We start from the raw sequence: 72089 nt of genomic DNA on the forward strand, positions 1-72089 counted from the left end.
CGTACAGGTGACCCGGTTTCAACCGCTGCTCACCATGTGATCATCAGCGCAATCTCTCCGAAGACATCAATCTCGCCGCCAATGCAAATTTCCTGTTCTGCCATGGAGAAAAAAAATCTTTGCTCATACTACAGCAGCCCACCTCCATTGCACACAACAAGGAACCCACATATCAGCATGGTAAGCAGTGCCAGAAACCGGGTCACCCTGGTGTCAGATTCCCTTTTAAAAAATAAAATAAACAAAGAAAAAAGCAGACATGAACCAAAATAACTCACATCTTCTTGCTCATTTGCAGCTATAGATGTCACATAACCAGTAAATCTACTGTCACTTCCACCATAAATTTCTTGATCGAAGTACCCAGTTGAATCAAGTCCAACTCCTTGCGTCTCATCTAGAGTAGCCTTCTTTCCTTGAATTTCACGTATCTGTGCTTCAATGTCTGTAATCAGAAGGAAAAAAAATAAAATAAAAAAAAACAACAACAACAACAAAAAACGCTGTTATAAAGTCAACCTGCAAGCTTCACATCAGCAATGAAGGTAAGCGATAGGAGTGTAAGTACCCGGTGGGTCAGGCCGTCCGTGGGTCGGGCTGTCCCCCTGCCTGTCCAGAATACTCTGAGGCAGCAACCTGAGGCTGCTGCCTTAACCCCTTAAGGACTCAGGGATTTTCCATTTTTTTCCTTAAGTGGTTAAGGTCAAAGACCATTTTGGCCTTAAGGACCAGGCCAACTTTATTTTTGCCTTTGTTTTTTGCCTTCTAAATCCATAACTTTTCCATTTAACCCCTTAATGACCAATCCCATTTTCACCTCAAGGACCAGGCCAATTTTATTTTTGCATTTTCGTTTTTCCCTCCTCGCCTTCTAAAATCCATAACTCCATTATATTTCCATGTACAGACCCATATAAGGGCTTGTTTTTTGCATGACCAATTGTACTTTGTAATGAAACCTCTCATTTTACCATAAAATGCACGCCGAACCCCCAAAACATTTTTTTTTAGGCAGGAAATTTTTATGAAAACCAAAATTTTGCACATTTTGGAGGGTTTTGTTTTCACACTGTACACTTTACGGTAAAAATGACATGTGTTCTTTATTCTGTGGGTCAATACGATTAAAATGATACCCATGGCTAGATACTTTTATATTTTTGTACCGCTTAAAAAAAATCTAAAACTTTTTGTACAAAATCAGTAATCTAAAATCGCCCTATATTGACCACCTATAACTTTTTCATTTTTCCGTATATAGGGCAGTATGAGGGCTCATTTTTTGCGTCGTCATCTGTAGTTTTTTAGATACCACATTTGCATATATAAAACTTTTAGATCATATATATATTTTTTTAGATAAAATGTGACAAAAAAGCAGCATTTTTGGACTTTTTACATTTTTTACGTTTACGCCATTCACCGTACGGGATCATTAACATTATATTTTGATAGATTGGACATTTACGCACGCGGCGATACCAAATATGTTTATTTAAAAAAATGTTCACGATTTTTGGGGGTAAAATGGGAAAAACGGACAATTTTTATTTTTATTGGGGGGAGGGGATTTTTCACTTTTTTTTACTTTTTTATTTTTACATTTTTCAACTTTTTTTTTTTAAACTTATGTTCCCATAGGGGACTATCTATAGCAATCGTTTGATTGCTAATACTGTGCAGTGATATGCATAGGACACAGCACTGCTCAGTATTATCGGTGATCTTCTGCTCGATCGCAGACCAGAGCAGAAGACCCCGGGTGACGGCCGGAGCTAGGTAAGGGGACCTCCGGCTGTCATGCTGGATGATCGGATTGCCGCCGCAGGTATGAGGGCTCATTTTTTGCGCCTTGATCTGAAGTTTTTAACGGTACCATTTTTGCATTTATAGGACTTATTGATAGCTTTTTATTCATTTTAAAATTATATAAAAAGTGACCAAAAATGCACTATTTTGGACTGAGGAATTTTTTTGCGCGTACACTATTGACCGAGCGGTTTAATTAACAATATATTTTTATAATTCGGACATTTCCGCACACGGTGATACCATGTATGTTTATTTTTATTCTTATTTACACTTTTTTTTTTTATGGGAAAAGGGGGGTGATTCAAACTTTTAATAGGGGAGGGGTTAAATGATCTTTATTCACTTTTTTTTTGCAGTGTTTTAGCTCCCATAGGGACCTATATGGGGCGATAAGAGGGCTCATTTTTTGCGCCATGATATGTAGTTTTTATCAGTACCAGGTTGCTTAGGTTTCCCTTTATGAATTTTTAATAAATTTTTCTGGTATAAAATGTGACAAAAAAGCAGCAATTTTTGACTTTTTTAGGCCGTTTACCGTACGGGATAATTAACAATATATTTTTATATTTCAGACTTTTACGCATGCGGCGATACCAAATGTGTATTAATTTTTTACGCTTTTTTGGGGGTAAAATGGGAAAAACCGATGACATTTTACCTTTTTATTAGGGGAGGGGATTTTTCACCCCCCCTCCCTTTTACACTTTATGTCTCCATAGGGGACTGTTCATAGCAATCATATTGTATAGGACATGGCACTGATCAGTATTATCGGTGATCTTCTGCTCTGGTCTGCTCGATCTCAGACGAGAGAAGAAGACCCCAGGAGACAGCCGTGAGGGGACCTCCGGCTGCCATGCTGGATGATTGAATCCCAGCGGCAGCGCTGCGGGCGATCCGTTCATCCATTCAAAGTACCTCACTGCCGCAGATGCCGTGATCTGTATTGATCACGGCATCTGAGGGGTTAATGGCGGACATCCACGCGATCGCGGATGTCCGTCATTACCGGCGGGTCCCTGGCTGCTGATAGATCATGTCAGCAAGTAAATGTACCTCATGGTGCGTTAAGTGCCACGTCACCATGACGTACATTTACATCCATTGTCGTTAAGGGGTTGAACTGCACTGTGAATGGCGTAACCGTAACAAAAATATGAAAGTCCGGAATTGCGTATTTTTTTTTTGTCCCTTCATATACCATAAAAAATGTCCCATCAGCACCCATAACTACAGATTACGGCACAAAAAAAGAGCCCTCATATATCCCCGTATACAGAAAAATCTAAAAGTTATAGGGCTCAGAAGAGAATTTAAAGTAGGGATCGACCAGTTATCGGTTTGGCCGATATTCACGATTTTCTAAGTTATCGGTATCTTAACTTGCCGATAATGCGGGCGCTTTAAATCAATGAACTGCAGCGGCTTTTGCGGGGCCAGAGACCGCTGCCCGCTTCTCTCCCCCTGCCTGTCCTGGGGTCCCGAGTCCAACCACCGCCTCTGCCCAATTGCCTCCCTCTGCCTATCCTCTGGCCAGAGACCGCCGCCACCCCATTGCCTCCCCCATCCCCGGTTTTATAATTACCTGTTCCCGGTGTCCACGCTACTTCTGGCTCCTGCGGCATCCTGCGCTGTTTATATTAGCTTTTCATATTCCTTAACAGGAGCTAAGCTGATACCAGGGAACACTACCTGAATAAGGTGATGTAATGAGCCGCTTTGCATATTCCTCTACCCAGAATGCCCGCGGAGTGCAAAATGGCCTTATGAAGCTCCGTCATACCAGGAGTGGTAATCTCTCCCTGAGATAAATACTCATCCCCTTTAGCTGCTCTCAGGCCTCTTACCCCAGCAAAGCCAGATCACCCTGCTCTGTACTGACGAGTGGCAAAAACCACGAAACAGCTGTCTGCAGATGGGTAGAAACTTTCCTTTTAAGAAGTAGTCTGGCTTGGCATAAATCCTGATTAGCTTTTCATATTCCTTAACAGGAGCTAAGCTGATAACAGGGAACACTACCTGAATAAGGTGGTGAAATGAGCTCCTTTGCATATTCATATATATATATATATTCACACGTTACTTATATGTCAACAACAAACATAGGATAGGTGATTTAACCCTTACTCACCCCCATTTGCCAGGGGCGGGGTTTATGTTTAAAGTCCCATACAAGTCAATGGGAAATATATGTTACTGCCTAACTTCCAAATGGCTTGAGATATTTCGATAATACTTGGTCACATGTTACTTATATGTCCACTTAAAATATAGGATAGTTAATTTAACCCTTAACTACCCCCATTTGTGAGGGTCGGGGTTTTTGATTAACGTCCCATGCAAATCAATGGGAAATGTATGTTCCCACATAACTTCCGTACGGCTGGAGATATTTCAAAGGGGCATACGAGGACGGCATACGACGCATGGAGCGAACTTCGCTCCGTGCTGGATGACTGGTGATGCAGGGCGAAGGCTCATGACGTCACGGTCATGCTCTGCTCGTGACGTCACGGCCATGCTCCCTCGGGCGCCCCCTCCTTTAGACTTGCATTGAGGGACCGTGACGTCACGCTCCTCCGGCGCTGCACCCGACGCTCTAAGCAAACACCGGGTGCAGCAGGGAGATCGCGGGGGTCCCCAGCGGCAGGACCCCTGCGATAAGACATCTTATCCCCTATCCTTTGGATAGGGGATAAGATGTCTAGGGGCAGAGTACCCCTTTAAGGACCAGGCCACTTTTGTTTTTACATTTTCGTTTTTTCCTCCTTGCCTTGTAAAAAAATCATAACTTTTATATTTTCATCCACAGACCATATGAGGGCTTGCTTATTGCGTGACCACTTATTCTTTGCAATGACATCGCTCATTTTATCATAAATATTTTTTTGGGTGCAACACACATTTTATGTGCAAATTTTGAAAGGTTTCGTTTTCACGCTGTACACTTTACGGTAAAAATAACATGGTTCCAGTATTCTGTGGGTCAATACGATTAAAATTATACCCATGGCTACAAGCTTTTCTATTGTACCACTTATAATATAAATTTTTCTATAAAAAGTTTGAGAGTTTATGTTTAACCCGTACAGGACCTAGGGCGTATGCATACGCCTTCTGTACCTGGGTCCTTAAGGACCCAGGGCGTACAGGTACGCCCGTGGGAATTTCGGTCCCTGCCACGCGCCGGGCAGGGATCGGACTGGGGTGACTGCTGATATCAATCAGCAGGCACCGAGCGCAAATCGCCCATGCCAGCGATCGGCGCAAATCGCAAGTGAAATCGCACTTGCGATTTGCGCAATTCCAGGTCACGTGTGACACGATGACCCGGAGATACAAGGTGATCGGGGTGTAGAATACACCCCCTATCACCTACTGTATCTATGGGGAGGTGGCGATTTCGCACCCCCCCCCCCAGGAGAGCTGCTATTGGCTGGACGATTGTCCAGCCAATAGCAGCCGGTAGGGGAGGGGTTAAACGGCATCCTCTGCAGCGCTGACCGTTAGCTGGGTTCAGTCATCGGTCAGAGCTGCAAGAGGTGCCAGGGACCCCCCCTCTGCCCCTATCAGATCGCCTCAGGAGACTTCGAAGATTCCCTAGATCAGAATCCCCAGGGACAGAATCAACCAGAGGGAAAGGTAGGGAAACCCATGTAATAAAGTTTAAAAAAAAAAATAAAATCCCCCCCTCCTGACCCCCTAATAGGGCTCGAGAGTATGCCTCATCTTTTTTTAGCGTGACCCGGGCCCTATTAGGGGGTCAGGGCGCTGCGATTTGCCAACCCCCCCCCCCCCCTTTTTTTTTTTTGCTCACATAACGGTGTGTGATTACTAATCACACACCGTTCTACATAGTTACACCAAGCACTCACTACACACTCGCCCGCCCCACCCATAATGGGGGTGGTCCGGGCCATCCATCCTTCCTGTAGTGTCCGGCGGCATTCCGGGTGGAGGGTGAACCGGTCCGGGCTGTCCTCTTCTCCACTCCGGGCAGGCTCCGGCCTAGTACACTGCATAGACGCCGCTACACCAGGTGCGTTGCTGCGCACGGGCGTCACTGCGCAGCGGCGTCTATGCTGCGTTACTAGGCCGGAGCCTGCCCGGAGTGGGGAAGATGACCCCCGGAGAAGAAGGACAGCCCGGACTGGTTCACCCTCCACCTGGAATGCCGCCGGACACTACAGGAAGGAAGGATGGCCCGGACCATCCTGACAGGTAGGGGGAGAGCAGCGGGTGGCGGCGGCGGGGGCCTATGGCACCGCAAAAGCCACTGCAGTTCATTGATTTAAAGCGCCCGCTTTAAATCAATGATCTGAAGCGGTGTCGCGGGGGGATAAATAGCCGATAACTTATACCGGAATATCGGTGTAAGTTATCGGCTATCGGCCCTAACCTCCACCGATTATCGGTATCGGCCCTAAAAAACTGATATCGGTCGATCCCTACCACGCACCCCCCATGGCTGGCACTAGTGCGAGTGGTGATGCCGCTGGTACTAGGAGTCCGACCCCCCAGGCGAATTTACCGGAGCTCCCTTCCGGTGAACCTGTCTGGGTTATCCAGGGATGTGGAAATCCTATAGCCCGACGCCCGGGACAAGTAGTTTTGGGCGCCGGGCAGGTGAATTGTTCATAGATTTAGCCCTGTATCGGGCGAGCAGGGACAGACAGACGTCCCCTTTATTTTTCTTTAATGTCGGTGTGAGGCGCAGGAGCGGATGGAAGTCTCCACCTCACACCAGCTCTGAGTGTATGGAGGGGGCAGCGGGGGCCTCCAGCTGACTGCAGAGTCCCCTTATCTCCCCTCCCGGAGGATGGACGGAGCTCAGAAGACACAGCAGGGTGAGAGAGAGGATGTTGACAGCTCTGTGCACAGCTCCATCCCCCACACACAGCTCTATCCCTCCCCCTCCCCTGCTCTGTCTAGACAGGACCTAATCCACCACGGGGAGGTTGCTTGTTTGCACAGGGAAAACACAGAGCAGGGGGGGTGAGGGGGGGGACGGAAATCTCACCTCACACCGGCCGGGACTACAGCTCTGATGTCCACTCATGGCGGCTCAGGTGAGGAGACCAAGAATACAGGCGGCGGCAGGAAGGGTGGTTGTATATGTAGGGTGTGAGTGTATGTGTGACGTGTGTATGTAATGTATGATGGGGGGGCAGCGGCAGGTGTATGTATGATGTGTGCATATGTATGGTGTATATCAGTGTTTCCCAACCAGGGTGCCTCCAGCTGTTGCAAAACTACAACTCCCAGCATGCCATGGGCATGCTGGGAGTTGTAGTTTTGCAACAGCTGGAGGCACCCTGGTTGGGAAACACTGGTGGATATGTTTGGTGTGAGTGTATGTGTGTATGATGTCTATGTGTGATGTGTATGTAATGTATGATGTGTGTATGATGTCTAAGTGTGATGTGTGTGTATGTGATGTATGATGTGGGGTGGGCAGCGGCAGGTGTATGTATGATGTGTGCATATGTATGGTGTATATGTATGATGTGTGCATATGTATGGTGTGAGTGTATGTGTGTATGTAATGTATGATGCGGGGGGGGGGGCAGTGGCTGGTGCATGTATGATATGTGTATGCATGAATGTTTTGTATAGGAGCAGACGGGCATTAGGGCAGTTTCCAATTTTCTTTAAATAAAAATAATGTACAAAAATAAACATAAGTGGTATCGCTACATGTGGAAATGTCCAGACTATTAAAATATAATGTTAATTAAACCGTACGGTGAACGGTGTAAATGTAAAAAATAGTCCAGAATTGCTCATTTTTGGTCACTTCATATGAGAAATTTTTTATAAGGTGATCAAAAAGTTACATGTAGATTTTTCTGGGCTCGGGTGTAAGAGGAGCTACAGCTCTCCGGCCGCTAATATCCTGGCATACTGCGATCGCCTACAGGGGTGTGGAAATTTTATAAAAAACTACTTGTCCACGGGACTAAAATAGAGCAAAATCTATTTGTCCCTCTCCACTGTCCGGCCAATTTTCGCTTTTACGCTCTCCTTTTTTCCTCCTCGCCCTATAATAGCCATAACTACCTACTATAATGTCACCTTTTAATTTTTCAATAACATTCACTGAACCAAAAAAAAAAAAAAATATTATATTATAATATAATATTATATATATATATATATATATATATATATATATATATATATATATATATATATATATATATATATATATATATATTAAGGGAAGTGAAATTGAAATAGTAAAAGATAATTTTGCAGATTTGGTGGTTTTTCTTTTCTGCGCCATTTACCTTGTGGTTGAGGTAACATGTTAGTTTTATACTTTAGGCCGCCTGATCACAGCGATACCAGATTTGTATCGTTTACGTCATGTTTTACTAATTCTGGACTTTTCCAAATTTTTTTTAATTGCCATTTTTTAACCCCTGTAGCTTTATTTTTTTTCCGCATACCAGGCTGTATGAGGGCTCATTTTTTGCGCCATAATCTGTTTTTTGTATCGGTACCATTTTGGTATTGATCTGACTTTTTAATCGCTTTTTTACTTTTTTTTATGGGATATTATAAAAATTTCAAATCTGTGGTTTGGTATTTTTTTTTTTACATTTACCGTACGGGATACATAATGTTATATTTTAATAGGTTGCACAATTACGCACGAAGCGATAACGAATATGTTTATTTTTATTATGTTTACATGTTTTTATATAGGTAAAGGGGCTGATTTGAACTTTTAACATGGAAGGGGTTAATGCAGCGGTCTTCAAACTGTGGCCCTCCAGATGTTGCAAAACTACAACTCCCAGCATGCCCGGACAGCCAACGGCTGTCCTGGCATGTTGGGAATTGTAGTTTTGTAACATCTGGAGGGGCACAGTTTGAAGACCACTGGATTAATATGTGTCTTTCAAACTTTTATTAAAACTTTATTATGATTTTTTTTTTTAAACACTTTATTACACTTATATGAGGAATCATTAGATTCCTCAGACAGATGAATAGATTCTATTGAACTCTATTAATCTGTGTGCTCTGTGATCCATTGATAGAGTCTGGTCCAGCCTGGCTCTATCAATGACAGAGCTGGGACTAGAGGAGGCAGAGGTAAGTCCTCCGGCTACCTCCATAGTGGATCGCCCCCCCCTGCGATCGCGCTGCGGGGGGGGGGGGGGCGATCCACCCCACTTAGCCCACCAGGGAGCGTTCACATGTCCCTTTAGACGCCGCTGTCAGCTTTGACAGCGGCGATCTAAAGGGTTAATAGCCAGCCGCGGCGATCGCCGCATGCTGGCTATTAGCGGCGGCCCCCGGCTACTGAGAACAGCCGGGGGCTGCAGAGTATGGAGCGGGCAGGAATCCCGAGCCAGATCCATACATACTGCAGAGCGCCGCATACAGTCTCCCCGTGCAGACGTGCGGGGAGCGAAGGCAAAGGACGCAGGTCTGCACGGGGATAAATAAGCCACGCCCCCTCATCGCCCCCTCATCTCCCCCCCCGCACGTCTGCAGAGCAGGGGAGAGAAGACAAATACTGTACACAGCTTCTCATCTCCCCTGCTCTGCTACACAGGCTGCAGAGTATGGAGCGGGCAGGAGTCGGCAGCCCGCTCCATACAGACTGCAGATCGCCGTACTTGTCAGGTCCGGCCCTGCTTGCCCGAAGCCGGGCTAAGGGCCGGACAAATTCACCTGCCCGGCGCCCAAAACTGCTAGTCCGGGGCGTCGGGCGATAGAAATTCCACATCCCTGGCCTATTAACCCATTAGATCACCGCTGTCAGCAGTGACTAAAGGAATCTTATATCCATCCCTGGTGGTCTAGTGGGGGGGGGGATCAGACTATTTTGGTGGAAATTATTTTATCTGCCAGGACAAGTGGATTTTCTTGAGGGACAAGTAGATTGTGTTCAGCTTTAGTCCCTTGGACAAGCAGTTTTTTTTTTTTTTTTATTTCCACACCCCTGGTTATCAGCCACGGGTTCCGGAGTTTGTTGGTGACTCCGAAATCCGGACACGGCTGGGTTCACTGAATTTGACTATTTCAGTTATTTTTTCAGTGACAGCCTGGTCAATCTAATGGTGGAGCAGACGAATCTGTATGCCAGGCAGTTCATCGCAGTTCTTATCAGTTTTAAGGGGAGACTCATCTTCCACCAGTATATTCCCTCGAAGCGGGCGCGGTATGATGTGAAGCTCTATAAACTTTGTGAGTGTACCTCCCGATACACACTCAAGTTTAGGGTGTATGAGGGATGAGATTCCCGTATTGAACCCTCAGATTGTTCCCCCACTCTGGGCGTTAGCGGGAAAATCGTTTGGGACCTTATGTACCCATTGCTGGATAAGGGTTACCACGTGGACAACTTTTATACCAGCATCCCTCTCTTCACATCCCTTGCCGCCAGATCCAAGTCCGCTTGTGGGACCGTGCGGAGAAACCAGAGAGGTCGCCCTCTAAATTTGATCCAGACACCTATTCCCAAGGGCGAGTCCCGTGCCCTTACCTATGAAAACCGGTTGCTGGTCAAGTATAAGGATAAGAGGGATGTCCTAATGCTGACCACTATTCATGGTAACGGCAGCTCTGTGCGAGGTACCACAACAACGTCCCTGTGCGAGGTACCACAACAACGGTCCTCATGCCTGATTGTATTCTTGACTATAATCAGTATATTTGGGGGGGGGGGGGGGGGGGGGGGGAGTTGATCTCTTAGATCAAGTCCTCAAGCCATACATGGCCATGCGGAAAACACAGGTATGGTACAAAAAAGTTGCGGTCTACATGGTACAGGTTGCCATGTACAACTCTTTTGTACTGTACCGGAACGCTGGCAACACAGGGACATACCTCTGGTTCCAAGAAGAAGTCCTAAAGGTCCTGATCTTTGCTGACCGGGAAAGAGCAGGCCGGACTTCCCAAGGAACTGGGAACACTTTCCAGGTGAGGTCCCCCACACTGGAAACAAGGGACGATCCCAGAAAAAATGCAGAGTGTGTAACAGGAGGGGGATACGGAAGGACACCACCACTCAGTGTGACACTTGCCCCGATCATCCGGGCCTCTGCATTAAGGACTGCTTCAGGGAGTATCACACTTCCATGGAGTACAAAATTTTCCCTCTTCATTTAAATTTTCCATAATTTGACCCTAATGTACCAAGTCCAGAGTACATTCCAAATTTTAACCCCATAAAACCACTATTTTTTCCAAAAATGGGTCATGGGTCACTGAGTCACTATCATCGGGGACTTCTGTTGCCTCAAATGCGCAGCGCTCTCTCTCCACCTGAGTGGGTGCACATTTGAGGCAACAGGTTAGGGACAGCCACACACGTCACATTTCCGGAATGATGATTGAGAGCATAGGGTTTGGGGTGGGCATATTTTTTTTAGTTTGGCTATGCTCTGGGTCATCATTCTGGGAACATAACCCATTTTATAATTTTGTGTCCCACTGTACCCCTTGTTAGTTATTAGTGTACCCCATATAATGCCCCTTGAGGGGGGGTCCCACTGTTCTAGCTCCATAGGCAGCTGTCTAGAAGCTCCAGGCCCCTGAATGCCCTCCTGTTCCTCCATGACCAGTGAGCAGAGCCGATCTACGCCCAGATATGAGGTATGTCCTTACTCCAAAGAAATGTATTTACAATTATTATTATTATAATACTTATTATTATAATAGTACTTCCATGCTCAGAAGAGATGGGGTCAGAAGACATTTTGGGGGACATTTTCTCCTATTACACCTTGTAAAAATGTAAAATTTTAGGAAAAACAGCATTTTAGTAAAAAAAAAATTATTTACACATCCAAAGTCGTCAAACACCGGCTCACTGTACCCCTTGTTACGTTCCTTGAGGGGTGTAGTTTCCAAAATAGTATGCCATGTGGTTTTTTTTTTTTGCTGTCCTGGCACCATAGGGGCTTCCTAAATGGGACATGTCCCCCCAAAACCATTTCAGCAAAGTTATATTTGCAAAAGCCAAACATGACTCCTTCTCTTCTGAGCATTGTAGTGCGACAACAGAGCGCTTGACATCCACATGTGGTGTTTCCATTAGGGATCGACCGATTATCGGTATGGCCGATATTATCGGCCGATAATCACGATTTTGGGCATTATCGGTATCGGCAATTACCTTGCCGATAATGCCCCGCGACCGCCCCGCCGCACCCCCCACGTGATGCTGGGCGGTATACCGGTATGGATTTTTGCCCATACCGCTATACCGGTCGGGCCCCTCCCCCACCCGGAATACCGGTATAAGTTATCGGCTATCGGCCCTAACCTCCACCGATTATCGGTATCGGCCCTAAAAAACCGATATCGGTCGAGCCCTAGTTTCCATACTCAGAAGAGATGGGGTTACAAATTTTGGTGGGCATTTTCTCCTATTACCCCTTGTAAAAATGTAAAATTTGGGGGCAAACTAGCATTTTAGTGAAAAAATAAAAATTATTTACACATCCAACTTTAACGAAAAGTCGTGAAACACCTGTGGGGTGTTAAGGCTCACTGGACCCCATGTTACGTTCCTTTAAGGGTGTAGTTTCCAAAATAGAATGCCATGTCGTTTTTGTTTTTTTTTTGCTGTCCTGACACCATAGGGGCTTCCTAAATGCAACATGCCCCCAAAAACCATTTCAGAAAAACTCACTCTCCAAAATCCCTCTGTCGCTCCTTCCCTTCTGAGCCCTCTAGCGCACCCGCCGAACACTTGACATACACACATGAGGTATTTCCTTACTCGAGAGAAATTGGGTTACACATTTTAGGAAGATTTCTCTCCTTTTACCCCTTGTAAAAATTCAAACACTGTGTCTACAAGAACATGAGAGTGTAAAAAAAAAAAAAAAAAAAAAAAAAAAAAAAAAAGAAGATTTTGAATTTTCTCCTTCAATTTGCTGCTATTCCTGTGAAATACCTAAAGGGTTAACAAACCTTTTGAATGTCATTTTGAATACTTTGAGGGTTGCAGTTTTTATAATGGGGTCATTTCTGGGGCATTTCTAATATAAAAGCCCTTCAAAACCACTTCAAAACAGAACTGGTCCCTGAAAAATTTCGATTTTGAAAATTGTAAAAAATTGGAAAATTGCTGCTATACTTTGAAGCCCTTTGATGTCTTCCAAAAGTAAAAACATGTTGTCAACTTTATGATGCAATTATAAAGTAGACATGTTGTATATGTGAATCAATATATAATTTGGAATATTCATTTTCATTATAAGCAGAGAGCTTCAAAGTTTAAAAAAAAAAAAAAAAAAATTCAAAATTTTCAATTTTCTCATCAAATTTTGGAATTTTTCACCAACATAAAATAAAATTTTACCACTAACATAAAGTAGAATATGTCACGAAAAAACAATCTCGGAATCAGAATGAAAGGTAAAAGCTTCCCAGAGTTATAAATGCTTAAAGTGAAAGTGGTCAGATGTTCAAAAAAATGGCCGGGTCCTACAGTGAAAATTGGCTGGGTCCTTAACCCCTTATATTTACGTTCTGCGCCGGCTCCCGCGATATGAAGCGGGATCGCGCCGCAATCCCGCATCATATCGCGCCGGTCCCGGCCGGGACCCGCGGCTAATACCACACATCGCCGATCGTGGCGATGTGCGGTATTAACCCTTTAGAAGTGGCGGTCAAAGCTGACCGCCGCTTCTAAAGTGAAAGTGACCCGGCTGCTCAGTCGGGCTGTTCGGGACCGCCGCGGTGAAATCGCGGCGTCCCGAACAGCTTGCAGAACACCGGGAAGGCCCTTACCTGCCTCCTCGGTGTCCGATCGGCGAATGACTGCTCCGTGCCTGAGATCCAGGCAGGAGCAGTCAAGCGCCGATAACACTGATCACAGGCGTGTTAATACACGCCTGTGATCTGTGTAAAAGATCAGTGTTTGCAGTGTTATAGGTCTCTATGGGACCTATAACACTGCAAAAAAAAAGTTTTAAAAAAAAGTGTTAATAATGGTCATTTAACCCCTACCCTAATAAAAATAATAAAAAATAAACATATGTGGTATCGCCGTGTGCGTAAATGTCCGAACTATAAAAAATATCAATTAAACCGCACGGTCAATGGCGTACGCACAAAAAAATTCCAAAGTCAAAAAAAAAAAACGCAATTTTTGGTCACTTTTTATACCATTAAATAATGAATAAAAAGTGATCAAAAAGTCCGATCAAAACAAAAATCATACCGATAAAAACTTTACGGCGCAAAAAATGAGTCCTCATACCGCCCTGTATGTGGAAAAATAAAAAAGTTATAGGGGTCAGAAGATGACATTTTTAAACGTATAAATTTTCCTGCATGTAGTTATGATTTTTTCCAGAAGTGCGACAAAATCAAACCTATATAAGTAGGGTATCATTTTAACCGTATGGACCTACAGAATAATAAGGTGTAATTTTTACCGAAATATGCACTGCGTAGAAACGGAAGCCCCCAAAAGTTACAAAATTGCGACAAAATCGAAGAAAAAAAACGCCATGATTTTTTTTCCCGTTTCGCCGTGCGTTTTTGAGTAAAATGACTAATGTCACTGCAAAGTAGAATTGGCGACGCAAAAAATAAGCCATAATATGGATTTTTAGGTGGAAAATTGAAAGGGTTATGATTTTTAAAAGGTAAGGAGGAAAAAACGAATGTGCAAAAACTGAAAAACCCTGAGTCCTTAAGGGGTTAAAGAGTAGCTCCCACTATCCTATTTTTTTTCTGTCCCTACCTATTGCCAATCTATCCCTAACCCCCTACCTGCTTTTAATTACACTTTTTTTTTTTTTTTGGGGGGGGGGCGCTGAGAGGCCTTAGATTCAGTGTCTAGCATCATGTTTAAGATATACACTTTCAATATTTCATTGTTATTACCTTCTGCCAATAAAAAAAACTACATAAAAAAAAAAAATAATAGCAAGCTATGCAAGTTTACCCATAGACTCAAATGGCCCAGATTTATCATGCTACCTGAAATGAGGGGGGGGGGGTAAAATAAATAAACTGCTTTTGTCCATAGCAACTATTTACAGCGCAGGTTTTATTTGGTTTCAGGCAGCTTGATAAATCTGGGCCTACACACTATGCAAAGTTTTCATACTCGACTGCAACAAGAAAAAAAACTTAGGAAGTGGCAGCTCTGCCAAAAGACAGTGTAGAAATTGTATAGATTACGAGAAAACAAAGATAGGGCAAAGTACCACCTGTTCTAACGCACACAGTTTACTAACTACACACCTTCCAGAAAAGCCGCCAAACCTGTGGAAAATACCTGCTTGAATCAGCACGGTAAAAGCAACGCTACGAACAAAAGCAGTTTAATAACGTTTCAGCCATGCCCGCCACTGCCTTTCTACACGCCATTACAAGATCCCAACACTCTGTGTGTCCTCTATATCAAGTTAGCACATCACCGCCAAATAACCACCGTTACACGTTCATTAATCTTACCTTCGTGTGTTTTCGCGATTGTCGCCATGTTACCTACTAGCTCTTAGACGGAAAACTGAACGTCCCGTGGCTTACGCTGCACAATATTGTATCAACCGCGCATGCGCTGAGGACCTTTGAACCCGGAACTGTTATAAAATGGCGTAACTGGACTGCGTAAGATGGCGAATAGTTCATTCGAAGCTATTTAATACTACGCAGCCAGAGTGTTCTCTTTGTGTAAAAATGCCATAATGCAAATCAATATACTGGAAAGTCCTTACAGCAGTTTTTCCAAACCAGGGTGCCTCCAGCTGTTGCAAAACTACAAATCTGGCTTTGGCTGTCCGGCATGCTAGGAGTTGTAATTTTGCTGGAGGCACCCCGGTGGGGAAACACTGCATTGCAGAAATGTACATCTTTAGATAATGTTTTGAAAAATAATTATGGTATCGGTTTGCCTGCACAATAATGTATTTACTCATTTATGTAGCTCATACATTTAAAAAAATAGTACAAGCCCAAGTTAAAATGCAAAAGTAAACTAGCACAGCAATATTTAATCCCTTTAGGGCAGCATGAATGATGGGCAGGCTCCCCTATTAGGGTATTTTCACACAGCGGAATATTCCGCATTGATGTTCTGCTGCAGCAGAGTCCCATTAAATTCATTGGGACTCTGCTGCTTTGTTCACACTGTAGAATTTCCACGGTAGAAATCCTGCTTCCGGCATCCTCAAAAAGAATAGACATTTCTTTGAGATGGTGCATTTCCGAACGCCCGTCAGATTTTTCAAATGTACTGAATGGCCGCATGTGTAGACATTCTGCACAAATTACGCATGTGAACATGGCCTTACAATGGTGATTCACTCTTCAAAGCTGCTGCGTTTTCGAAGAATCATACTTTTAAAACCCTACGAGAACGAGGTTATCGATTCACTGGGCTGGTCCTGGCATCTCCCTACCCCACCAGCCTTTGCATTACCATGTATTACCATATTCTCTCACCCATAACTTTTAACTTTTTCTGTGTGAGGGCTTTGTTTTTTTGTGAGGAGGTCTTTAAATTTAACCCCTCTCCACTGGAAAACATTTTTTTTTAATCAGCTGGTGCCAGAAAGTTAATCAGATTTGTAAATTACTGTATTTATCGGCGTATAACACGCACTTTTTAGGCTAAAATTTTTAGCCTAAAGTCTGTGTGCGTGTTATACGCCGATACACCCCCAGGAGAGGCAGGGGGAGAGAGGCCGTCGCTGCCCGCTTCTCTCCCCCTGCCTTTCCTGGGTTCTAGAGCGCTGCTGTCGGCCCTTCTCACCCCCTGGTTATCGGCGCCGCTGCCCATTCTGTCCCCCTGACTCGGTGCCGGTGCCGATAGCCAGGGGGAGAGAGGCAGCGCCGACAGCCAGGGGGAGAGAAGGGGCAGCGGCACCCATTGCCGGCGCCGCTGCCCCGTTGCCTCCCCCCATCCCCGGTGGCATAATTACCTGAGTCGGGTCCGCGCTGCTGCAGGCCTCCGGAGTGCGTCCCCGGCGTCGTTGCTATGCGCTGAACGGCGCGGCGCATGACGTCAGTGCGCCGCGCCGTGCATAGCAACGACGCTGGGGACGCACGACGGAGGCCTGCAGCAGCGCGGACCCGACTCAGGTAATTATGCCACCGGGGATGGGGGGAGGCAATGGGGCAGCGGCGCCGGCAATTTCACTTGCGATTTGCGCCGATCGCCGACATGGGGGGGTCTGATGACCCCCCTCGGCATTTGCGGGGGGTGCCTGCTGATTGATGTCAGCAGTCAACCCGGGGTATACACGCGCACACACGCACCCTCATTTTACCATGGATATTTGGGTGAAAAAACTTTTTTTACCCAAATATCCTTGGTAAAATGAGGGTGCGTGTTATAGGCCGGTGCGTGGTATACCCCGATAAATACGGTACTTATATTTAAAAATCTTAACCCTTCCAGTACTTATCAGCTGCTATATGTTGCAGACGAAGTTCTTTTCTCTTTGAATTTCCTTTCTGTCTGACCACAGTGCTCTCTGCTGACACCTCTGTCCATGACAGGAGTTGTAGAGCTCTTTGGTCAGACAGAAAGAAAATTCGAAAATAAAAGAACTTCCTGTGGAGCAAATAGCAGCTGATAAGTACTGGAAGGATTAAGATTTTTAAATAGAAGTAATTTACAAAGCTAATTAAAGGAAAATTGAGGCTCGGGATCTTGAATACTGGATAGACATTTATTAATTAATTGTTTAACCCGTACAGGATCTAGGGTGTATGCATACGCCTTCTGTACCTGGGTATTAAGGACCCAGGGCGTACAGGTACGCCTGTGGGAATTCCGGTCCCTGCCGCGCGCCGGGCAGGGATCGGACTGGGTTGACTGCTGACATCAATCAGCAGGCACCCCCCGCAAATGCCGAGGGGGGTCATCAGACCCCCCCATGTCGGCGATCGGCGCAAATCGCAAGTGAAATCGCACTTGCGATTTGCGCAATTCCGGGTCTTACGGGTCACGTGTGACCCTATCACCTACTGTATCTATGGGGAGGTGGCTATTTCGCCACCCCCCCAGGAGAGCTGCTATTGGCTGGACGATCGTCCAGCCAATAGCAGTTGGCAGGGGAGGGGTTAAACTGCATCCTCTGCAGCGCTGACCATTAGCTGGGTTCAGTCAGCGGTCAGACCTGCAAGAGGAGCCAGGGACCCCCCATCTGCACCCATCGGATCGCCTCAGGAGACCCGAAGATCCCCTAGATCAGGGACAGAATCCACCAGAGGCAAAGGTAGGGAAATCCATGTAATAAAGTAAAAAAAAAAAAGTTACAAAAATAAAAAAAATCCCACCCCCTGACCCCCTAATAGGGCTCAAGAGTACGCCACATTTTTTTAGCATGACCCGGGCCCTATTAGGGGTTCAGGGCGCTGCGATTTGACCCCCCCCCCCCCCTTTTTTTTTTTGGCCGCAGCGTTTTGGGTTTTTTCCCCCCCACATAACGGTGTGTGATTACTAATCACACACCGTTATACATAGTTACACCAATCACTCACTACAGGCAGTACTGGAGCGGGGACATCTTCTACTAGGCCCCGCTTTACAGTATGGCCATGACACGTAAGCGGTTCGAGGCTATTTGGAAATGCCTTCATTATGCAGATAATGCGGCATGTCCACCCCGAGGTGATCCCACCTATGACCGATCACTTTGGGGCCAAATTTTTGGAGGCCTACGTACCGCTTAGGGAGCTCTCGGTTGATGAGTCTCTTATCAGTTTTAAGGGGAGACTCATCTTCCGCCAGTATATTCCCTCCAAGCAGTCGCGGTATGGCGTGAAGCTCTATAAACTTTGTGAGAGTACCTCCGGGTACACTCTCAAGTTTAGAGTGTATGAGGGATGAGATTCCCGTATTGAATCTCCAGATTGTTCCCCCACTCTGGGTGTTTAGGGGGAAAATTGTTTGGGACCTTATGCACCCATTGCTGGATAAGGGTTACCACGTGTACATGGACAACTTTTATACCAGCATCCCTCTCTTCACATCCCTTGCCGCCAAATCCACATCCACTTGTGGGACCATGCGGAGAAACCAGAGAGGCCTCCCTCTAAATTTGATCCAGACACCTATTCCCAAGGGTGAGTCCCGTGCCCTTACCTATGAAAACCTGTTGCTGGTCAAGTACAGTGGTCCCTCAAGTTACAATATTAATTGGTTCCAGGACGACCATTGTATGTTGAAACCATTGTATTTTGAGACTAGAACTCTATGGAAATCTGGGAATTGGTTCTGAAGCCCCAAAATGTTCTTCAAAAATATGAAAAAGTGAGGATTAAAGAAAAATAAGTAGATAACTAATATAGATAAAGCAAATCCTTACATATAAAAGTAAGAAAGATCTGCTGGGAGCTGTAAATCACTGCCTATTTCAGTGTTTCCCAAAGAGGGTGCCTCCAGCTGTTGCAAAACTACAACTCCCAGCATGCCCGGACAGCCGAAGGCTGTCCGGGCATGCTGGGAGTTGTAGTTTTGCAACAGCTGGAGGCACCCTCTTTGGGAAACACTGGTCTATGTAGAGGTCAGAAGCTTCTTCAGGGTCCTGTACAGAACACAGAATGTCCTAAAAATAAAAAAATAAAAATAAAAGGAAAATGGAGCTGCCCTCACCTGATGCCCAAAGGAGCAGCTAACCCTGGCACAGGTAAAGAGTACAGAACATGTAATATCTCCCTGTACTGTAGGGGGCACTACCGGACACCAGTCAGTGCATACGCTTCAGTAATACAGGTAAAGAGTAGTACAGAACATGTAATACCTCCCTGTACTGTAGGGGGTGCTACCAGACACCAGTCAGTGCAGGCACTTTAGGAATACAGGGGTTTTACCCGTGAATGCCCATTCTGATAAGTTGGTTCTTCCAGCCATTGACACGTTTCGCAGACTCCATAGCATTGTATGTTGAGTCTGGTTTCAAGTTACATTGGTCCAGAAAAGACCATTGTATGTTGAAACTATTGTATATTGAGGCCATTGTAAGTTGAGGAATCACTGTATAAGGATAAGAGGGATGTCTTTATGCTGACCACTATTCGTGGTAACGGCAGCTCACCTGTCCCTGTGTGAGGTACCACAACAACGGTCCTCAAGCCTGATTGTATTCTGGACTACAATCAGTATATGGGGGGAGTTGATCTTTCTGATCACGTCCTCAAGCCATACATGGCCATGCGGAAAACACAGGTATGGTACAAAAAAGTTGCGGTCTACATGGTACAGGTTGCCATGTACAACTCTTTTGTACTGTACCGGAACACTGGCAGCACAGGGACATACCTCCAGTTCCAAGAAGAAGTCCTAAAGGTCCTGATCCTTGCTGACCGGGAAAGAGCAGGCCGGACTTCCCAAGAAACTGTTCTGGCTCCATAGGCAGCTGTCTAGAAGCTTCAGGCCCCTGACTGCCCTCCGTGACCAGTGAGCAGAGCCAATCTACACCCAGATATGAGGTATGTCCTTACTCCAAATAAATGTATTTACAAATAAATTTTTTTTTGCTGTTCTGGCACTAAATGTGACATGCCCCCCCCCAATTTCAGCAAAATGTGACTCCTTCTCTTCTGAGCATTTTAATGCGCCAGCAGAGCCCTTGACATCCACACATGGGGTATTTCCATACTCAGAAGAGATGGGGTTACACATTTTGGGGGACATTTTCTCTTATTACACCTTTAAAAAATGTAACATTTTAGGAAAAACAGCATTTTAGTAAAAAAAAAAATTTTATTTACACATCCAAAGTCGTCAAACACCTGTGGGGTGTTAAGGCTCACTGTACCCCTTGTTACGTTCCTTGAGGGGTGTAGTTTTCAAAATAGTATGCCATGTGTTTTTATTTTTTATTGTTTTTTTGCTGTTCTGGCACCATAGGGGCTTCCTAAATGCGACATGCCCCCCCCCCCCCCCCCCATTTCTTCAAAATTTGCAAATGTGACTCCTTCTCTTCTGAGCATTGTAATGCGCCTGCAGTGCACTTGACGTCCACACATGGGGTATTTCCATACTCAGAAGAGATAGGGTTAAAAATGTTAGGGGGCATTTTCTCCTATTACCGCTTGTAAAAAAAAAAGTAAAATTTGGTGTGAACGCGCTCCGGGGACTCATTACAAATGGGGTGCCGTGTGCATGATCACGGGCGTCCCCAGCTGTGGGACTCCTGCGATCAGGCATCTTATCCAATATCCTTTGAATAGGGGATAAGATGTGTAAGCACCGGAGTACCCCTTTAAGGACCAGGCCAATTTTATTTTAGCCTCGCCTTATAAACTCCTTTATATTTCCATCTATAGACCCATATAAGGGCTTGTTTTTTTTGCGTGACCAATTGTACTTTGTAATGAAACCTCTCATTTTACCATAAAATGTACGGCGAACCCCCAAAAAAATTTTAGGGAGGAAATTTTAATGAAAACCACAATTTTGCGCATTTTGGAGGGTTTTGTTTTCACACTATACACTTTACGGTAAAAATGACATATGTTCTTTATTCTGTGGGTCAGTACGATTAAAATTATACCCATGGCTAGATACTTTTATATTTTTGTATTGCTTAAAAAAATCTAAAACTTTTTGTACAAAATCAGTAATCTAAAATTGCCCTTTTGACCACCTACAACTTTTTCATTTTTCCATATATAGGGCGGTATGAGGGCTCATTTTTTGTGCTGTCATCTGTACTTTTTATCGATACCACATTTGCAGATATAAAACTTTTAGATCATTTTTTATTTATTATTTTTTTAATAAAATGTTACAAAAAGGCTGTATTTTTGGATTTTTTTATTTTTTACGTTTACGCCATTCACCGTACGGGATGATTAACATTATATTTTGATAGTATGGACATTTTACGCATGCGGCAATACCAAATATGTTTATAAAAAAATATTACGCTTTTTGGAGGTAAAATGGGAAAAACTGACAATTTTTATTGGGGGAGGGGATTTTTCACTTTTTTTTACTTTTTATTTTTAAAATTTTCAACTTTTATTTTACACTTTTTATAGGATTGCTATCTATAGCAATCCTTTGATTGCTAATACTGTTCAGTGCTATGTATAGGACACAGCACTGATCAGTATTATCGGTGATCTTCTGCTCTGGTCTGCTCGATCTCAGACCAGAGCAGAAGACTCCGGGAGATGGCCGGAGCCAGGTGAGGGGACCTCCGGCCGCCATGCTCGATGACTGGATTGCCGCGGCAGCGCTGTTGGCGATCCGATCATCCATTGAAAGTACCGCACTGCCCCAGATGCCATGATCTGTATTGATCACGGCATCTGAGTGGTTAATGCCCATTATCTGCGGGACCCCGGCTGCTACTATAGGAGCCTCTCCTATTTTCTATATATTGCTATTTATATTTTTACCCAAGGAGATCGTGCTCTATCATCTAGACACCATGAATATATGGACACATATGGCGAAAAAACAGCATAACATAGAAACATTTGAATTTTCAGATACAGTTCTAATCACAAACACACCGACTAATAGTACACATCCACAAAAAATAATCTCTGAAACATTCAGGGAGCTCAAACACTACTTAGTTAAAAATTTAAAGCTAAAATGGGAGATTAGAACATTAAACCATATAATTGATACTCAACACATACCAAAAGGCTTAACTGTCTACAAGACTCCAACTGGAGATTTGGACAGTGAAAGCTTTAATCAGAAATGGAATACTTTATTTAAACAAGCATCCTTAGATGCTACTAAACTAGTAGTAGAAAGAAGACAAGAAATGCTTATAGAAATTGATTCTAAAATTGCAACTATACATACTACTATATAGTCATTTGAACAAACAACAGATTTTTTTAAATATCAGGAAGCCCTATGCAAAAAATTGGACTCAATAGAAAATGAATTTATAACAAGGAAAACAAAAAAAACAACTATGGAATATTAATAAACAAATAAAAGATCACGAAAATTCATTCACTAGAACCAGTGATCAAACTACCACATATAATATAACCACAAGCAATAGATATTCTGCCCTCTCAACTGATAACCATTTTTTAGAAGGGACCCCCCCCCCCCCCCACACACACACACACACAGGCACCCATCTCATACACCCCCCCAGCCATGCACAGCCCTCATTATCCCAAATCCACCTACAATTCCCAACATCCAAAGAGAACACATTACCCACACCCCAGACGCAATCCCAGTCCCTATCAATCCAGTCCCCATCCAAAATATCACTCAAACAACAATTGGAGGAACCCCAACCACTACTCTACGCACAAATCATATCCAAACCACCAGCATTATATCCAACACAACCAGAAATGTCACAATCCGAACACTTACAATCAAGCCAATATTCCACTGACCACTCCACTTCCCACACAATCCATGGCACCCAGGAAAACGATTCAGACAGTGGAAACCATAGCCGAAGTTCACCCCACACCCCAACCATTTCCAATACCAAAAAAAGAGAATACGTAGAGGACGCAATAGAAATAATAGATCAGCCCAGGCCCAAAGTAACCTGGACATAAATACAGACTCAACAGATGATTCAGTATTTAACCCCTTAAGGACACAGGGCGTATCCATACACCCCCGCTTCCAAGTCCTTAAGGACACAGGGCGTATGGATACGCCCTGCGCATTTCCGGCCCCAGCTGCTAGCTGGAGCGGAGCCGGTGCCGGATGCCTGCTGAAATCGTTCAGCAGGCATCCCGGCATATTGCCCAGGGGGGTCATTATGTCCCCCCATGTCGGCGATGGCCGCAGATCGCTGGACAATTCAGTCCAGCGATCTGCGGCGGATTCCGGGTCAATCGGGTCTCCATTGACCCGGTGACCCGGACGGCCCCAAACAGCCATAGCCAGCAGGGGTGAGGTGGCACTGGTGCCACCTCACGATCGCCCTGATTCGTCGGCCGGTTTCCCGGCCGACCAATCAGGACGCCTGCTGCGGGAAGACCACGGGTGCTGGGGACCCCGATCCCCGGCGTCCCTGTTCGGATCGCTGCCCCAGGAGCGGCGGCGGCGAGGGACTGACCGGCGCGGCGGCAGCGTGGATCTGCAGTTGGAGGTGAGTGACAGCCTCCTACTGTTGCTTAGCAACAGCTCCCAGCATGCAAAAAGGGCATGCTGGGAGCTGTAGTTATGCAACAGCAGGAGGCAGACCACCACAACTCCCAGCATTCCCTTATGGGCATGCTGGGACTTGTAGTTTTGCAACAGCTGGAGGCACATGCTAAAGTGCATGCTGGGAGTTGTAGTGGTGCATCTGCTGGTTGCATAACTACAACTCCCAGCATGCCCGTTGGCTGTCGGTGACTGCTGAGAGTTGTAGTTTTGCAACAGCTGGAGGCACACTGGTTGTGAAACACTGAGTTAAGTAGCAAACCAGTGTGTCTCCAGCTGTTGCATAAATACAATCCCCAGCCAAAGTAGTATGCCTCCAGCTGTTGCATAACTACAAGTCCCAGCATGCCCTTCTGCTGTCCGTACATGCTGGGGGTTGTAGCTTTTGCAACAGCTGAAGGCACACTGGTTGCAAAACACTGAGTTTGTTACCAAACTCTGTGTTTCACAACCAGTGTGCCTCCAGCTGTTGCAAAACTGCAACTCCCAGCATGCACTGATAGACCGTACAAGCTGGGAGTTGTAGTTTTGCAACAGCTGGAAGTATTTCCCCCCCCCCCCCCCCCCCCCCCCCAATGTGAATGTACAAGGTACACTCACACGGGCGGAGGTTTACAGTAAGTATCCGGCTGCAAGTTTGTGCTGCGGCAAATTTTCTGCCGCAGCTCAAACTGCCAGCGTGAAACTACTGTGAACCCCTGCCCGTCCGACTGTACCCTAAAAACACTACACTAACACAAAATAAAATAAAAGGTAAAAAACACTACATGTACACATACCCCTACACAGCCCCCCTCCCCTCCCCAATAAAAATGAAAAACATCTGGTACGCCACTGTTTCCAAAACAGAGCCTCCAGCTGTTGCAAAATAACTACTCCCAGAATTGCCAGATAGCCACTGACTGTCCAGGCATGCTGGGAGTTTTGCAACAGCTGGAGGCTCCATGTTTTGGAATCACTGGCATAGAATACCCCTATGTCCACCCCTATGCAAATCCCTAATTCAGGCCTCAAATGCGCATGGCGCTCTCACTTTGGAGCCCTGTCGTATTTCAAGGCAACAGTTAAGGGTCACATATGGGGTATCGCCGTACTCGGGAAAAATTGTGTTACAAATTTTTGGGGGTATTTTCTGCTATTACCCTTTTTAAAAATGTAAAAAAAAATTTTTAAAAGCCGTCGAATTTGATCTGAGAAAAATTAAAAATCCAAAATGAACGTGGGGAAACATCACACTGGTTGAAATATCGGCCATTAAGCAGCTACAACAGGACCTATCTATCACTATTATGCCAGCCGACAAAGGAGGTGGAATTGTAGTGATGGACACAACTTCCTATACAACCGAATGCATATCTTGCCAACTCAACGACACAACCACCTACATGAAATTAAGAGGAGACCCAACTTCACAATTTTCAGCCGAGTTAAACAATTTATGTATGAACCCAAAGGAAATGGGCATTTTGTCCAAATAAGAATTTCATTATATTACAGGATCACACAAACGCATTCCAGTATTTTTTACTATACCTTAAATACATAAAAACTCAAAACAACCCCCAGGCCGACCCATAGTGTCTAGCATTGGCTCACTGCGAATCTCTCTCAATATATTGATCAGATACTACAACCTTATGTCAAAATCACTCCATCATATTTGCGTGACAATACCCAAATTATCCAAATTGTTGAAAATATTAAGTGAGACACATCATGGCATCTGGGAACTCTTGACGTAAGCTCCCTTTACACTATTATAAATCACGAACAGGGCATAGCAGCCATTCGTAATACATTAGAAGGTCATGCAGACCTACAAGCAGAACAAATTAATTTTATATTAGATGGCATCAATTTTATTTTAACCCATAATTATTTTAAATTTGATACAGATTTTTATTTACAAATTAACGATACCGCGATGGGCACCAGGTTCGTCCCCAGCTACGTCAAGCTTTTTATGGCAAATTGGGAATATACCACCATTAACCTACAGCTGGTGTCCTGGTAACATTACATAGACCATATCTTTTTTTATATGGCGGGGCACTAAAACAAATTTAGACAATTTTATTACATCAATTAATACCAATAATGTTAACCTTAACCCCTTCAGGACCAAGCCCATTTTGGCCTTAAGGACCAGAGCGTTTTTTGCACATCTGACCACTGTCACTTTAATCATTAATAACTCTGGAATGCTTTTAGTTATCATTCTGATTCCGAGATTGTTTTTTCGTGACATATTCTACTTTAACATAGTGGTAAATTTTTGTTGATACTTGCATCCTTTCTTGGTGAAAATCCGTAAATTTGATGAAAAATTTGAAAATTTTGCATTTTTCTAACTTTGAAGCTTTAAGGAAAATGGATATTACGAATACATTTTTTTTGGTTCACATATACAATATGTCTACTTTATGTTTGCATCATAAAATTGATGAGTTTTTACTTTTGGAAGACACCAGAGGGCTTCAAAGTTCAGCAGCAATTTTCCGATTTTTCACAAGATTTTCAAACTCGATATTTTTCAGGGACCAGTTCAGGTTTGAAGTGGATTTGAAGGGTCTTCATATTAGAAATACCCCATAAATGAACCCATTATAAAAACTACACCCCCAAAAGGATTTAAAATGACATTCAGTCAGCGTTTTAACCCTTTAGGTGTTTCACACGAATAGCAGCAAAGTGAAGGAGAAAATTCACAATCTTCATTTTTTACACTCACATGTTCTTGTAGACTCAATTTTTTTATTTTTACAAGGGATAAAAGGAGAAAATTTTTACTTGGATTTGTAGCCCAATTTCTCTCGAGTAAGCACATACCTCATATGTCTATGTAAAGTGTTCGGCGGGCGCAGTAGAGGGCTCAGAATGGAAGGAGCGACAAGGGGATTTTGGAGAGTATGTTTTTCTGAAATGGTTTTTGGGGGGCATGTTGCATTTAGGAAGCCCTTATGGTGCCAGAACAGCAAAAAAAAAAAAAAAAACACATGGCATACCATTTTGGAAACTAGACCCCTCGGGGAATGTAACATGGGATAAAGTGAGCCTTTATACCCACAGGTGTTTCACGACGTTTGCAAATGTAAAAAAAAATAATTTTTTTTACCTAAAATGCTTGTTTTCCCAAAAATTTTACATTTTTAAAAAGGGTAAAAGCAGAAAATACCCCCCAAAATTTGTAACACAATTTCTCCCGAGTACGGTGATACCCCATATGTGACCCTTAACTGTTGCCTTGAAATACGACAGGGCTCCAAAGTGAGAGCGCCATGCGCATGTGAGGCCTACATTAGGGACTTGCATAGGGGTGGACATAGGGGAATTCTACGCCAGTGATTCCCAAACAGGGTGCCTCCAGCTGTTGCAAAACTCCCAGCATGCCTGGACAGTCAACGGCTGTTCGACAATACTGGGAGTTGTTGTTTTGCAACAGCTGGAGGCTCTGTTTTGGAAACAGTGGCGTACCAGATGCTTTCATTTTTATTGGGGAGGGGAGGGGGGCTGTGTAGGGGTATGTGTATATGTAGTGTTTTTTTACCTTTTATTAGATTTTTTGTTAGTGTAGTGTTTTTAGGGTACAGTTGCACGGGCGGGGGTTCACAGTAGTTTCTCGCCGGCAGTTTGAGCTGCGGCAGAAAATTTGCCGCAGCTCAGACTTGCAGCCAAATACTTGCTGTAAACCTCCGCCCATGTGAGTGTACCCTGTACATTCACATTGGGGGGGGGGGGGGGACATCCAGCTGTTGCAAAACTACAACTCCCAGCATGCGCTGACAGACTGTACATGCTGAGAGTTGAGAAGGAGAAAATGTATACTTGTATGTGTAACCCAATTTCTCTCGAGTAAGCACATACCTCATATGTCTATTTAAAGTGTTCGGCGGGCGCAGTAGAGGGCTCAGAAGCGAAGGAGCGACAAGGGGATCTTGGAGAGTATGTTTTTCTGAAATGGTTTTTGGGGGGCATGTCGCATTTAGGAAGCCTCTATGGAGCCAGAACAGCAAAAAAAAAAAAAAAAACACATGGCATACCATTTTGGAAACTAGACCCCTTGAGGAACATAACAAGGAATAAAGTGAGCCTTAATACCCCACAGGTGTTTCACGACTTTTGCTTATGTAAAAAAAAAAAAAAAAATGTTTTCACTAAAATGTCTGTTTTCCCCCAAATTTCACATTTTTTAAAGGTTAATAGCAGAAAAGACCCCCCAAAATTAGTAACCCCATCTCTTCTGAGTATGGAAGTACCCCATAAGTGGATCTGAAGTGCACTGCGGGCAAACTACAATGCTCAGAAGAGAAGGCATCATATTTGGCTTTTTGAGATCAAATTTTGCTCGGGGGGCATGTCGCATTTAGGAAGCCCCTATGGTGCCAGGACAGCAAAATTTTTCATTTTCACGGACCACTGTTCCAAAGATCCGTCAGGCACCTGTGGAGTGTAAATTCTCACTGCACCCCTTATTACATTCCGTGATGGGTGTAGTTTCCAAAATGGGGTCACATGTGGGTGTGTTTTTTTTTTTTGCGTTTGTCAGAACCGCTGTAACAATCAGTCACCCCTGTGCAAATCACCTCAAATGTACATGGCGCACTCTCCCTTCTGGGCCTTGTTGTGCGCCCCCAGAGCACTTTGCGCCCACATATGGGGTATCTCCGTACTCGGGAGAAATTGCATTACAAATTTTGGGGGGGCGTTTTTCCCTTTTACCTCTTGTGAAAATTAAAAGTATAGGGCAACACCAGCATGTTAGTGTAAACATTTTTATTTTTGTACACTAACATGCTGGTGTAGACCCCAACTGTTCCTTTTCATAAGGGGTAAAAGGAGAAAAAGCCCCCCAAAATTGTATAGTGTACGTGTATATGTGGTGTTTTACTCTTTATTTTATGTTAGTGTAGTGTAGTGTTTTTAGGTTGCATTCACACTGGAGGCAGATTACACTGAGTCTCCCGCTAGGAGTTTGAGCTGCGGCGGAAAATTTGCCGCAGCTCAAACTGGGAGTTGTAGTTTTGCAACAGCTGGAGGAACACTGGTTGGAAAACCTTGAGTTAGGTTCTATGACCTAACTCAGTATTTTCCAACCAGTGTGCCTCCAGCTGTTGCAAAACTACAACTCCCAGCATGTACTGATTGCGGAAGGGCATGCTGGGTGATGTAGTTATGCCACGGCTGGAGACACGCAAGTACAACTCCCAGCATGCCAAGACAGCCTTATGCTGTTCCTGAATGCTAGGAGCTGTAGTTTTGAAAAATTAAGAGGGGTTCAGGTTGTAAATCACTGTCCAGTGGTCTCTAAACTGTGGCCCTCCAGATGTTGCAAAACTGCAACTCGCAGCATGCCCAGACAGCAAACTGCTGTCTGGGCATGCTGAGAGTTGTAGTTTTGCAACATCTGGAGGGCTACAGTTTGAGACCACTGCATAGTGATCTACAACCTGAACCCCTCTAAATATTGCAAAACTACAAGTCCCAGCATGCCCACACAGCAAACAGCTGTCTGGGCATGCTGGGAGTTGTAGTTTTGCAACATTTGGTGGGCCACGGTTTAGAGACCACTGTAAACTGTGGCCCTCCGGATGTTGCTAGGCAACAACTCACCTGGCAGGACCCGGATGAATTGCTGCCACACGTACATGTACGCCCGTGGGAATTTCGGTCCCTGCCACGCGACGGGCGGGGACTGGACCAGGGTGACTGCTGATATCGATCAGCAGGCACCCCGCGCAAATGCCCAGGGGGGTCATCAGACCCTCCCATGTCGGCAAATCGCAGGTGAATTCACACCTGGGTTTTGGGCAATTCCGGGTCATAAGGGTCACTTTTCTATACTTTTCTGAACTATCACTGTTTATCAACAGTATTACCCTTGTTCCGATAAATTACACCTTTATATTGTATATTTATTACACAAAATCTGACTATTTGGTTACTCAATAATAGAGGCAGACAACAGTGACACCTTTTCCATGTTTTCCACACCATCCCAATTTTTTCCTATGTTATCTTAAACCCTCCCATTTTTTTGTGTTACCTAACTGAATTTTAAACCCTCCCATTTTTTTCTGTGTTATCTAACTGAATTTTAAACCCTCCCATTAAAGGAGGAGCTACGTATATATATATATATATATATATATATATATATATATATATATACCTCACAGTACTCACCTTGGAACACATCTTAAAGCTGCTGAAGAAAAGTCCTATGGAGGACTTGAAACGCGTCCAGCTCCGCTACTAACGCCACATATATCCAGCCTCTATATTGAAATACAGCTATTGCGCTTATACGGCATCCGCTAAGCCCCAGGTACTTATGCGCATTGCCACGGCCACGAGGACGCCCATACCCTCTGACCGCATCAGGGATTACCTTTACAGCCTCAAAAAAACTGGAACTTTCATTATTGCTGTAACTTCTCAGACGGCTGAGTCTCTATCAGCATATGCCACACATAATAGGACCGTGAATTTGAACATTCTCTCCGCGCATTCTACGCAATTTGGAAAAATTCACGGCTCATCAAAGTGCAGCAGTCCCCATAATTGAAGCCCACTATCACCACTATCCATATGAGATGGCCGAGTCTCTAAGTAGCGATCTATCCTTCAGCTCTTCAGTACTGCAAATATACTTAACATTGCTACTGTTTGCTCATAAACACTGCTAGTATACCAGACATTGCTACATTGTTACCATGCAATAATTGTTACATTGTGGCCAACGGATACCACTCATTCTACAAACAGCGCATTGAACAGTACAATTTTGCACTTTACATATTCGTTTCTATTAACCCCTTAAGAAATAAGTACGTCCCGGACGTCCTTGGTCCTGCTCCCGTGATATAACGCGGGGTTACACGGTAACCCCGCATCATATCACGGCGGGCCCGGCGTCATAGTGAAGCCGGGACCCGCCGCTAATAGCGCGCAGCGCCGATCGCGGCGCCGCGTGCTGTTAACCCTTTAGCCGCGTGCTCAGAGCTGAGCCACGCGGCTAAAAGCGAAAGTGAAACCATTCCGGTTAACTCAGTGGGCTGTTCGGGATAGCTGCGGCGAATTCGCGGCATCCCGAACAGCTTACAGGACAGCGGGAGGGCCCCTACCTTCCTCCTCGCTGTCCGATCGCCGAATGACTGCTCAGTGCCTGAGATCCAGGCATGAGCAGTCATGCGGCAGAATCATCGATCACTGTTTCCTATGAGAAACCAGTGATCAATGATAAAGATCAGTGTGTGCAGTGTTATAGCTCCCTATGGGAGCTATAACACTGCAAAAAAAAAGTGAAAAAAAATTGAATGAATATCATTTAAAGTTTGAATCACCCCCCTTTTCCGATAAAAAAAAAAAAACACAGTGTAAATAAAAATAAACATATATGGTATCATCGCGTGTGGAAATGTCCGAATTATAAAAATATATAATTAATTAAACTGCTTGGTCAATGGCGTGCGCGCAAAAAAATTCCAAAGTCCAAAATAGTGCATTTTTGGTCACTTTTTATATCATTTAAAAATGTCAATAAGTCCTATCAATGCAAAAATGGTACCGTTAAAAACTTCAGATCACGGCGCAAAAAATTAGCCCTCATACCGCCCCATACACGGAAAAATAAAAAGTTATAGGGGTCAGAAGTTGACAATTTTAAACGTATTAATTTTCCTGCATGTAGTTATGATTTTTTCCAGAAGTACGACAAAATCAAACCTATATAAGTAGGGTATCATTTTAATCGTATGGACCTACAGAATAAAGATAAGGTGTCATTTTTACCGAAAAATGTACTACGTAGAAACGGAAGCCCCCAAAATTTACAAAACTGCGTTGTTTTTTTCTATTTTTTCGCACAATGATTTTTTTTCCCGTTTCACCGTAGATTTTTGGGCAAAATGACTAAGTAGAATTGGTGGCGCAAAAAATAAGCAATCATATAGATTTTTAGGTGCAAAATTGAAAAAGTTATGATTTTTTAAAGGCAAGGAGCAAAAAACGAAAATGCAAAAATGGAAAAAACCCTTGTCCTTAAGGGGTTAAAAAGACATGTGCACCACTATTTTATTCTTACAGGCTGGAATATCCACAGACATGTGGCTTTTATATTGATTGTATTTTATTACATATTTTTATATTATAATGTATTCTATGCTATCTATGTAATTTTATAAAAAAATTTTATTGTATTTTGTGTCCCCGCTGTCCCACAAGGCCATGTGCACATTACATATTTTAAACAATTAATTTATAAATGTCTATCCAGTATTCAAGATCCTGAGCCTCAATTTTCCTTTTAATCACTTTACTTTCCGACACCGTGGGTATAGGTGCCATTTGAGTTGCTCGGATCAAGGTAACTAGCAGATAGGAGCCTCTCCTATTTTCTATATATTGCTAATTTACAAATCTGTTTAACTTTCTGGCACCAGTTGATAAAAAAAAAAAAAAGGTTTTCCAGTGGAGTACCCTTTAACCTGTTCAGGACCCAGGGCGTACAGGTACGTCCTGACACCCTGGTACGTAAGGACCCAGGACATACATGTACGCCCGTGGGAATTTCGGTCCCCGCCACGCGCCGGGCAGGGACTGGACCAGGGTGACGGCTGATATCGATCAGCAGGCACCCCGCGCAAATGCCCAGGGGGGTCATCAGACCCTCCCATGTCAGCAAATCGCAGCAAATCGCAGGTGAATTCACACCTGGGATTTGCGCAATTCTGGGTCATGCGGGTCTATGGTGACCCGGAAAATAAGGGGGATCGGGTTTGTCCAAGACACCCCCAGTCCCCCTGAAGGGATAGGAGCGAGGTAGCAGGGGTGCCACCCCTCCTATCCCTGCTATTGGTTGTATAGACGCGACGACCAATAGCAGATCGGGGGCGCGGGGGGGTTAACTTTTGGTTTCCCCGCTCTGCTCACCCACTGTAGGCGGGGAAGAACGGGGAAACCGACAGAGGACCGGCGACGAAGTCCACTTACCCATCCGTGGCAGCGGAGCGACGATCGGTGACGGAGATCAGCGGAAGAAGAGGACGGTGATGCAGCTCCCTGAATCCTACGGAAGCCGGTAAGTTGCCTAGCAACATCTAGAGGGCGTAGTTTGAGACCACTGTACAGTGGTCTCTAAACTGTAGCCCTCCAGATGTTGCAAAACTACAACTCCTGGCATGCCCAGACAGCTGTTTGGACATGCTTGGATTTGCAGTTTTGCAACAGCTGGAGGGCTACAGTTTGAGACCACTGTACAGTGGTCTCTAAACTGTAGCCCTCCAGATCTTGCAAAACTACAACTCCTAGCATGCCCACACAGCTGTTTGCTGTCTGGGCATGCTGGGATTTGTAGTTTTGCAACATCTGAAAGGCCACAGTTTGGAGATCACTGTGCAGTGGTCTCTAAACTGTATCTCTTCAGATGTTGCAAAACTGCAAATCCCAGCATGCCCAGACAGCAAACAGCTGTCTCGGCATGCTGGGAGTTGTACAGGGTCGGCCATTTATATGGATACACCTTAATAAAATGGGAATGGTTGGTGATATTAACTTCCTGTTTGTGGCACATTAGTATACGTGAGGGGGGAAACTTTTCATGATGGGTGTTATGGTGGCCATTTTGAAGTCGGCCATTTTGAATCCAACTTTTGTTTTTTCAATAGGAAGAGGGTCATGTGACACATCAAACTTATTGGGAATTTCACAAGAAAAACAATGATGTGCTTGGTTTTAACGTAACCTTATTCTTTCATTAGTTATTTACAAGTTTCTGACTACTTATAAAATGTGTACAATGTGCTGCCCATTGTGTTGGATTGTCAATGCAACTCTCTTCTCCCACTCTTCACACACTGATAGCAACACTGCAGGAGAAATGCTAGCAAAGGCTTCCAGTATCCGTAGTTTCAGGTGCTGCACATGTCGGATCTTCACAGCATAGACAATTGCCTTCATATGACCCCAAAGATAAAAGTCTAAGGGGGTCAGATCGGGAGACCTTGGGGGCCATTCAACTGGCCCACAACGACCAATCCACTTTCCAGGAAACGGTTCATCTAGGAATGCTCGGACCTGACATCCATAATGTGGTGGTTACCATCTTGCTGGAAAAACTCAGGGAACATGCCAGCTTCAGAGCATGAAGAGGGAAACACATCATCATGTAGCAATTTCGCATATCCAGTGGCCTTGAGGGTTCCATTGATGAAGAATGACCCCACTATCTTTGTACCCCATATACCACACCATACCATCAATTTTTGTGTTCCAACAGTCTTGGAGAGATCTATCCAATGTGGGTTAGTGGCAGACCAATAGCGGTGGTTTTGTTTGTTAACTTCACCATTCACATAAAAGTTTACCTCATCACTGAACAAAATCTTCTGCGTAAACTGAGGGTCCTGTTCCAATTTTTGTTTTGCCCATTCTGCAGCACCTGAAACAGATACTGGAAGCCTGTGCTAGTATTTCTCCTGCGGTGTTGATATCAGTGTTTGATGAGTGAGAGAAGAGGGTTGCATTGACAATCCAAAACAATGGGCAGTACATTGAACACATTTTATAAGTGGTCAGAAACTTGTAAATAACTCATTAAAGAATAAAGTTACGTTAAAACCAAGCACATCATTGTTTTTCTTGTGAAATTCCCAATAAGTTTAATGTGTCACATGACCCTCTTCCTATTGAAAAAACTAAAGTTGGATTCAAAATGGCCAACTTCAAAATGGCCACCATGGTCACCACCCATCTTGAAATGTTTCCCCCCTCACATATACTAATGTGCCACAAACAGGTTAATATCACCAACCATTCCCATGGTATATCCATATAAATGTCCCACCCTGTAGTTACGTACCTCCAGCTGTTGCATAACTACATCTCCCAGCATGCCCTTCGGCGATCAGTACATGCTGGGAGTTGTACTTTTGTAACAGCGCAGAGGCACACTGGTTGGTAAATACTGAGTTGGGTAACAGAACCTAACTGGAGGTTTTCCAACCAGTGTGCCTCCAGCTGTTGCAAAAGTACAACTCCCAGCATGCACGTACATGCTCGGAGTTGTAGTTTTTAAAAAGCTGGAGGTTTTCTAAAGTATGTACAGGATACATTCACACGGGCAGGTTTACAGTAAGTTTCTTGAAGCTTGAGCTGCGGCAAGTTTTTCGCCGCAGCACAAACTCCTAGCGGGAAACTCACCATAACCTGCCAGTGAGAATGTACCCTAAAAACACTACACTAACACATAATAAAGGGTAAAACACTACATATACACCCCCTTACACTGTCCCCCCTCTTCCCCCCCCCCCCAATGAAAATGAAAAAAATATTGTACGGCAGTGTTTCCAAAATGGAGCCTCCAGCCACTGACTGTCCAGGCATGCTGGAGTTTAGGAGTTAGGCACCCTGTTTGGGAATCACTGGAGTAGAATACCCCTATGTCCACCCCTATGCAATCAGTAATTTAGTCTTCAAATGCGCATGGTCGCTCTCTTACTTCAGAGCCCTGTCGTATTTCAAGGAAACAGTTTAGGGACACATATGGGGTATTTCCGTACTCGGGATAAATTGCACTACACATTTTGGGGGTCTTTTTCTCCTTTTACCCCTTATGAAAAGGAAAAGTTGGGGGTTACACCAGCCTGTTAGTGTAAAAAAAAAAAAAAATTACACTAACATGCTGGTGTTGCCCCATACTTTTTATTTTCACAAGCGGTAAAAGGAAAAAAAAAAAAAGACCCCTAAAATTTGTAATGCAATTTCTCCTGAGTACGGAAATACCCCATATGTGGGCGTAAAATGCTCTGCGGACGCACAACAAGGCTCAGGAGTGAGAGCGCACTATGTACATTTGAGACCTGAATTGGTGATTTGCACAGGGGTGGCTGATTTTACAGCGGTTCTGACGTAAACGCAAAAAAACAAATACCCACATGTGACCCCATTTTGGAAACTACACCCCTCATGGAATGTAACAATGGGTATAGTGAGCCTTAACACCCCACAGGTGTTTGACGAATTGTCGTTAAATTTGGATGGGAGAATGAAAAAATAAAAATTTTCACTAAAAGGCTGGTGTTACCCTAAAGTTTTCATTTTCACAAGGGAAAATAGGAAAAAAGCCCCCAAAATTTGTAACCCCATTTCTACTGAGTAAGAACATACCCCATATATGGATGTAAAGTGCTATGTGGGCGAACGACAATGCTCAGAAGAGAGAGAGCACCATTGGGATTTTGAAGAGAAAATGTGTCCGTAATGGAAGGCCACGTGTGTTTACAAAGCCTCCATAGTGCCAGAACAATGGACCCCCCCCCACATGTGTCCCCATTTTGGAAACAACACCCCTCACATAATGTAATAAGGGGCACAGTGAGCATTTACGCTCCACAGGTGTTTGGCAGATTTCTGGAACAGTGGTCCGTGAAAATGAAAAATTTAATTTTTCATTTGCACAGCCCACTGTTCCAAAGATCTTTCAAATGCCAGTGGGGTGTTAATACTCACTGCACCCCTTATTAAATTCTGTGAGGGGTGTAGTTTCCAAAATGGGGTCACATGTGGGGGGTCCACTGTTCTGGCACCAAGGGGAGCTTTGTAAATGCACATGGCCCCTGACGCTCCTCCTCTTCTGAGTATTGTAGTGCGCCAGCAGAGCACTTGATGTCCACACATGGAGTAATTCCATACTCAGAAGAAATGGGGTTACAAATTTTGGGGGTAATTTTTTCCTATTACCTCTTGTACAAACGAAAAATTTGGGGAAAAACCTGCATTTTAGTGAAATTTTTTTTTCATTTACACATCCAAATTTAACAAAAAGTTGTGAAACACCTGTGAGGTGTTAAGGCTCACTATACACCTAGTTACGTTCCTTGAGGGGTGTAGTTTCCAAAATAGTATGCAATGTGTTTTATATTTTTTGCTGTGCTGGCACCATAGGGGCTTCCTAAATGCGACATGCCCACCAAAAATCATTTCAGCAAAATTTGCTTTCCAAAAGCCAAATGTGAAAGGGTTAACAAACTTTTGAATGTCATTTTGAATACTATGAGGGGTGCAGTTTTTATAATGGGGTCATTTATGGGGTATTTCTAATAAGAGGGCCCTTCAAATCCACTTCAAAACTGAACTGGTCCCTGAAAAATTTCGATTTTAAAAATTTTGTGAAAAATTTGAAAATTGCTGCTATACTTTGAAGCCCTCTGATGTCTTCTAAAAGTAAAAACATGTCAACTTAATGATGCAAACATAAGGTAGACATATTATATTTGTGAATCAATATATAATTTATTTGGAATATCCACTTCCCTTATAAGCAGAGAGCTTCAAAGTAAAAAAAAAAGCTAAATTTTCAATTTTTTTAATCAAATTTTGGAATTTTTCACCAAGAAATGATGCAAGTATCGACAAAATATTACCACTAATATAAAGTAGAATATGTCACGAAAAAACAATCTCGGAATCAGAATGAAATTAAAAGCATCCCATAGTTATTAATGCTTAAAGTGACAGTGGTCAGATGTGCAAAAAATGAACGGGTCCTATACTGAAAATTGTCTGGGGTTAACACCTTAACGACCATGGACGTGTATACACGTCCAGGCAGGATGCACGTTCTCTCACCAGGACGAATATACACCTTCATGGTTCTCGTGGGTGCTGCCCAGTGCAGCCACAAGATCGTGGCAGGCACTCGGCTGTAACACACAGCCGGGACCCTGTTGCACTGCCAGGACCAAAGTAAGACTAAATTTAGTGAGTTAATTTGTTTTCTCTTACTCTCCTCAGCAGCACAATCTGGGGTGTCTCCGCCCCTGTGAGCTAATTAGGACCGGGGATTTTTTAATGAAATCAAATTAAAATCATAGGTACCTCCCATACAATGACTATAAAGCGCCCTGCTCACATCAGGACAGTGAGTAAATTATGAAGTACCAAAAAACTAACTAGGGAGGGTAGCTTGTTCTGCTGAGGAGACTAAGGGAACACAAATTAACTTACTAAATTTAGTCTTCCCTAGTGTCCCTCAGCAGCACAATGTGGGGATCTAGCAAGAATAACCCCTAGGGGGGGCACTTCTGTATAATAGAATTTAAAATGGTCTTAGCGAAAAAGGTTTCACTAGACAGGAAAGTGTCTACCCTATAATGTTTAAGAAATGTCAAGGGAGAGCTCCAAGTTGCTGATTGACATATCTGTTCCAGAGGAACAGAATTCCGTCTGCCCAAGAGGTCAAAAAAAGATCTAGTGGAATGGGCCTTTGTGAAATCCGGTGAAGCCAAACCCTTGGTGGTATAGCATAAATGTATGCATTCACAGATCCATCTGGAGATGGAAGGTTTAGATGCCTTAGCACCTTTCTTAGACCCCTGATGTAAAATAAGGAGATTATCTGATCTTCTGAAGGGTTTAGTTCATTCTAAATAAATCTTTAAACATCTTACCAGATCTAGGAATGCAAAGTCAGTCTGAGCAGTTCCAGGCTAAGGAGAAAACTGCGGGAGAGAAATTACCTGGTTAACTTATGGCATAAATTATGGGAGAAATCTCAGAAGGACCTTTTTAGGTAAGAATATAGTATAAGGTTCAGAGGAAGCTAGGGCTTGGAGTTCACTAACCCTTTTGGCAGTAGTGACTGCCAATAGTAAAACTACTTTATCCCCTTAAGGACACAGGGTGTATGCATATGCCCCCGTTTCCGAGTCCTTAAGGACTCAGGGCGTATGGATACGCCATGCGTTCTACCGGTCCCTGACGCTCACCGGACAGGGACGGGACCGGGATGCCTGCTGATATCGTTCAGAAGGCATCCCGGCATAACGCCCAGGGGGGTCCTGAGGTCCTCCCATATCAGCGATCGCAGCAAATCGCCTGTCAATTCAGACCGGCGATTTGCTGCAATTCCGTTCCCCGCCACTCGCCGGGCGGGGATCGGAGCCGGATGCATGTTGAAATCATTCAGCAGGCATCCCGGCATTGTGTCCTGAGGATCCCCCATATCGGCGATCGCAGCAGATCGCCGGTAAATACTAACCGGCGGTCTGCTGCGGTTCCGGGTCATCTGGGTCACGTGTGACCCGATGGCCCGGATAATGATGATGATCGGTGGTGCAATATACACCCCCCCAGTACAGCAGTGATTGGGTGGCTGCAGTGACCGCACCAATCACTGCAGTATGGGGAGGGGGGAGGTGGGTGCAGGAGCACGATGCTCCGCTCTGCCCACCATTTTCTTCTGATCTGGTGTGCAGGACGGAGCTCCGTACTGCACTCTCCCCCCTCAGTGCCAAAAAAGTTAAAGAAAGTGCCCCCTTGCCCCCTTTCTGTGGCCCCTTGGTACAGAAAGCAGTTAGAGAAAGCATTAGATTAGGTAGGGACAGTTAGGGGTTAAAAGATTTTTTTTTTTTTATGTTTTGGTGCACAGTCTGTAGGTGTCCGCAGGTCCGCAGCACCTTTAGCTGCGTGACCCTGGCCTTACAGGGTCGCTGCGGTCTGCCCCCATCGTTTTTTGGGGGGCCCAGACCTTTTTTTTTTTTTTTTTGCTTAACTTGTGGCTCGGCCCTCTTAGCTATAAAAGAGCGGTCCGCCACAGTTAGCTAAAGCCCACCCGCCGCTGATCAGTCCCATAGTACTGAGCAGCGATTTTTTTTTTGTTGTGCGGGCGCTTTTTCGGGTTAAAGCTGCTTTTTTTTATTTTATTTTTTGCACCTATAGGCGTGTCACCAGTAGCAGGCCTGTACTGTTTGGACGGACCGTACCTGTGTGTGCGGCCTGCCCCACCGCTGTCAGTGATTTATCACTGATCAGCGTTTTTTTCGGGGTTAAGCGTTTTATAATTTTATCTTTTTGGGTATTTTGTGTGTGTGTGTGTGTGTGTGTGTGTGTGGGGGGGGGGGGGCAGGGCCAGGTTAAGGCTGCCTAGAAGACGAAGCACTTCACTATGATGGGCCCCCCCAAACCACTATGGGGATTTTCTTCTACTCTGGACAGTTCTTAAAATGGACAGAGATGTCAGCAGAGAGCACTGTGCTCACGATGTCAGCAGAGAGCTCTGTGTTCCAAAAAGAAAATAATTTCCTCTGTTGTATTCAGCAGCTTATAAGTACTGGAAGGATTAAGAGTTTTTAATAGAAGTAATTTACAAATCTGTTTAACTTTCTGGAACCAGTTGATTTAAAAAAAAAAAGTTTTCCACCGGAGTACCCCTTTAAAATAAAAAGGGCTGCATAGTCGCTCTTTCCAGCCATTATGTCTGGAGAGTTTCAGATGAGTTGTAGTTTAACAGCTGGATAGCCTCAAATTTCAAGTTTCATCCATCATTACTGCAAAACTTAAAAGTGACTACAGCACTGATGGGACAGTCATGAAAATATACAATGATAAACTTACTCATGGAAGAAGTCTTCTCTATTGTTGCTCCTTTTCTTCATCATCTGGTCCAGATGCCATGTCTTCTTCCAGCTACATCTTCCACTGTAAAGTTCGACGCCAGGACATCATTGGTTCCATACTTTGCCAGCCGATTCTTATCCTCTGTATTAAGACAACAATCATTATAACCCTGCCAGACACTGTGCTTCCTAATTATAATATTGCCAGACCTTGTGCCCCCTGTATAATATACTGTCAAACATCATGCGCTGTGAAAATAATACTACCACACACTATGTCTTCAGACCCCTAAGTCCCCCCAGACCCATCTTTTCCCTCATCCTTCAAACTCCTAAGGTCTTGTCCACACTGTGGACATTGAGCCAGCAGAATGTCTGCTTGCAACAGGTCCTGCCTAAGTCATTGGTCGTAGGACCACTCGGACATGCGCCATCTCACAGAAGGCAATGCAGTACAGCGGAATTCCGCCCACAGAATAAACATTTTCATTCTTTGGGTGAACGTCAGATTTCTGCTTTGACAATTCCGCATGTAATAGTCCCCTATGGCAGCTAAAAAATAGTGTAAATAAAGTTAAAATGTGAAATAACCCCTTCCCTAATAAAAAAATATTCCTCTTTTCCTATAAAAAAAATATGTAAACAAAAATAAACATAAGCATACACCACTTGCGTAAATGTCTGAACTATAAAAATATAATGTTAATTAAACCACATGGACAATGGAGTATACATAAAAAAAAAACAAAGTCCAGAATTGCGTATTTTTGGTCACTTTATATATATTAAAAAAAATTACAAAAAGTTCCTTTAAAAAAAATGAAAACTACAGATCACGGCGCAAAAAATGATGGCCCACACATCCCCATATATGGAAAAATAAAAAAGTAGGGGTCAGAAAAGAATGATTTTAAGCTTACAAATTTTTGCACAAAAAGTTATTTTATTTTACTAATTTTAAATAAATTATAAAACCTACCGTATATAAATTAATAGTATGGACCTACAGAATGAGGATAATGTGTCATTTTTACTTAAAAGTGCACTGCATAGAAACGGAAGCCCCCAAAAGTTACAAAATGGCAGTTTTTTTTATTCTATTTTATTTTATAAATTAAAATTTTTGTAAGGCAATTACCGTATTTATCGGGGTATACCACGCAGCGGCCTATAACACGCAGCGGCCTATAACACGCACCCTCATTTTACCAAGGATATTTGGGTAAAAAAAGGTTTTTACCCAAATATCCTTGGTAAAATGAGGGTGCGTGTGTGTGCATGCGTATACCCCGATACACTGTTTCTGACCCCGTAGAAGCCCCCAGGAAAGGCAGGGGGAGAGAGGCCGTTGCTGCGTGCTTCTCTCCTCCTGCCTTTCCTAGGGTCTAGAGCCCTGCTGCCGCCGCTTTTCTCCCCCTGCTATCGGTGCCGCTACCCCTTCTCCCCCCCCCTGGCTATCGGTGCCACTGTTCCATTGCCGGCGCCGATAGGCAGGGGGAGAGAAGCGGTGCCGGCAATGGGGCAGCGGCGTCGACAGACAGGGGGAGAGAAGGGGCAGAGGCACCCATTGCCGGCGCCGCTGCCCCGTTGCCTCCCCCATCCCCGGTTGTATAATTACCTGTTGCCGGGGCCAGGTCTGCGCTGCTTCAGGCCTCCGGTGTACGTCGCCTGCGTCGTTGCTATGCGCTGCGAGACGCAATGACAAGTGACGTCACTCGTGCATAGCAACGACGCAAGGGACGCACGCCGGAGGCCTGAAGCAGCGCGGACCGACCCCGGCAACAGGTAATCGGGGATGGGAGAGGCAACGGGGCAGTGGCGCCGGCAATGGGTGCCTCTGCCCCTTCTCTCCCCGTCTGTTGGCGCCGCTGCCCCATTGCCGGCACCACTTCTCTCCGCCTGGCTATCGGCGCCGGCAATGGGGCAGCGGCACCGATAGCCTGGGGGAGAGAAGGGGCCGCGGCACCGATAGCCAGGGGGGAGAAGGGGTAGTGGCGCCGATAGCAGCGGGAGAGAAGCCGGCAGCGACGGCACCGATAGCCTGGGGGAGAGAAGGGGCCGCGGCACCGATAGCCAGGGGGGAGAAGGGGTAGTGGCGCCGATAGCAGCGGGAGAGAAGCCGGCAGTGACGGCAGGTCTCTGCACCTGCAAAAGCTGCTGCAGTTCATTGATTTAAAAATCATTGAACTGCAGCGGCTTATCAGCGTATAACACGCACATAGACTTTAGGCTAAAAGTTTTTGCCAAATTTTTGGAGGCCTATGTCCCAGGGCGGGAGGTTGCTATTGATGAGTCTCTCATCAGCTTTAAGGGGAGACTCAGCTTCCGGCAATACATCCCTACCAAGCGGGCGCGGTTTGGTGTGAAGATGTATAAACTTTGCGAGAGTACCTCAGGGTACACTTCCAAGTTTATAGTGTATGAGGGACGAGATTCCCGTTTTTAACCCCCAGAATGTCCCCCCACTCTGGGTGTTACTGGGAAAATCGTTTGGGGCCTTTTGCACCCATTGCTAGATAAAGGTTACCACCTTTATGTGGATAACTTTTATACTAGTATCCCTCTCTTCACATCCCTCGCCGCCAGATCCACGGTCGCTTGTGGGACAGTCCGGAAGAATCAAAGAGGCCTTCCGCCCCATCCCCTACACGCTCCTATCCCTCGGGGTGAGTCCCATGCCTTTTCCCATGAAAACCTGTTGCTGGTCAGGTATAAGGACAAGAGGGATGTCCTTATGCTCACCACAATTCATGGGAGCAGCAGCACCCCTGTCCCTGTGCGAGGTACTGCAGGACCGGTCCTCAAGCTCGATTGTATTCTGGACTACAATCGGTATATGGGGGGAATTGATCTTTCTGATCAAGCCATATGATGCCATGTGGAAAACACGGGTATGGTACAAAAAAGTTGCGGTCTACATGGTACAGGTTGCCATGTACAACTCTTTTGTACTGTCCAAGTATGCTGGCAACACAGGGACATACCTGCAGTTTCAAGAGGAAGTTCTAAAGGCCCTCATCTTTGGTGACCACCAAGGAGCGGGTCAGAGCACCTCTGGAACTTCAGTGCCCCGGATCGTCCCCGGCCAACACTTTCCAGGTGAGGTCCCCCACACTGGAAAGAAGGGACGATCCCAGAAAAAATGCAGAGTGTGTCACAGGAAGGGGATTCGGAAGGACATCACCACTCAGGGTGACACTTGCCCCGATCATCCTGGCCTCTGCATAAAAAACACAATTTTTTAATCCTTTTCCATGATTTTCATTCCCCAGAATTCGACTCCAATGTACCAGTCCAGAGTACATTGTCCTCCAAATTTTAAAACCAAACCCCCCCCCCAACCAAAAAAAACTATATCCCAATACCCCTGATAAAAGGGTCATGGGACACAGAGTCAACAGCTTTGGGGGTTTGCAGTTGCCTCAAATGCGCAGCGCTTTCTCCCCACCTGAGCGAGGTGCGCATTTGAGGTAACAGAATAGGGACGGCCACACACATCACATTCCCAGAATGATGATTCAGAGCATAGGGTTTGGGGAGGGCTATACTCTGGGTCATCATTCTGGGAATTGGCATATCAGTATTAAAATTGCAATTTTCATTCCCCCCATAGTACACTTCATCCATTCCTGGAAAATAAATTTAGGGAACACCCGTCTGTTCCAAATCTCGCCTTCATCCCTATACACCTTCCCTAGGGGGTGTACTGTTTGTAATAGGCTCACATGTGGGTGTTCCTTTCTTGTATTTTCCTCTGAATGTATGTAACATTCCAGGTCCGTAACAAACATCGGCCTCAAATGCGAAGAGTTCTCGCTCATGAGCTCTGTCGTATTTCCAGGCGACAATTCGGAGTCACATGTTAGTTGTTCCCAGAAAAATGAAGTAGAACATAGGTTGAAAATTGCAATTTTCATCCATTACTGGAAAATAAATTTATGAAACACCCGTGCATTTAAAATGTCCTTTTTAGCCGTATACCCATTCCTCAGGGTGGGTACTTTCTGTAATGTTGTCACATGTGGGTGTTTCATTTTTGTATTTTCCTTTGAATGTATGTAACCGTCAGCTACTGATATGCAATAGACCTCAAATGCAAACAGACCTCTATGACTTCTGAGCCTGCTGTGCGCCTGCCCAACACGTTACCCCATATGTGGATGTGTTTCCATAGTCAGGAGAAAAAGCCCTCCAAAATTTGTAACCCAATTTCTCCTATTACCCCTTGTGAAAATGTAGAAAATTGGGTAACCCCAGCATTTTAGTGTAAAAAAATAAAATTTTTCATTTTACAGAACTTGTTACTGTTAGGATTCGGCAGGCTGGAGGTGGATCCTCTGTGTCAGAGAGGGATTGGCATGGACCATGCCGGCGGACCGGTTCTAAGTTGCTACTGGTATTCACCAGAGCCCACCGCAAAGCGGGATGGTCTTGCAGCGGTGGTAGCAACCAGGTCGTATCCACCGGCAATGGCTCAACCTCTCTGACTGCTGAGATAGGCGCGGTACAAGGGATTAGGCAAGAGCAAGGTCGGACGTAGCAGAAGGTCAGGGCAGGCAGCAAGGATCGTAGTCAGGGGCAACGGCAAGAGGTCTGGAACACTGGCTTGGGATACACAAGGAACGCTTTCACTGGCACAAAGGCAACAAGATCCGGCAAGGAAGGAAAGGGGAAGTGAGGTTATATAGACAGGTGCACAGGTGGAAGCTAATCAGACTGATTGGGCCAGGCACCAATCATTGGTGCACTGGCCCTTTAAATCGCAAAGAGCCGTCTCGCGCGCGCCCTAGGGAGCGGGTCCGCGCGCGCCGGAACAGCACAGACGGGGAACGAGTCTGGTAAGCAGGCCGGGATGCAAACCGCGAGCGGGCGCGTCCCGCATCGCGGATCGCATCACGGCTAGGGACATTATCGCAGCGCTCCCGGTCAGCGGGTCTGACCGGGGTGCTGCGAACAGGAGAATGCTGCGAGCACTCTGGGGAGGAGCGGGAACCCGGAGCGCTCGGCGTAACAGTACCCCCCCCTTGGGTCATTCTTTTTGGAACCTGAAAATTTGTGAATTAGGTCCATGTCGAGAATGTTATCCTCGGGTTCCCATGACCTCTCCTCAGGGCCGCAATTCTCCCAATCTACAAGATTTTTTTTTCTACCTCTTACCGTCTTAGACACGAGAATTTCTTTAACCGAGAAGACATCTAAGGACCCGGAGACAGGAGTAGGAGCAACAACCTTGGGAGAGAAGCGGTTAAGGATAAGCGGTTTAAGGAGAGAGACATGAAAAGTGTTAGGAATACGGAGAGAAGGGGGAAGAAGGAGTTTGTAGGAGACAGGATTGATTTGGCACTTGATTTTAAAGGGTCCAAGATAACGTGGTCCCAGTTTATAACTGGGGACACGGAAGCGGATATACTTGGCGGAGCAGGAGGAGTTCTTCTTTTTTTGTCAGCATGCTTCTTCATCCGGGATGAGGCCTGTATGAGGGATTTTTGAGTCTCTTTCCAGATGGTGGAGAAGTCCAGGGAAACCTCATCAACAGCGGGCAAACCAGAAGGCGTGGGAGGGCCGAGGGGGGGGGAAGAGGGTGAAGCTTGGCACGGGGCAGAGTGTTACCAGGACGGGGGCTATGAGGAGGAGACACAGCATAGTCCTGATAGGCCTTGGGGAGACCAGGTAAAGGAGGAGACACTGAGGTTTGACTGACGGGACTGGGAGCAGATGTGAGGCATTTTTTGTGGCAAGAAGCACCCCAGCTCTTGGTCTCCCCGGTGGTCCAGTCAAGGGTAGGAGAGTGGCGTTGGAACCATGGCAGACCGAGGAGGACTTCAGAGGTGCAGTTGGGCAAAACAAAAAGTTAAATTTTTTCGTGATGCAGTCCAATGCTCATGAGCAGCGGTTCTGTGCGGTAACGCACAGTGCAGTCCAATTTTACTCCGCTGACCAAGGAAATGTAGAGCGGCTTGGCAAGACGGGTCACAGGGATGTTGAACTTATTAACAAAAGAGGCCAAAATAAAATTTCCCGCAGAACCAGAGTCCAAGAAGGCCACAGCTGAGAAGGAGGAGTTGGCAGAAGGAGAAATCCGTACGGGCACAGTGAGATGTGGAGAAGCAGACTTCAGACCAAGAGACGCCACTCCCACGTGAGCTGGGTGCGTGCGTTTCCCAGACGGGGAGGACGAATAGGGCAATCCACCAAGAAATGTTCGGTACTAGCGCAGTACAGACATAAATTTTTATCTCTGCAGCGAGTCCTCTCTTCATGGGTCAGGCGAGACCGATCCACTTGCATAGCCTCCTCGGCGGGAGGCACAGGGGTAGATTACAAAGGATACTGTGAGAGAGGTGCCCAGAGATCAAGGTCTTTTTCCTGGCGGAGCTCCTGGTGTCTTTCAGAAAAACGCATGTCGATGTGGGTGGCCAAATGGATAAGTTCATGCAGGTTGGCAGGAATTTCTCGTGCGGCCAGCACATCTTTGATGTTACTGGATAGGCCTTTTTTAAAGGTCGCGCAGAGGGCCTCGTTGTTCCAAGATAATTCAGAGGCGAGGGTACGAAATTGGATGGCGTATTCGCCTACAGAAGAATTTCCCTGAACCAGGTTCAGCAAGGCAGTTTCGGCAGAAGAAGCTCGGGCTGGTTCCTTGAAGACACTGCGAACCTCAGCGAAGAAGGACTGTACAGTGGCGGTGACAGGATCATCGCGGTCCCAGAGCGGTGTGGCCCATGACAGGGCCTTCCCAGACAGGAGACTAACCACGAAAGCCACCTTCGACCGTTCTGTAGGAAATTGGTGCGACAACATCTCCAAATGTAGGGAACATTGTGACAGTAAACCACGGCAGAGTCTAGAGTCCCCATCAAATTTGTCCGGCAGGGACAAGCGGAGGTTAGGAGCGGCCGCTCGCTGCGGAGGAGGTGCAGGAGCCGGTGGAGGAGATGGTTGCTGCTGTAGCTGTGACTGAAGTTGCTGTAGCATGGCGGTCAAGTGCGACAGCTGGTGACCTTGTTGGGCGATCAGTCGGGATTGCTGGGCGACCACCGTGGATATGTCAGCGAGACTTGGCAGCGGCACCTCAGCGGGATCCATGGCCGGATCTAATGTTAGGATTCGGCAGGCTGGAGGTGGATCCTCTGTGTCAGAGAGGGATTGGCGTGGACCGAGCCGGCGGACCGGTTCTAAGTGGCTACTGGCATTCACCAGAGCCCGCCGCAAAGCGGGATGGTCTTGCAGCGGCGGTAGCAACCAGGTCGTATCCACCGGCAACGGCTCAACCTCTCTGACTGCTGAGATAGGCGCGGTACAAGGGATTAGGCAAGAGCAAGGTCGGACGTAGCAGAAGGTCAGGGCAGGCAGCAAGGATCGTAGTCAGGGGCAACGGCAAGAGGTCTGGAACACTGGCTTGGGATACACAAGGAACGCTTTCACTGGCACAAAGGCAACAAGATCCGGCAAGGAAGGAAAGGGGAAGTGAGGTTATATAGACAGGTGCACAGGTGGAAGCTAATCAGACTGATTGGGCCAGGCACCAATCATTGGTGCACTGGCCCTTTAAATCGCAGAGAGCCGGTGCGCGCGCGCCCTAGGGAGTGGGGCCGCGCGCGCCGGGACAGCAGAGACGGGGAACGAGTCTGGTAAGCGGGCCGGGATGCGAATCGCGAGGGGGCGCGGGTCTGACCGGGGCGCTGCGAACAGGAGAACGCTGCGAGCGCTCCGGGGAGGAGCGGGAACCCGGAGCGCTCGGCGTAACAGTTACCTTCCTTGAGGGGTGTAGTTTCAAAATTGTTGTCACTTGCCGGGGTTTATTTTTTTGATTTTATGTCGGAACCTCAACCATTGCAGTGCAAAGCACCACTTTAGGCCTCAAATCTCATTGGTGCTGTCTCACTCCTAAGCCCTGTTTTGCACCCGCATAGTGCTTTACCGCCATATATGGGGCATATCCTTATTCTGGAGAAATTGGGCTACAAATTTTGCAGAGCTTTTTTTCTCTTACTACTTGTGAAACTAAAAAAGTTTTGGTTAATACCAGCAATTTAGTATTAAAAATCTAATTTTTCACTTTTACGGCCTACTCTTCAAAATACCTGTGAGGTGTAAGTACTCACTGTGACCCTTGTTATGTTCCTGGAGGGGTCTAGTTTCCAAAATGGTGTCACATGTGGGGGGTTTCTGCTATTCTGGCACTATGTGAGTTTTGAAAATTCACATGACCCCCGACTTCAATTTCAGCAAAATTCTCTCTTCAAAAGAACAATGGCGCTCCAAATGGCCCCACATATGGGGCATTTTCTTAATCGGGAGAAATTGGGCTTCAAATTTTGGGGTCCATTTTCTCCAATTATCCCTTGTGAAAAAGAAAAATTTGGGGTAACACCATCATTTTAGTGTTAAAAATCTAATTTTCCATTTTCACGTTCAACTTCAATGCAAAGCCGTCAAACACCTGTAAGGTGTTAAGGCTCACTATACCCCTTGTTATGTTCCTTGAGGGGTGTAGTTTCCAAAATAGTATGCCATGTGAGGGGTTTTATGCTGTTCTGACACCCTGGGGACTTTCTAAATGCAACATACCCCCCAAAAACCATTTCAGCAAAATTCTCTCTCAAAACGACTAAGGCTAGGATTCCACTTGGTTTTTCTTTTTCAAAAACGCCAAGAAAAATGCCAATTCTGCCGCACAGCGTTTTTTTGGGCCAAAAAACGCTGTGGCCAGATGTTAGCTGTAAATCAATGAGAAATAGCTAATTTCTTATTCCACTTGGCGTTTTTTCACTTTGGCGGGTTTTTTTTTTAAATCCTTTTGGCGTTTTTTCACTTTTTTGGCATTTTTTTACAGCTCCTTTGCTTTTCCAAAAAACGCTGTCTTTAGCTCATACTGGCGTTTTTAGTCAAAATCGTGGTGTTTTGCTCCCATTAAAGTCTATGGGAGTGAAAAAACGCCATTAAAAACGCCATGTTTGTTTTGCATTTGGCGTTTTTCTTTGCCGTTTTTACACCTGTGAAAAAAAGGGGCTGTTCCCAGGAAGAGGAACAGCAGCCATTTTCTCTGTAGTCAGCCAAAATGTTTATTCAGAGGCTGGACATTGCTGGGTGTGTGAACATTTTGGATCATCATGCCACCCCGCGTCTTATTTAATGTAGACAAGCTTATTCAGCTTGTAAGTATACCTCTTGCTGTATGTGTGTGGGTGTTATTTTGGCACATTAGTGTATGTTTTAAGTGGGTGTTATGTGGGGTTTGGGGTTTTGTGTGTGTGTGTGGGTTGGGTAAGGTAAGTGGCTCCTTATTTCTTTTTGCCGAAATGTATATTTTGTTAGCAAGCGCATTTTGGCAAACTTTGCCACAATGCAAAGCTACAAAGGACCCTCCTATTTGTTTTTTAAAGTACACACATGGCAATATGCTTATTAATATCGTGTCATGTGTGTTGTTCTTCTTTTTATACTATGCGAACATTACAATTATGTATTTTTTTGGTGGGGTTATGACCAAAGCGATGTTGCGAATGTGTGTTTTTTCCGAATTTGTGTTTTTTTTAATTTGATTTTAAAAATGGCTTGCTTATCAAAAATTATAGGTGGAAGCACATTCCATATTATGGGACAGGTCCCTTGAGGGAAAATAAGGATCGTTTCTTAAAGGGTACCTCTCATCAAATTTTTTTTTATATATTATAGATTAATGTATGCAGAATAACTTCACAATTGCATGTTATTAAAAAATATGCTTCTTTCTATTTAATTTTCCACTTTGAAGAAATTACCACTAGGGGTCTCCCTACCAGTCCTGGTCGCAAGCATTTCAGACTCATGCTGGAGTCCTAAACACTACGAGCTGCCAGTCTGCTTTGTTCACAAAGGAGAACACTCAGAGCTGCCAGCCTGCTACAAAACAGGCTGGCAGCTCTGAGTGTTTAGGACTCCAGCATGAGTCAGAAATGCTTGCTGACAGGACTGATCGGGAAAAATACAATAGAAAGAAGCATATTTTTCATTAACATGCTATTGGGAAGTTATTCAACATTCATTAATCTAAAATATATCAAAAGTTTATTAGATGAGAGGTACCCTTTAAAGGAGGAGGCATGGACCGTGGTCTTCAAGGGACTTTTTGCAACATGGGACAGCAAAAATGCCAGGGAGCAAGGGGCAATAGGTTCGTGTTCTCAAGTTTTTATTAATTATATAATATATAGTCAAACATTGTTTTAAGGTAAGTAGACAGTTGCCCATAGCAACCAATTACGTTGCTTAGTTTATTTAGAATATTGTCTCTACATAATGAATGAACCAATCTGATTGTGTATGACATCAGTACATTATTTATGTTCTATATATACACATATTCTTTTCCTCAATTAAAAAATTTAGGCCACTATTTAGAATAGTGAATGTGATCAATAATTGTCATAAGCAAAAATGTTAGAACACTTTAATTCCCCAGAAAAATAAAGCATATTTTTTTAAACATTTATTACAAATAACATATTAGTGTTAAAATTATAACATTGCATATGACCTTGTTCAGACTTTATAAAATTTAGCAAGGGAGTAACATATCTTGTGTTTTGAGTGTGAGAAACGTTAATCCAGTTGGTTGTGGCCCCATTAAGCAACACAGGCCCAGGATGATGTATATTCTCCTGGTTCATGCATGTGTACAATGATAACGTCAATTCAAGGTTAAATATTCCAACATTTTATTATCCAAAAAAAGGTACAGACAAGAGCATTGTAAATGTCAAGTATCCCTAGTTACTCATTTTTCATTGCTGAGACTTGCGCTGTTTTTTCATCACTTGATATAAAATTGATATTGAATTCAGTATTACACAAACATGTACAACAAAAATATTTTGTTTTTCTTTGTAGAGGAAGCTGTGACAAAAAGATGGCGGTCTCTGCGTGATCGATTACGTAAAGAATATAACAAGCATGGAGCTAGTGGTAGTGGAGCAACAACGCCTCAAAAATACAAATATTTCCAGCAGCTGTTGTTTCTGGCCCCAGGCAGAGAGCTCAGACAGTAAGTACCAGCCAATCCTTGGTTACTAATCCCTGAAAGAACAGAAAAATTAATAATCCAACTAAAGAAGTGTGTCAGTGTTACAAAAATTATAAATCATTGTTCATAGAGTTTTTTTTTATTAATTGTAGAACAGAGACCAACATGGATTTTGTGTCCGAAGAAGAGGGGTTGCCTGACACACAAGAAACCCAGGATGAACAGGGCACACAAACCACTACTGATGAGGGCCAGTTAACTCCTGAGGAACACGAACCATCCTCCATTTTGGATCAAAATGAGACCATGCCACAACCAGTTGTGGTGGATTCCACAGATGTAGGGGAAGATGGTGAGGTTGAAGGGCCCAGTGGAAGCCAAGGCCCCAGGTCAACATCCCCTCTTGTAGGCAGCAGAAGAAACAAAAACGGAACTTATTCCAAGCGCCAGATCCCTTGAGGTGGTCAGTTGTTTGGTTTCCCTTGACCTTTTTCTGTGATGTTTTGATGGTTTAAAGATTACTGAATGCTGCCATAGATCATCTGACACATACTAACTTATCTCCTTTCATGTGCATCATTGTTTTTACATAAAAAAAGCAATAAGGCTCTGTTCACACTTTGTTTATCGTTGTGCTTTGTGTATTGGAAAAACCTCCTGATGTATGGGACGATTTGCTGACCCTAGTAAATGGAACTGTATGCTGCACAGTTTTATAATCATCTTTGGGCGCTAGTACTATATCAAAGCCTATAAGCCTTCATGTACACCAGCCAGGTGTAAGCCGGAAAGGCAGTTAAGGCACTTTTTCCATGCAGTTCCACCTTGAACTTCCACTGAAATCAATGGGTGCTTTAACCCCTTAAGGACCGGGGTTTTTTCCGTTTTTGCATTTTCGTTTTTTGCTCCTTGCCTTTATTTTTTGCGACACCAATTCTACTTTGTAATGACATCAGTCATTTTGCCCAAAAATCTACGGTGAAACAGAAAAAAAAATCATTGTGCGACAAAATTGAAAAAAAAACCCGCCGTTTTGTAATTTTTGGGGGCTTCCGTTTCTACGTAGTACATTTTTTGGTAACAATGACACCTTATATTTATTCTGTAGGTCCATACGATTAAAATGATACCCTACTTATATAGGTTTGATTTTGTCGTACTTCTGGAAAAAATCATAACTACATGCAGGAAAATTAATACGTTTAAAATTGTCATCTTCTGACCCCTATAACTTTTAAATTTTTCCGTGTATGGGGCAGTATGAGGGCTCATTTTTTGCGCCGTGATCTGAAGTTTTTAACGGTAGCATTTTTGCATTGATAGGACTTATTGATCATTTTTAAATTATATAAAAAGTGACCAAAAATGCACTATTTTGGACTTTGGAATTTTTTTGCGCGCATGCCATTGACCGAGCGGTTTAATTAATGATATATTTTTATAATTCGGACATTTCCGCACGCGGTGATACCATATATGTTTATTTTTATTTTTATTTACACTGTGTTTTTTTTTTATTGGAAAAGGGGGGTGATTCAAACTTTTAATAGGGGAGGAGTTAAATGATCTTTATTCACTTTTTTTTTCCACTTTTTTTTTGCAGTGTTATAGGTCCCATAGGGAGGCCTCTCTGATTCTTCCGCACGGTCCCACAAGCGGACGTCGATCTGGCGGCAAGAGATGTGAAGAGAGGGATGCTGGTATAAAAGTTGTCCACGTACACGTGTTAACCCTTATCCAGCAATGGGTACATAAGGTCCCAAACGATTTTCCCGCTAACACCCAGAGTGGGGGAACAATCTGGGGGTTCAATACGGGAATCTCGTCCCTCATACACCCTAAACTTGAGAGTGTACTCTCACATAGTTTATATAGCTTCACGCCATATCGCGCCCGCTTCAAGGGAATATACTGGTGGAAGATGAGTCTCCCCTTAAAACTGATGAGAGACTCATCAACCGAGAGCTCCCTAAGCGGTACATAGGCCTCCAAAAATTTGGCTCCAAAGTGATCGATGACCGGCCTCACTTTGTAAAGCCGGTCATAGGTGGGATCACTTCGGGGTGGACATGCCGCATTATCTGCACAATGCAGGCATTTCCGAATGGCCTCAAACCGCTTCCGTGCTATGGCCATACTGTACAGCGGGGTCTGGTATAGGACGTCCCCGCTCCAGTACTGCCTGACACTTGGCTTTTTGACCAGGCCCATGTGCAGCACGTGGCCCCAAAATGTCCTAATTTCTGCTGCACTGACGGCATACCATTCATTGGACCTGGCCAAAAAAGAATCAGGGTGGTGGGCGATGAACTGCCTGGCGTACAGATTTGTCTGCACCACCATGTGATTGACCAGACTGTCACTGAAAAAATAACTGAAAATGTCAAATTCAGTGAACCCAGCCGTGTCAATCCGGATTCCGGAGTCGCCAACAAACTCCGGAATCCGTGGCTGATAACCCTCTGGGGGTCTCCAGACAGGTTCACCGGAAGGGAGCTCCGGTAAAATCGCCTGGGGGGTCGGACTCCTAGTACGAGCGGCATCACCACTCGCACTAGTGCCAGCCACTGGGACACTTTCATGGGGGGTGCGTGGCCTCGCCTGGCGGCGTCTCCACCGCCGTGCAGGGGGCTCATCATCAGTACTAGATGATGAGGAGGACGATGAAGAACACAGGAATGTTGGATCTTCATCGTCCTCACTGACAGATTCGGAGTCGGAGGCAAGAAAAGCGTATGCCTCCACTACCGAAAATTTCCGGCGAGCCATCGCCTTTTTCTACGGTGGCGGGGGCGGAGGGGGTGTGTGGGGGGGGGGGGGGGGTTTAGGGATGTATGTAGTGTGTGTGGTTGGTGTATACTATATATAATGGTGTGTGATTAGAAATCACACACCGTTATATGAACAAAAATAAAAAGCAGCGGCCCAAAAAAAATGGGGGGCCAAATGCAGCACCATGAACCCCTAATAGGGCCCGGTTCAAGCTAAAAAATCTCAGGCAGACCCTTGGGGACCTATTAGGGAGTCAGGGGGGGGATTTTATTTTTTCATTTTATTCTATTGTTTTACACTATTTTTTCCTACCTTTCCCTGGGGGGTTTTCTGTCCCTGCTCTATGGGGGATCGTCGGTCCGGAGGGGGCACCAATCCTCACAGGGGGGGTCCTGTGGGGCACCTTCGAGCAGCTTTGCCCGCTGACTGAACTCAGCTAACGGGCAGAGCTGCAAGAAGATGCAGTTAACCCCGCCGGCTGCTATTGGCTATCCAGCCAATAGCAGCGCTCCTGGGGAGGTGGCGATTTCGCCATCTCCCCATAGATATAGTGGGTGATAGGGGGGTGTATTGTACACCCCCTATCACCTTGTATCTTCGGGTCAGCGGGTCACACGTGACCCGTATGACCCGAATCGCGGCAGATCGTTAGTGTGAATTCACCAACGATCTGATGACCCCCCTGGGCATTTGCACGGGATGCCTGCTGAACGATATTAGCAGGCATCCCGGTCCGGTCCCCGCCCGGCGGGGACCGAAATTCCCACGGGGGTATGGATACGCCCTGGGTCCTTAAGTACCAGAAAGTCAAGGCGTATCCATACACCCTTGGTTCTTAAGTGGTTAAGATTAACTCCCAGAAATACACGCCTGTTGCCAGGGCACCGAACCTTTAGGAGACAAAAAATAATCTGCAAAACGATCTCGCAGACGTAAACCACTTAAATATGGCCTAGATGTATTCCAGCTGATTGAGGTCGGAAAGGATGCAAGATTTTCTTCAAAATCTATCTCCAAACCATCATGGTCTCGGACATAGTTATGAAGAACACAGCATGCTTTCACCACTTGATCAACGGTCTCTACATTTAAGCAGATTACAGTGTGAAGAACTCTCCACTTGTTTGCCATTACGCCAAAAACACATTCTACAACCTTTCGGGCTCGGCTTAGACGGTAATTAACACCTTAAGGACCCAGCCAATTTTCACTGTAGGACCCGGCCATTTTTTGAACATCTGACCACTTTCACTTTAAGCATTAATAACTCCGGGATGCTTTTACCTTTCATTCTGATTCCAAGATTGTTTTTTCGTGACATATTCTACTTTATGTTAGTGGTAAAATTTTGTCGATTCTTGCATCGTTTCTTGGTGAAAAATTCCAAAATTTGATGAAAAAATTGAAAATTTAGAATTTTTTTAACTTTGAAGCTCTCTGCTAATAAGGAAAATGAATATTCCAAATAAATTATATAATGATTAACATATACAACATGTCTACTTTATGATTACATCATAAAGTTGAAATGTTTTTACTTTTGGAAGACACCAGAGGGCTTCAAATTATAGCAGCAATTTTCAAAATCGAAATTTTTCAGTGACCAGTTCTGTTTTGAAGTGGATTTGAAGGGCCTTCTTATTAGAAATACCCCACAAATGACCCCAATATAAAAACTGAACCCCTCAAAGTATTCAAAATGACATTCAAATGGTTTGTTAACCCTTTCGGTGTTTCACAGGAATAGCAGCAAATTGAAGGAGAAAATTCAAAATCTTCAATTTTTACACTCGCATGTTTTTGTAGACCCTGTTTTTGTAATTTTTACAAGGGGTAAAAGGAGATAAATCTTCCTAAAATGTGTAACCCAATTTCTCTCGAGTAAGGAAATACCTCATATGTGTATGTCAAGTGTTTGGTGGGTGCACTAGAGGGCTCAGAAGGGTGATTTTGGAGAGTGAGTTTTTCTGAAATGGTTTTTGGGGGGCATGTCGCATTTAGGAACCCCCTATGGTGCCAGGACAGCAAAAAAAAACACATGGCATACTATTTTGGAAACTACACCCCTCAAGGAACGTAACAAGGGGTACAGTGAGCCTTAACACCCCACAGGTGTTTGACAACTTTTCGTTAAAAGTTGGATGTGTAAATTATTTTTTATTTTTTTCACTAAAATGCTAGTTTTCCCCCAAATTTTCAATTCTTGCAAGGGGTAATAGGAGAAAATGCCCCCCAAAATTTGTAACCCCATCTCTTCTGAGTATGGAAACACCCCATATGTGGACGTCAAGTGCACTGCGGGCGCACTACAATGCTCAGAAGAGAAGGAGTCACATCTGGCTTTTGCAAAGCAATTTTTCCTGAAATGGTTTTTGGGGGGCATGTCCCATTTAGGAAGCCCCTATGGTGCCAGGACAGCAAAAAAAAAACACATGGCATACTATTTTGGAAACTACACCCCTCAAGGAACATAACAAGGGGTACAGTGAGCCTTAACACCCCACAGGTGTTTGACAACTTTTCGTTAAAAGTTGGATGTGTAAATTCTTTTTACTTTTTTTTCACTAAAATGCTAGTTTTCCCCCAAATTTTCAATTTTTGCAAGGGGTAATAGGTGAAAATGCCCCCCAAAATTTGTAACCCCATCTCTTCTGAGTGTGGAATCACCCCATATGTGGACGTCAAGTGCACTGCGGGCGCACTACAATGCTCAGAAGAGAAGGAGTCACATCTGGCTTTTGCAAAGCAATTTTTCCTGAAATGGTTTTTGGAAGGCATGTCCCATTTAGGAAGCCCCTATGGTGCCAGGACAGCAAAAAAAAAACACATGGCATACTATTTTGAAAACTACACCCCTCAAGGAACGTAACAAGGGGTACAGTGAGCCTTAACACCCCACAGGTGTTTGACGACTTTTCGTTAAAAGTTGGATGTGTAAATTATTATTATTTTTTTCACTAAAATGCTAGTTTTCCCCCAAATTTTCAATTTTTGCAAGGGGTAATAGGAGAAAATGCCCCCCAAAATTTGTAACCCCATCTCTTCTGAGTATGGAAACACCCCATATGTGGACGTCAAGTGCACTGCGGGCGCACTACAATGCTCAGAAGAGAAGGAGTCACATCTGGCTTTTGCAAAGCAATATTTCCTGAAATGGTTTTTGGGGGGCATGTCCCATTTAGGAAGCCCCTATGGTGCCAGGACAGCAAAAAAAATACACATGGCATACTATTTTGGAAACTACACCCCTCAAGGAACATAACAAGGGGTACAGTGAGCCTTAACACTCCACAGGTGTTTTACGACTTTTCGTTAAGCAATTTTTCCTGAAATAGTTTTTGGGGGGCATGTCCCATTTAGGAAGCCCCTATGGTGCCAGGACAGCAAAAAAAAAAAAACACATGGCATACTATTTTGGAAACTACACCCATCAAGAAACGTAACAAGGGGTACAGTGAGCCTTAACTCCCCACAGGAGTTTGACGACTTTTCGTTAAAAGTTGGATGTGTAAATAATTTTTTCTTTTTTTCCCCAAAAATGCTAGTTTTCCCCCCAAATTTTAAATTTTTGCAAGGGGGTAATAGGAGAAAATGCCCCCCAAAATTTGTAACCCCATCTCTTCTGAGTATGGAAACACCCCATATGTGGACATCAAGTGCACTGCGGGCGCACTACAATGCTCAGAAGAGAAGGAGTCCCATCTGGCTTTTGCACAGCAATTTTTCCTGAAATGGTTTTTGGGGGGCATGTCCCATTTAGGAAGCCCCTATGGTGCCAGGAAAGCAACAAAAAAAAAACACATGGCATACTATTTTGGAAACTACACTCCTCAAGGAACATAACAAGGGGTACAGTGAGCCTTAACACCCCACAGGTGTTTGCCGACTTTTCGTTAAAAATTGGATGTGTAAATAATTTTTTCTTTTTTTTCACTAAAATGCTAGTTTTCCCCCAAATTTTCAATTCTTGCAAGGGGTAATAGGTGAAAATGCCCCCCAAAATTTGTAACCCCATCTCTTCTGAGTATGGAAACACCCCATATGTGGACGTCAAGTGCACTGCGGGCGCACTACAATGCTCAGAAGAGAAGGAGTCCCATCTGGCTTTTGCAAAGCAATTTTTCCTGAAATGGTTTTTGGGGGGCATGTCCCATTTAGGAAGCCCCTATGGTGCCAGGACAGCAAAAAAAAAAAAAAAAAAAAGATACACATGGCATACTATTTTGGAAACTACACCCCTCAAGGAACATAACAAGGGGTACAGTGAGCCTTAACACCCCACAGGTGTTTTACGACTTTTCGTTAAAAGTTGGATGTGTAAATTATTTTTTATTTTTTTTCACTAAAATACTAGTTTTCCCCCAAATTTTCAATTCTTGCAAGGGGTAATAGGAGAAAATGCCCCCCAAAATTTGTAACCCCATCTCTTCTGAGTATGGAAACACCCCATATGTGGACGTCAAGTGCACTGCGGGCGCACTACAATGCTCAGAAGAGAAGGAGTTACATCTGGCTTTTGCAAAGCAATTTTTCCTGAAATGGTTTTTGGGGGGCATGTCCCATTTAGGAAGCCCCTATGGTGCCAGGACAGCAAAAAAGAAAACCACATGGCATACTATTTTGAAACTACACCCCTCAAGGAACGTAACAAGGGGTACAGTGAGCCTTAACACCCCACAGGTGTTTGACGACTTTTCGTTAAAAGTTAGATGTGTAAATTATTTTTATTTTTTTTTCACTAAAATGCTAGTTTTCCCCCAAAGTTTCAATTTTTGCAAGGGGTAATATGAGAAACAAAAAAAAAAATTTGTAACCCCATCTCTTCTGAGTATGGAAACACCCCATATGTGGACGTCAAGTGCACTGCGGGCGCACTACAATGCTCAGAAGAGAAGGAGTCACATCTGGTATTTGCAAAGCAATTTTTCCTGAAATAGTTTTTGGGGGGCATGTCCCATTTAGGAAGCCCCTATGGTGCCAGGACAGCAAAAAAAAACACATGGCATACTATTTTGGAAACTACACCCCTCAAGGAACGTAACAAGGGGTACAGTGAGCCTCTACACCCCACAGGTGTTTGACGACTTTTCGTTAAAAGTTGGATGTGTAAATTATTTTTTCTTTTTTTTCACTAAAATGCTAGTTTTCCCCCAAATTTTCAATTCTTGCAAGGGTTAATAGGTGAAAATGCCCCCCAAAATTTGTAACCCCATCTCTTCTGAGTATGGAAACCCCCCATATGTGGACGTCAAGTGCACTGTGGGCGCACTACAATGCTCAGAAGAGAAGGAGTCACATCTGGTATTTGCAAAGCAATTTTTCCTGAAATAGTTTTTGGGGGGCATGTCCCATTTAGGAAGCCCCTATGGTGCCAGGACAGCAAAAAAAAACCCCACATGGCATACTATTTTGGAAACTACACCCCTCAAGGAACGTAACAAGGGGTACAGTGAGCCTTAACACCCCACAGGTGTTTGACGACTTTTCATTAAAAGTTGGATGTGTAAATTATTTTTTCTTTTTTCTCACTAAAATGCTAGTTTTCCCCCAAATTTTCAATTTTTGCAAGGGGTAATAGGAGAAAATGCCCCCCAAAATTTGTAACCCCATCTCTTCTGAGTATGAAAACACCCCATATGTGGACGTCAAGTGCACTGCGGGCGCACTACAATGCTCAGAAGAGAAGGAGTCACATCTGGCCTTTGCAAAGCAATTTTTCCTGAAATGGTTTTTGGGGGGCATGTCCCATTTAGGAAGCCCCTATGGTGCCAGGACAGCAAAAAAAAAAAAAAAACACATGGCATACTATTTTGGAAACTACACCCCTCAAGGAACGTAACAAGGGGTTCAGTGAGCCTTAACACCCCACAGGTGTTTGACGACTTTTCGTTAAAAGTTGGATGTGTAAATTATTATTTTTTTTCACTAAAATGCTAGTTTTCCCCCAAATTTTCAATTCTTGCAAGGGGTAATAGGTGAAAATGCCCCCCAAAATTTGTAACCCCATCTCTTCTGAGTATGGAAACACCCCATATGTGGACGTCAAGTGCACTGCGGGCGCACTACAATGCTCAGAAGAGAAGCAGTCACATCTGGCTTTTGCAAAGCAATTTTTCCTGAAATAGTTTTTTGGGGGGCATTTCCCATTTAGGAAGCCCCTATGGTGCCAGGACAGCAAAAAAAAAACCACATGGCATACTATTTTGGAAACTACACCCCTCAAGGAACGTAATAAGGGGTACAGTGAGCCTTAACACCCCACAGGTGTTTGACGACTTTTCGATAAAAGTTGGATGTGTAAATTATTTTTTCTTTTTTTTCACTAAAATGCTAGTTTTCCCCCAAATTTTCAATTCTTGCAAGGGTTAATAGGTGAAAATGCCCCCCAAAATTTGTAACCCCATCTCTTCTGAGTATGGAAACCCCCCATATGTGGATGTCAAGTGCCCTGCGGGCGCACTACAGTGCTCAGAAGAGAAGGAGTCACATCTGGCTTTTGCAAAGCAATTTTTCCTGAAATAGTTTTTGGGGGGCATGTCCCATTTAGGAAGCCCCTATGGTGCCAGGACAGCAAAAAAAAAAACACATGGCATACTATTTTGGAAACTACACTCCTCAAGGAACGTAACAAGGGGTACAGTGAGCCTTAACACCCCACAGGTGTTTGCCGACTTTTCGTTAAAAATTGGATGTGTAAATAATTTTTTCTTTTTTTTCACTAAAATGCTAGTTTTCCCCCAAATTTTCAATTCTTGCAAGGGGTAATAGGAGAAACTGCCCCCCAAAATTTGTAACCCCATCTCTTCTGAGTATGGAAACACCCCATATGTGGACGTCAAGTGCACTGCGGTCGCACTACAATGCTCAGAAGAGAAGGAGTCCCATCTGGTATTTGCAAAGCAATTTTTCCTGAAATGGTTTTTGGGGGGCATATCCCATTTAGGAAGCCCCTATGGTGCCAGGACAGCAAAAAAAAAAAAAAAAACACATGGCATACTATTTTGGAAACTACACCCCTCAAGGAACATAACAAGGGGTACAGTGAGCCTTAACACCCCACAGGTGTTTTACGACTTTTCGTTAAAAGTTGGATGTGTAAATTATTTATTTATTTTTTTCACTAAAATACTAGTTTTCCCCCAAATTTTCAATTCTTGCAAGGGGTAATAGGTGAAAATGCCCCCCAAAATTTGTAACCCCATCTCTTCTGAGTATGGAAACACCACATATGTGGACGTCAAGTGCACTGCGGGCGCACTACAATGCTCAGAAGAGAAGGAGTCACATCTGGTATTTGCAAAGCAATTTTTCCTGAAATAGTTTTTGGGGGGCATGTCCCATTTAGGAAGCCCCTATGGTGCCAGGACAGCAAAAAAAAAACACATGGCATACTATTTTGGAAACTACACCCCTCAAGGAACGTAACAAGGGGTACAGTGAGCCTTAACACCCCACAGGTGTTTGACGACTTTTCGTTAAAAGTTGGATGTGTAAATTATTTTTTCTTTTTTTTTCACTAAAATGCTAGTTTTCCCCCAAATTTTCAATTCTTGCAAGGGTTAATAGGTGAAAATGCCCCCCAAAATTTGTAACCCCATCTCTTCTGAGTATGGAAACCCCCCATATGTGGACGTCAAGTGCCCTGCGGGCGCACTACAGTGCTCAGAAGAGAAGGAGTCACATCTGGCTTTTGCAAAGCAATTTTTCCTGAAATAGTTTTTGGGGGGCATGTCCTATTTAGGAAGCCCCTATGGTGCCAGTACAGCAAAAAAAAAAAAAAACACATGGCATACTATTTTGGAAACTACACCCCTCAAGGAACGTAACAAGGGGTACAGTGAGCCTTAACACCCCACAGGTGTTTGACGACTTTTCGTTAAAAGTTGGATATGTAAATTATTTTTTATTTTTTTTCACTAAAATGCTAGTTTTCCCCCAAATTTTCAATTTTTGCAAGAGGTAATAGGAGAAAATGCCCCCCAAAATTTGTAACCCCATCTCTTCTGAGTATGGAAACACCCCATATGTGGACGTCAAGTGCACTGCGGACGCACTACAATGCTCAGAAGAGAAGGAGTCACATCTGGTATTTGCAAAGCAATTTTTCCTGAAATAGTTTTTGGGGGGCATGTCCCATTTAGGAAGCCCCTATGGTGCCAGGACAGCAAAAAAAAACCACATGGCATACTATTTTGGAAACTACACCCCTCAAGGAACGTAACAAGGGGTACAGTGAGCCTTAACACCCCCACAGGTGTTTGACGACTTTTCATTAAAAGTTGGATGTGTAAATTATTTTTTATTTTTTTTCACTAAAATACTAGTTTTCCCCCAAATTTTCAATTTTTGCAAGGGGTAATAGGAGAAAATGCCCCCCAAAACTTGTAACCCCATCTCTTCTGAGTATGGAAACACCCCATATGTGGACGTCAAGTGCACTGCGGGCGCACTACAATGCTCAGAAGAGAAGGAGTCACATCTGGCTTTTGCAAAGCAATTTTTCCTGAAATAGTTTTTGGGGGGCATGTCCCATTTAGGAAGCCCCTATGGTGCCAGGACAGCAAAAAAGAAAACCACATGGCATACTATTTTGAAACTACACCCCTCAAGGAACGTAACAAGGGGTACGGTGAGCCTTAACACCCCACAGGTGTTTGACGACTTTTCGTTAAAAGTTGGATGTGTAAATAATTTTAATTTTTTTTTTAACTAAAATGCTAGTATTCCCCCAAAATTTCAATTTTTGCAAGGGGTAATATGAGAAACAAAAAAAAATAATTTGTAACCCCATCTCTTCTGAGTATGGAAACACCCCATATGTGGACGTCAAGTGCACTGCGGGCGCACTACAATGCTCAGAAGAGAAGGAGTCACATCTGGCCTTTGCAAAGCAATTTTTCCTGAAATGGTTTTTGGGGGGCATGTCCCATTTAGGAAGCCCCTATGGTGCCAGGACAGCAAAAAAAAAAAAAAACACATGGCATACTATTTTGGAAACTACACCCCTCAAGGAACATAACAAGGGGTTCAGTGAGCCTTAACACCCCACAGGTGTTTGACGACTTTTCGTTAAAAGTTGGATGTGTAAATTATTATTTTTTTTCACTAAAATGCTAGTTTTCCCCCAAATTTTCAATACTTGCAAGGGGTAATAGGTGAAAATGCCCCCCAAAATTTGTAACCCCATCTCTTCTGAGTATGGAAACACCCCATATGTGGACGTCAAGTGCACTGCGGGCGCACTACAATGCTCAGAAGAGAAGGAGTCACATCTGGCCTTTGCAAAGCAATTTTTCCTGAAATGGTTTTTGGGGGGCATGTCCCATTTAGGAAGCCCCTATGGTGCCAGGACAGCAAAAAAAAAAACACATGGCATACTATTTTGGAAACTACACCCCTCAAGGAACATAACAAGGGGTTCAGTGAGCCTTAACACCCCACAGGTGTTTGACGACTTTTCGTTAAAAGTTGGATATGTAAATTATTTTTAATTTTTTTTCACTAAAATGCTAGTTTTCCCCCAAATTTTCAATTTTTGCAAGAGGTAATAGGAGAAAATGCCCCCCAAAATTTGTAACCCCATCTCTTCTGAGTATGGAAACACCCCATATGTGGACGTCAAGTGCACTGCGGGCGCACTACAATGCTCAGAAGAGAAGGAGTCACATCTGGTATTTGCAAAGCAATTTTTCCTGAAATAGTTTTTGGGGGGCATGTCCCATTTAGGAAGCCCCTATGGTGCCAGGACAGCAAAAAAAAACCACATGGCATACTATTTTGGAAACTACACCCCTCAAGAAACGTAACAAGGGGTACAGTGAGCCTTAACACCCCCACAGGTGTTTGACGACTTTTCATTAAAAGTTGGATGTGTAAAATATTTTTTCTTTTTTCTCACTAAAATGCTAGTTTTCCCCCAAATTTTCAATTTTTGCAAGGGGTAATAGGAGAAAATGCCCCCCAAAATTTGTAACCCCATCTCTTCTGAGTATGGAAACACCCCATATGTGGATGTCAAGTGCACTGCGGGCGCACTACAATGCTCAGAAGAGAAGGAGTCACATCTGGCCTTTGCAAAGCAATTTTTCCTGAAATGGTTTTTGGGGGGCATGTCCCATTTAGGAAGCCCCTATGGTGCCAGGACAGCAAAAAAAAAAAACACATGGCATACTATTTTGGAAACCACACCCCTCAAGGAACATAAGAAGGGGTTCAGTGAGCCTTAACACCCCACAGGTGTTTGACGACTTTTCGTTAAAAGTTGGATGTGTAAATTATTATTTTTTTTCACTAAAATGCTAGTTTCCCCCCAAATTTTCAATTCTTGCAAGGGGTAATAGGTGAAAATGCCCCCCAAAATTTGTAACCCCATCTCTTCTGAGTATGGAAACACCCCATATGTGGACGTCAAGTGCACTGCGGGCGCACTACAATGCTCAGAAGAAAAGGAGTCCCATCTGGCTTTTGCAAAGCAATTTTTCCTGAAATAGTTTTTGGGGGGGCATGTCCCATTTAGGAAGCCCCTATGGTGCCAGGACAGCAAAAAAAAAACCACATGGCATACTATTTTGGAAACTACACCCCTCAAGGAACGTAATAAGGGGTACAGTGAGCCTTAACACCCCACAGGTGTTTGACGACTTTTCGTTAAAAGTTGGATGTGTAAATGATTATTTTTTTTTTACTAAAATGCTAGTTTTCCCCCAAATTTTCAATTTTTGCAAGGGGTTATAGGAGAAAATGCCCCCCAAAATTTGTAACCCCATCTCTTCTGAGTATGGAAACACCCCATATGTGGACGTCAAGTGCACTGCAGGCGCACTACAATGCTCAGAAGAGAAGCACTCCCATCTGGCTTTTGCAAAGCAATTTTTCCTGAAATGGTTTTTGGGGGGCATGTCCCATTTAGGAAGCCCCTATGGTGCCAGGACAGCAAAAAAAAAAAAAAAAAACACATGGCATACTATTTTGGAAACTACACTCCTCAAGGAACATAACAAGGGGTACAGTGAGCCTTAACACCCCACAGGTGTTTTACGACTTTTCGTTAAAAGTTGGATGTGTAAATTATTTTTTATTTTTTTTCACTAAAATACTAGATTTCCCCCAAATTTTCAATTCTTGCAAGGGGTAATAGGAGAAAATGCCCCCCAAAATTTGTAACCCCATCTCTTCTGAGTATGGAAACACCCCATATGTGGACGTCAAGTGCACTGCGGGCGAACTACAATGCTCAGAAGAGAAGGAGTTACATCTGGCTTTTGCAAAGCAATTTTTCCTGAAATGGTTTTTGGGGGGCATGTCCCATTTAGGAAGCCCCTATGGTGCCAGGACAGCAAAAAAAAAAAACACATGGCATACTATTTTGGAAACTACACCCCTCAAGGAACATAACAAGGGGTACAGTGAGACTTAACACCCCACAGGTGTTTGCCGACTTTTCGTTAAAAGTTGGATGTGTAAATTATTTTTATTTTTTTTTCACTAAAATGCTAGTTTTCCCCCAAAGTTTCAATTTTTGCAAGGGGTAATATGAGAAAAAAAAAATTTGTAACCCCATCTCTTCTGAGTATGGAAACACCCCATATGTGGACGTCAAGTGCACTGCGGGCGCACTACAATGCTCAGAAGAGAAGCAGTCACATCTGGCTTTTGCAAAGCAATTTTTCCTGAAATAGTTTTTTGGGGGGCATTTCCCATTTAGGAAGCCCCTATGGTGCCAGGACAGCAAAAAAAAAACCACATGGCATACTATTTTGGAAACTACACCCCTCAAGGAACGTAATAAGGGGTACAGTGAGCCTTAACACCCCACAGGTGTTTGACGACTTTTCGATAAAAGTTGGATGTGTAAATTATTTTTTCTTTTTTTTCACTAAAATGCTAGTTTTCCCCCAAATTTTCTATTTTTGCAAGGGGTAATAGGAGAAAATGCCCCCCAAAATTTGTAACCCCATCTCTTCTGTGTATGGAATCACCCCATATGTGGACGTCAAGTGCACTGCGGGCGCACTACAATGCTCAGAAGAGAAGGAGTCACATCTGGCTTTTGCAAACCAATTTTTCCTGAAATTGTTTTTGGGGCATGTCCCATTAAGGAAGCCCCTATGGTGCCAGGACAGCAAAAAAAACTCACATGGCATACTATTTTGGAAACTACACCCCTCAAGGAACGTAATAAGGGGTACAGTGAGCCTTAACACCCCACAGGTGTTTGACGACTTTTCGTTAAAAGTTGGATGTGTAAATTATTTTTTATTTCTTTTCACTAAAATGCTAGTTTTCCCCCAAATTTTCAATTTTTGCAAGGGGTAATAGGAGAAAATGCCCCCCAAAATTTGTAACCCCATCTCTTCTGAGTATGGAAACACCCCATATGTGGATGTCAAGTGCACTGCGGGCGCACCACAATGCTCAGAAGAGAAGGAGTCACATCTGGTATTTGCAAAGCAATTTTTCCTGATATAGTTTTTGGGGGGCATGTCCCATTAAGGAAGCCCCTATGGTGCCAGGACAGCAAATATAAAACACATGGCATACTATTTTGGAAACTACACCCCTCAAGGAACGTAACAAGGGGTACAGTGAGCCTTAACACCCCACAGATGTTTGACGACTTTTCGTTAAAAGTTGGATGTGTAAATTAGTTTTTCTTTTTTTTTCACTAAAATGCTAGTTTTCCCCCAAATTTTCAATTCTTGCAAGGGGTAATAGGTGAAAATGCACCCCAAAATTTGTAACCCCATCTCTTCTGAGTATGGAAACACCCCATATGTGGACGTCAAGTGCACTGCGGGCACACTACAATGCTCAGAAGAGAAGGAGTCACATCTGGCTTTTGCAAAGCAATTTTTCCTGAAATAGTTTTTGGGGGGCATGTCCCATTTAGGAAGCCCCTATGGTGCCAGGACAGCAAAAAAAAAAAACACATGGCATACTATTTTGGAAACTACACCCCTCAAGGAACATAACAAGGGGTACAGTGAGCCTTAACACCCCACAGGTGTTTTACGACTTTTCGTTAAAAGTTGGATGTGTAAATTATTTTTTATTTTTTTCCACTAAAATACTAGTTTTCCCCCAAATTTTCAATTCTTGCAAGGGGTAATAGGTGAAAATGCCCCCCAAAATTTGTAACCCCATCTCTTCTGAGTATGGAAACACCCCATATGTGGACGTCAAGTGCACTGCGGGCGCACTACAATGCTCAGAAGAGAAGGAGTCACATATGGCTTTTGCAAAGCAATTTTTCCTGAAATAGTTTTTGGGGGGCATGTCCCATTTAGGAAGCCCCTATGGTGCCAGGACAGCAAAAAAGAAAACCAAATGGCATACTATTTTGGAAACTACACCCCTCAAGGAACGTAACAAGGGGTACAGTGAGCCTTAACACCCCACAGGTGTTTAACGACTTTTCGTTAAAAGTTGGATGTGTAAATTATTTTTATTTTTTTTTCACTAAAATGCTAGTTTTCCCCCAAAGTTTCAATTTTTGCAAGGGGTAATATGAGAAAAAAAAAATTTGTAACCCCATCTCTTCTGAGTATGGAAACACCCCATATGTGGACGTCAAGTGCACTGCGGGCGCACTACAATGCTCAGAAGAGAAGCAGTCACATCTGGCTTTTGCAAAGCAATTTTTCCTGAAATAGTTTTTTGGGGGGCATTTCCCATTTAGGAAGCCCCTATGGTGCCAGGACAGCAAAAAAAAACCACATGGCATACTATTTTGGAAACTACACCCCTCAAGGAACGTAATAAGGGGTACAGTGAGCCTTAACACCCCACAGGTGTTTGACGACTTTTCGATAAAAGTTGGATGTGTAAATTATTTTTTCTTTTTTTTCACTAAAATGCTAGTTTTCCCCCAAATTTTCTATTTTTGCAAGGGGTAATAGGAGAAAATGCCCCCCAAAATTTGTAACCCCATCTCTTCTGTGTATGGAAACACCCCATATGTGGACGTCAAGTGCACTGCGGGCGCACTACAATGCTCAGAAGAGAAGGAGTCACATCTGGCTTTTGCAAACCAATTTTTCCTGAAATGGTTTTTGGGGCATGTCCCATTAAGGAAGCCCCTATGGTGCCAGGACAGCAAAAAAAACTCACATGGCATACTATTTTGGAAACTACACCCCTCAAGGAACGTAATAAGGGGTACAGTGAGCCTTAACACCCCACAGGTGTTTGACGACTTTTCGTTAAAAGTTGGATGTGTAAATTATTTTTTATTTCTTTTCACTAAAATGCTAGTTTTCCCCCAAATTTTCAATTTTTGCAAGGGGTAATAGGAGAAAATGCCCCCCAAAATTTGTAACCCCATCTCTTCTGAGTATGGAAACACCCCATATGTGGATGTCAAGTGCACTGCGGGCGCACCACAATGCTCAGAAGAGAAGGAGTCACATCTGGTATTTGCAAAGCAATTTTTCCTGAAATAGTTTTTGGGGGGCATGTCCCATTAAGGAAGCCCCTATGGTGCCAGGACAGCAAATATAAAACACATGGCATACTATTTTGGAAACTACACCCCTCAAGGAACGTAACAAGGGGTACAGTGAGCCTTAACACCCCACAGATGTTTGACGACTTTTCGTTAAAAGTTGGATGTGTAAATTAGTTTTTCTTTTTTTTTCACTAAAATGCTAGTTTTCCCTCAAATTTTCCATTTTTGCAAGGGGTAATAGGAGAAAATGGCCCCCAAAATTTGTAACCCCATCTCTTCTGAGTATGGAAACACCCCATATGTGGACGTCAAGTGCACTGTGGGCGCACTACAATGCTCAGAAGAGAAGGAGTCCCATCTGGCTTTTGCAAAGCAATTTTTCCTGAAATGGTTTTTGGGGGGCATGTCCCATTTAGGAAGCCCCTATGGTGCCAGGACAGCAAAAAAATAAAAAAAAATACACATGGCATACTATTTTGGAAACTACACCCCTCAAGGAACATAACAAGGGGTACAGTGAGCCTTAACACCCCACAGGTGTTTTACGACTTTTCGTTAAAAGTTGGATGTGTAAATTATTTTTTATTTTTTTTCACTAAAATACTAGTTTTCCCCCAAATTTTCAATTCTTGCAAGGGGTAATAGGAGAAAATGCCCCCCAAAATTTGTAACCCCATCTCTTCTGAGTATGGAAACACCCCATATGTGGACGTCAAGTGCACTGCGGGCGCACTACAATGCTCAGAAGAGAAGGAGTTACATCTGGCTTTTGCAAAGCAATTTTTCCTGAAATGGTTTTTGGGGGGCATGTCCCATTTAGGAAGCCCCTATGGTGCCAGGACAGCAAAAAAAAAAAACACATGGCATACTATTTTGGAAACTACACCCCTCAAGGAACATAACAAGGGGTACAGTGAGACTTAACACCCCACAGGTGTTTGCCGCCTTTTCGTTAAAAGTTGGATGTGTAAATTATTTTTTCTTTTTTTTCACTAAAATGCTAGTTTTCCCCCAAATTTTCAATTCTTGCAAGGGGTAATAGGTGAAAATGCCCCCCAAAATTTGTAACCCCATCTCTTCTGAGTATGGAAACACCCCATATGTGGACGTCAAGTGCACTGCGGGCGCACTACAATGCTCAGAAGAGAAGGAGTCCCATCTGGCTTTTGCAAAGCAATTTTTCCTGAAATGGTTTTTGGGGGGCATATCCCATTTAGGAAGCCCCTATGGTGCCAGGACAGCAAAAAAAAAAAAAAAAAACAACAACACATGGCATACTATTTTGGAAACTACACCCCTCAAGGAACATAACAAGGGGTACAGTGAGCCTTAACACCCCACAGGTGTTTTCCGACTTTTCGTTAAAAGTTGGATGTGTAAATTATTTTTTATTTTTTTCCACTAAAATACTAGTTTTCCCCCAAATTTTCAATTCTTGCAAGAGGTAATAGGTGAAAATGCCCCCCAAAATTTGTAACCCCATCTCTTCTGAGTATGGAAACACCCCATATGTGGACGTCAAGTGCACTGCGGGCGCACTACAATGCTCAGAAGAGAAGGAGTCACATCTGGCTTTTGCAAAGCAATTTTTCCTGAAATAGTTTTTGGGGGGCATGTCCCATTTAGGAAGCCCCTATAGTGCCAGGACAGCAAAAAAGAAAACCAAATGGCATACTATTTTGTAAACTACACCCCTCAAGGAACGTAACAAGGGGTACAGTGAGCCTTAACACCCCACAGGTGTTTAACGACTTTTCGTTAAAAGTTGGATGTGTAAATAATTTTTATTTTTTTTTCACTAAAATGCTAGTTTTCCCCCAAAGTTTCAATTTTTGCAAGGGGTAATATGAGAAAAAAAAAATTTGTAACCCCATCTCTTCTGAGTATGGAAACACCCCATATGTGGACGTCAAGTGCACTGCGGGCGCACTACAATGCTCAGAAGAGAAGGAGTCACATCTGGTATTTGCAAAGCAATTTTTCCTGAAATAGTTTTTGGGGGGCATGTCCCATTTAGGAAGCCCCTATGGTGCCAGGACAGCAAAAAAAAAAACACATGGCATACTATTTTGGAAACTACACCCCTCAAGGAACGTAACAAGGGGTACAGTGAGCCTTAACACCCCACAGGTGTTTGACGACTTTTCGTTAAAAGTTGGATGTGTAAATTATTTTTTCTTTTTTTTCACTAAAATGCTAGTTTTCCCCCAAATTTTCAATTCTTGCAAGGGTTAATAAGTGAAAATGCCCCCCAAAATTTGTAACCCCATCTCTTCTGAGTATGGAAACACCCCATATGTGGACGTCAAGTGCACTGCGGGCGCACTACAATGCTCAGAAGAGAAGGAGTCACATCTGGTATTTGCAAAGCAATTTTTCCTGAAATAGTTTTTGGGGGGCATGTCCCATTTAGGAAGCCCCTATGGTGCCAGGACAGCAAAAAAGAAAACCAAATGGCATACTATTTTGGAAACTACACCCCTCAAGGAACGTAACAAGGGGTACAGTGAGCCTTAACACCCCACAGGTGTTTAACGACTTTTCGTTAAAAGTTGGATGTGTAAATTATTTTTATTTTTTTTTCACTAAAATGCTAGTTTTCCCCCAAAGTTTCAATTTTTGCAAGGGGTAATATGAGAAAAAAAAAATTTGTAACCCCATCTCTTCTGAGTATGGAAACACCCCATATGTGGACGTCAAGTGCACTGCGGGCGCACTACAATGCTCAGAAGAGAAGCAGTCACATCTGGCTTTTGCAAAGCAATTTTTCCTGAAATAGTTTTTTGGGGGGCATTTCCCATTTAGGAAGCCCCTATGGTGCCAGGACAGCAAAAAAAAAACCCACATGGCATACTATTTTGGAAACTACACCCCTCAAGGAACGTAATAAGGGGTACAGTGAGCCTTAACACCCCACAGGTGTTTGACGACTTTTCGATAAAAGTTGGATGTGTAAATTATTTTTTCTTTTTTTTCACTAAAATGCTAGTTTTCCCCCAAATTTTCTATTTTTGCAAGGGGTAATAGGAGAAAATGCCCCCCAAAATTTGTAACCCCATCTCTTCTGTGTATGGAAACACCCCATATGTGGACGTCAAGTGCACTGCGGGCGCACTACAATGCTCAGAAGAGAAGGAGTCACATCTGGCTTTTGCAAACCAATTTTTCCTGAAATGGTTTTTGGGGCATGTCCCATTAAGGAAGCCCCTATGGTGCCAGGACAGCAAAAAAAAACTCACATGGCATACTATTTTGGAAACTACACCCCTCAAGGAACGTAATAAGGGGTACAGTGAGCCTTAACACCCCACAGGTGTTTGACGACTTTTCGTTAAAAGTTGGATGTGTAAATTATTTTTTATTTCTTTTCACTAAAATGCTAGTTTTCCCCCAAATTTTCAATTTTTGCAAGGGGTAATAGGAGAAAATGCCCCCCAAAATTTGTAACCCCATCTCTTCTGAGTATGGAAACACCCCATATGTGGATGTCAAGTGCACTGCGGGCGCACCACAATGCTCAGAAGAGAAGGAGTCACATCTGGTATTTGCAAAGCAATTTTT

At 44.0% G+C, this 72089-nt stretch overlaps 1 protein-coding gene and 1 long non-coding RNA gene across 4 annotated transcripts in view; one reads left to right on the forward strand and one right to left on the reverse strand.

Moving 5' to 3' along the window:
* SF3B1 (splicing factor 3b subunit 1) overlaps positions 1-15392 on the reverse strand; it is a 290537-nt gene extending 275145 nt beyond the window's left edge. For both annotated transcript variants that reach the window (XM_056536403.1, XM_056536402.1), the window contains exons 1-2: positions 15256-15392; positions 279-445 (exon numbers count right to left, since the gene is read on the reverse strand). In XM_056536403.1, the coding sequence (XP_056392378.1) occupies positions 279-445; positions 15256-15283 (195 nt within the window). In that variant the 5' untranslated portion in view covers positions 15284-15392. The remainder of the gene's footprint in view (positions 1-278; positions 446-15255) is intronic.
* A 3914-nt stretch (positions 15393-19306) lies between these two features.
* Positions 19307-51923, forward strand: LOC130285141 (uncharacterized). 2 transcript variants are annotated; one of them, XR_008847266.1, is made up of 4 exons: positions 19307-20241; positions 38362-38480; positions 51178-51331; positions 51463-51923. It is a non-coding gene; the product is annotated as an uncharacterized LOC130285141 (long non-coding RNA). The 2 variants fall into 2 exon arrangements; XR_008847265.1 differs by lacking the exon at positions 38362-38480.
* The last annotated feature ends 20166 nt before the right edge of the window (positions 51924-72089 follow it).

This window comes from Hyla sarda, chromosome 8 (assembly GCF_029499605.1).
Source record: "Hyla sarda isolate aHylSar1 chromosome 8, aHylSar1.hap1, whole genome shotgun sequence".
Taxonomy (NCBI): domain Eukaryota; kingdom Metazoa; phylum Chordata; class Amphibia; order Anura; family Hylidae; genus Hyla; species Hyla sarda.